At 37.1% G+C, this 65,291-nt stretch overlaps 5 protein-coding genes across 6 annotated transcripts in view; 4 read left to right on the top strand and 1 right to left on the bottom strand.

Annotated features, from left to right (window-relative positions):
• polk (polymerase (DNA directed) kappa) overlaps positions 1-1,237 on the top strand; it is a 12,107-nt gene extending 10,870 nt beyond the window's left edge. Inside the window, exon 16 of the mRNA XM_052555488.1 lies at positions 306-1,237. Within this exon, the coding sequence (XP_052411448.1) occupies positions 306-423 (118 nt within the window). The 3' untranslated portion in view covers positions 424-1,237. The remainder of the gene's footprint in view (positions 1-305) is intronic.
• A 3,309-nt stretch (positions 1,238-4,546) lies between these two features.
• Positions 4,547-8,308, top strand: ankdd1b (ankyrin repeat and death domain containing 1B). Of its 2 annotated transcripts, none has more exons than XM_052555494.1 (8): positions 4,547-4,668; positions 4,779-4,877; positions 5,976-6,074; positions 6,164-6,262; positions 6,373-6,480; positions 6,841-7,042; positions 7,824-7,955; positions 8,162-8,308. In XM_052555494.1, exons 2-8 carry the CDS (start codon positions 4,860-4,862, stop codon positions 8,215-8,217), a joined length of 714 nt encoding a protein of 237 aa, XP_052411454.1. In that variant the 5' UTR covers positions 4,547-4,668; positions 4,779-4,859; the 3' UTR covers positions 8,218-8,308. The 2 variants fall into 2 exon arrangements, with proteins under 2 accessions (XP_052411454.1, XP_052411455.1); XM_052555495.1 differs by having other exon boundaries at positions 4,635-4,656.
• poc5 (POC5 centriolar protein homolog (Chlamydomonas)) lies at positions 8,244-16,056 on the bottom strand. The gene is made up of 13 exons (XM_052555489.1): positions 15,931-16,056; positions 15,278-15,361; positions 15,013-15,157; positions 14,421-14,501; positions 14,154-14,323; positions 13,751-13,927; positions 13,450-13,554; positions 10,809-10,988; positions 10,536-10,701; positions 9,653-9,801; positions 9,239-9,352; positions 8,894-9,070; positions 8,244-8,794 (listed from the first exon to the last, which is right to left on the bottom strand). Exons 2-13 carry the CDS (start codon positions 15,359-15,361, stop codon positions 8,651-8,653), a joined length of 1,692 nt encoding a protein of 563 aa, XP_052411449.1. The 5' UTR covers positions 15,931-16,056; the 3' UTR covers positions 8,244-8,650.
• An 11,375-nt stretch (positions 16,057-27,431) lies between these two features.
• On the top strand, positions 27,432-53,816 carry sv2ca (synaptic vesicle glycoprotein 2Ca). Its single transcript, XM_052555551.1, has 13 exons — positions 27,432-27,586; positions 31,547-32,206; positions 40,249-40,429; positions 42,980-43,131; positions 47,941-48,074; positions 48,445-48,534; positions 49,025-49,135; positions 49,264-49,352; positions 50,233-50,397; positions 50,498-50,631; positions 50,765-50,968; positions 51,080-51,239; positions 51,386-53,816. The coding sequence occupies exons 2-13, from the start codon at positions 31,621-31,623 to the stop codon at positions 51,567-51,569; spliced, it is 2,190 nt and encodes a 729-aa protein (XP_052411511.1). The 5' UTR covers positions 27,432-27,586; positions 31,547-31,620; the 3' UTR covers positions 51,570-53,816.
• A 4,073-nt stretch (positions 53,817-57,889) lies between these two features.
• The window catches only part of iqgap2 (IQ motif containing GTPase activating protein 2), a 58,642-nt gene continuing 51,240 nt past the window's right edge, over positions 57,890-65,291 (top strand). Inside the window, exons 1-2 of the mRNA XM_052556944.1 lie at positions 57,890-58,167; positions 62,825-62,924. Of these exons, the coding sequence (XP_052412904.1) occupies positions 58,122-58,167; positions 62,825-62,924 (146 nt within the window). The 5' untranslated portion in view covers positions 57,890-58,121. The remainder of the gene's footprint in view (positions 58,168-62,824; positions 62,925-65,291) is intronic.

The following is a 65,291-nucleotide window of genomic DNA, read 5'->3' as shown; positions in this document are numbered from 1 at the left end:
CTTTGATTTGAGCAAGGATGCAATAAATTGATCAAAAGTGACAATAAATAAATGTATAGTGTTACATAATGTTTTTTTTTTTTTTTTACTTTCTATTCATCAAACAATCTTGAAAACGTATCGACGGTTGCACAGAAATATTAAGCAGCACAACTGTTTTAAACATTGATAATATGAAGAAATGTTTCTTAAATAACTAAATTGGCTTTATTCATGAACATTAAACAAATCTTACCAGCCCTAAACTCTAACACTAATGTGTATTATTTGTGTGTTTTATGATGTATTCTCCATTGTTACTACAGGCAGCCATCATCATCTTCTCTTCCTCCCTCGAAAAAAATCAAAGTGTTGAGCACAAAACACACAATCGACAAGTTCTTCAAAAGCAATTCCGGACAGAAAGTCTATCCAGAGAGATAAGCATATTGTTTCATTTATGAAGAAGAGACTTTGTAATCCATAAGGATCTTGCTGGATTCACTGGAGAGAATATTTTGATGGAGCAAGTAAGGAGATTATTGTACCGGGAGAAAATCAGGTGTTTAATAAGACGACTTTTGATAAGAGATGTTTCAGATGATATACTCTTTCGCAAAGCTGAAAAACTGCTTGGGTGTATTTTTTTGTATTTATTGAAATGTGGATTTGTGTGGTGGAAAAATGCTTCATATTGTCATTCAGATTTATATTTTTGGATAGCCTCTTTCATTATTTATGTAGATCATTGATGTTACATGTACATTTATGTATGAGTGAAGCTAAAGCTAAAATAGTTTGAAATTATTTTATTCTAGAAGTGAGCATTTCATTTTGATCTAATATTTTAAAGCACTTTATAAGCCATGACATAAGGCTTACCGTCGAAATAATACATTTATACAAGTCATAATTGATATATTTTTACATGGCTGCATTTAATTATTTTAATTATTTAATTATTAATTGCATTTAATAATTTGCACCAAAAATAAAATGTGAAAAAAAAAAAAACATTGCTCTTTTAATCTTGTTTAATGGTGTTTTGTGTCGGTATGAAAATATATCAGGTTCTTTCTCTTTTGGAAACAACTTAAACAGCTTTACTCTTCTTGTTGTTTAAATGCAAGGATGTTATTTGTATCATTAAACACACGTCAATTCAAATGGTCAGTAAGAATTATTAAATGTTTTTTGACAGAAGTCTCTTGTGTTCACCAAAGGCTGTATTTATGTGATTAAAAATACAGATACAAAAGCAACCTTGTGAAACATCATTACAATTTAAAATAACTTTTTTTTTATTTTAAGTCTTCAGTATCACATGATCTTTCAGAAATCATTCTGATATGCTAATTTGGTGCTCTAGAATGATTTATTATCAATGTTAAAACAGTTTTAACTGCCCCCACCCTGCCCCAGGATTCTTTGATGAACAGAAACTTGATAATCTGTAAATGTGAATGTCGCTTCGATAAATTGAATGTGTCCTTGCTAAATTAATGTATTCATATTGTACACATATAACCTTTGAATGGTAGTGTCTATAGGCATAATAACCTCATTCCCTATATCTGCACAGAACACAGTCAGCCATTTAACTGTATGTACTCAGGGTGAGAGCGCATGTCTTTGGGGCGTGAGCTCTTAGTGCAAACAAAACCATCCACCTGCTTTATTTTACAGAATACAAGTCTCCAACTCAAAGAGCTGTGCGACCAGTACCGTACGATGGAGAAGAAAGCTCAAGCCATAAAAGACTGCATACTGAAGCAGCCTGTTTGGAAAAAGGAGAACCTTCATCCCAAAACATGGTTAAAATCAGACCATGTCAAAGCGTTCACTGAATTTATTCTGCCAAAGGACATTGCAGAAGATGGTGGTTATGACAGTAAGGAAATGTGTGAGTATAGATTTTTTCTTCAAGATTTCTCTCGGTTTACGCTAATGATGATTCCTCAGTACTGTTCATGTGTCAATACTTTTCAAGTTGACGAAACAAGCTGTAATTCAAATTGCCTCTATATTTTAAATTGAGTTGCATATGTGTTCATAAGAATGGAAAGATTAATGCCCGTCTACCATTCATTTTTCAACCATATTTAGAGGAATATTCAGTGTTCAGTACAAGTTAAACGCAATAAATGTATTACGTTTTCCACGTCTTTTCCATGGAAATAAATAAAATCCAAATTATCAATATCAATAAGACAAGAAGACTGAAGCATAACTGAAAAATACATTAAAAGTATGTTAACATGATATTAGTGTTAAAAAAACAACAACAAACATTTCTTTCAAAGTTACTAACACTTAAAAAGATTTAACAATAGAATGTATAAGCGGTTTTATATAATTATGAACATCATATTTCTGTTTGATCATGCTCACTTGCCTCGGCAACCATAGTTTTAACTTTTTTTTCACGAAAAAGGGGTGAGTCATTTTTTTTTTCCAATATTAATATTGTTATTATTATTATTTCAAAATTAAACCTATTTTATAACTGTAATGAATTTGAAATATTTCTGAATATTGAACTTTAGATTAGAATTGCAGCTCACAAATGTTATTTCAGAGGTAAGTGTGTACTATTAGTCTGACTCAGCATTAATTTATCACACTTGACATCATCTTCCAACACCCAAAACACAAACTGTACTCAGTGATATTTACACATCTCTGTGTACATCAAATCCTGTAGTCCCTCATAATTAAAAACTGCTGTAGAAAAAAAGATGCCATGGTTTTGAAACATAGTACCATGGTAAAAGCATAGTGAGTACTATGTAAATGCCATGTCAAACCAATATAAACATGATATTCATGCCATCTAATACACAGCTGTTTCATACCTTTTATATAATGCACTAGTATTCAACTGATCATTCAACAGTGTTGGAGGTTGAGAAAGACTTCATAGAAGCAGCAAAGAGAAACGACGTGGAGGGCATGAAGCTTCTCGTTAGAGGCGTTAATGTCAACTCCAAGAATGTGGTATGTCAATAAACTGCTCTCAGCTCCCTTACACACGTGTTATGAGTGTTTAAGAGCAGAATTTGCACAGTAGCATATACAGAGGTGTTTGTTGACCGTCTCTGAGCAATTCTTATCAATTTGTGTCTCATGTCAGCACGGGCGAACTGCTCTTCATTATGCTGTGGCCTTCAGAAATGTGGAAGCTGTTGATGTGCTCCTTCGAAGGAGAGCCAAACTAGATTTGCAAGATAAGGTATGTTTGCCCAGTCATTAATGATTGACACGGCTTCCCTTAAGATCAGTACGACACTCATACTGTGTTTCTGCAGCATGGACTGACTGCTGTTCACTTAGCAGCATGGTTTGGGAGTTTGGAAATCCTCAAGTTACTCGTGCAAGCTGGAGCTGACCAAAGCATTGAAAACATGGTGAGCTATTCGCTTAACATACATTTCATTTCTTTATTTTCAGGTTTATTTGACAGGAACCATGCACATCAGTGATACATAAATGTATATGTGTCAGAATTAGCCAAAAGGCTTATTTTGCATCTACAGTCCCTGGACTGATGGTAAAATTGTCACCCTAAAAATATGAAATAAATAATTTATACATAATATATATGCATATAAAATGTACAATATATCTAATACATGTAGTTCTATCTGTCTATCTGTCTGTCTATCTATCTATCTATCTATCTATTTATCTATCTATCTATCTATCTATCTATCTATCTATCTATCTATATATATATATATATATATATATATATGTATGTATGTATATATGCATGTATGTAATGTAAAAATGCTTCTAATTTTGTGTATTATTCTAAGTGTTTTAAATAATATTTGTTTTCCATTTGAATTGTGTACACTGCAGACGCCCTCTATAAGTGATTGACAAGATCTGCCACTGGAGTTTGTGTAACATCCTCATGTCTTATTCATAATACATTTAGGACATAAATGTCAATATTGTGTGTTCAGGAGGGTCTGAACATGATGCACTGTGCTGCCATGAACAACCACACTGATATTGTAGCTTACATTGTTGAAGACTTGCAAATGGCAGAACTTGACAAAGAAGACCAAGTAAGGAAACAGCAGCTACAATAAAAGCAAGAACAAGAATAAAACGAGAATCTCAAACATAAAGTTTGCATGTTTTTTTTCTGTCAGTATGGTAACAGGCTTTTTGGCCTGGCCGCAGCACACGGCTGTGTTCGCATGCTACAGATGCTGATGGAGGAGCCTTACAACATGGCCACCATGGAGGAAAATATGGTTAATTTATTACATGTTTTATTATTATTATTATTATTATTCACAGAGAAGTATGTGTTGTAGCTGTAATAATTTTTCAGCAGGGCCTGGTTTTCTCTGGTTTGATTGACAGGTTGGGGACACACCTCTGCATCTGGCAGCCAAAAATGGTCAATGTGAAGCACTGCAGTTACTTCTAGACAACTTTAACGTTCGTAATGAGGTCAACCAGGTAAAAATCGGTCCTATTTAATGTAACAGATCCTTATCAACACAGAAAATGCACACACACACTGATGTGATGTATTTGCGGTGTGTAGGCAGGGCAGACCGCTCTGTATCTGGCTGCAGATGGAGCTCATGAGGACTGTGTACAAACCCTGCTGGAGGCACAGTGTGACCCAAACATCTACACCTTAGTATGTACTGAGTATGTACAGAGGTGATGATTTTAAACATCTCTTTTGAGGGCAACATATTTTACCATTATTGACGATGATTTAACCATTCAGCACTGATTCTTAGAGAATGCTTGCGTGTGATGCCTTTCAGAGCAGAAGCAGTCCTCTGCATCCAGTCTGTGAGAGGGGCCACTTTCCTATTGTCAAACTCCTCATCAATAGTGGAGCCCAAATGAACGCTCAGAACCAGGTAAGATATTTTCACCAATTTTTTTTTCTTTTTTCTTTCTGCTGCCTGAAGTTTAAATGCTACTGAATTCACACTGATGTCAATTTTAAGTTAAACTTAAACATTTAGAGTAACATTACATAAGAATGGCATTTTAAACATTTTCATTGAAGTAACTAGTTAAAAGATTTTTTTTTTTTTTAGCTGGCGTAATAAAAATCAATTAAGTTACATTATAGATAACTAATGAACACTATACTGTTCAAAAGTTTGGGGCCAGTGCGTTATTTGTATTTTTTGGTTATTTATTTATTTATATTAGCACTGTCAAACAATTAATCGTGATTAATCGCAATCCAAAACAAAAGTTTTTGTTTACATAATATATGTATGCAGTGTATATTTATTATTTACATATAAATACACATACATGCATGTACGTCAGACAAATATGTTATGTTTATATAATAAATATATTTATATATAATATAAATTATATGAATATAAAGATATACATGTAAATATACACATAATATACTGTATGTATGTGCATTGATATAAATAAATATACACAGTACACACACACATATTATATAAACAAACTTTTATTTTGGATGCGATTAATCACTATTAATCATTTGACTCATTTATTTGTTTATCAAAGATTAACACTAGTATTTATTCATGCGCAGATGCATTCAATTATTCATGACAATAAAGACATTTATGATGTTATGAAAGATTAGTATTTAAAATAAATCCAGTTCTTTTTAACTTTTTTATAAAATAATCTTGGAAAACAATTATCAAATCTTACCTTCCCTGAACAGTTATATGTCCAATTCAAGCTTTAGCTTTAATCAAAGATACATTATTCCTCAAAGCTAAAATAAATTACTAATTAATTAGTACCAAAAGTGAAAATTGACAATGTATAAAATACTGGATTGACATTTTCAAACACTGCAATTTTATTTTATTTTAGGTCTCCAGTACTTAGCATTTTAACAACATCTTATTTCTTCACTTCAACACTAGTATAATAAAAGCTAAGCGTAAATACCCTAATGCTAGATTAAACCATCAAGATTTATTGACTGATTGATTGTTTCATTTCAGCATTTGCACACTCCATTTCATCTGGCGGTGAAGAACTGTCATATTCCAGTAATCCACACCTTACTTGAGGCTGGCTGTGATCCAAACATAAAGGATCAAGTGCGTTATCTCTTTTCATACATCATCTGTGAAATGATATTTATCACTGCATGCACGTGCTTCAGTTATTATTTATTCACCACACTCAGATGGGGCAGACTGCACTCCATATCGCGGCTGAGATGGGAAAGGTGGATGTGGTGGAGATGATTCTGAAAGCTGGGGTGGATCTGGAGATTCAGGACAGGGTGACAGACCGTGTCTGACATTTACACTGCCTGATAACACTTTCAAAAGACCGCTGAGAAATAGGCAATTTGAGAGAAGTTATTTTGGTACTTTTTATTTTCTTTCACAGCAAAAGAAAACGGCTCTTGGAGTGGCGGCGAGGGGAAATATTGTGATTATTGTGGACATGATCATCAAAGCTGAGAGATATTTCAGATGGAAGCATGATTTCCAAATGGTAGGTATTCAGATTTCCAATGTGGGTCGAAGCAGACCGTGAAATAAACGCTATTGTGTTTTGAAAGGAGTGGGAAGCACATTTTCCTCCCACCAAACGTCACGGACTGCTATAACCTCTGTCATTTTCTATTAAACTCTGTGCAGGAGGTGTAATGCAGTATTAAAACGTGTATAATTCAATTCAGAAAGGTCACCACAGCACATTTATTTGCACAAGGGTTGCATATGTCAAAAATGATCATTCTGAATAACGGCGAACATTATATTCACTGTAAATAAACCTGTGCTAATTTCAGCACCTGGCTTCTGGCAAATCTGGCCTTTCTCAGAGATGGATGTTATTTGATTACCCTTTCAGACTAATACAGATGCTATTGAGAGCCTTCACAACGAATCACCACTGACGTTTAAATTAGATCACACTCCTGACACGAAGCCGGTGCGCGATGTAATATGGGACCTCGCATACAAACACCTCAAGCGCAATGACTGGAAGAAGTTGGCAGAGTTCTGGGAGTTCACAGTTGATCAGGTGGCTGCCATCGAGGAGCAGTGGACAGGTCAGACAAGATGCTTTAGGATCAGATCGTTATATTAAGAGACTTTTAAAACCATTTAAAAAAAAATACCAACCCCAAACAGGCCCGATGTATTTATTAAAATGTTATTCTTAATAAAACTAAAATCTGTTTGACTATCATGCATATATTTATTTCTTAACTAATAATTATGGTCAGATTATTATTTTAAAATTCCACCGAAAGAAAGTTATATAAAAAAAAAAAAGTCTATAAAAAAAAGCTATAGATAAATCTGAATTAGTGACACTGACTATAGTGCCCTTAAAGGGATAGTTCACCCATTAATTACTCACCCCTGTAAGACATTCGTTCATCTTCGGAACACAATTAATTTATATTTATATATATATATGTGTGTGTGTGCGTGTGTGTGTTTTAATTACAAATTAATTTTAAATGCATGTGGCATGGTACTCTCGATAATGTCATAGGATGGTGACGTGTAAAAGAATAATTGTTGAATAAAGTTATTATTTCGGTTTTCTTTGCGCACAAAAAAAAATATTCTCATAGCTTCGGTTTAATCACTGATGTCACATGGACTATATTAACGTTAAATGTCCTTACTGCATTTCTGGGTCTTGGAACATTTCAGTTACATTGCTCTCTATGGACAGTCAGAGAGCTCTAGGATTTCATCAAAAATATCTTAATTTTTGTTCCGAAGGTCTTACAGGTTTGGAACATGACAGTACATAATTTATGACAGGATTTTTGGGTAAACTATCCCTTTAAAACCTTGAGTATTTTGATGTTCTAGGTCCCAACAGTTTCCAGGAGCATGGGAACAGGATGCTTCTGATCTGGCTTCATGGAATCATGACAGAAGGGAGCAGCCCAGCCAAAGGCCTGTATGAGGCACTGCTTTCTGTTGGGATTACAAAGATTGCTGGTAAGATATGTCCACAATTTTATTGTCTATAATCTTTTTTTATAGAAGTTCTGAGGGATGCGTCGCTAATACAAAAAAGCAATATGACTTTGCGACTTATAAACTATACACTGATGCTTTCAGTCTTTTATGATGTCCCTTACAGTAAAATTAGCAAGGAACCAAATGGTGAAATCTCATTCTATACATTTTTTTCTCATTCCCAGATAAAATAAGAATGGAAGGAACAAACACTGATGCACGGAAATGCACAGTTTCCTGAATTCAAGATGCTTACAAAGACTGCTATGAACTAAAAACAGCACTTTAATTTTTAATTGATCCAACAATTTAGTACTGCCTGTGGATTAAGGTTCAGTACAAACTGATACAGTAGCCGACTGCTCTGAAACAACGAATCAGAAAAGTGTCGCAGATTTTGATTATGACTTTGTAAAACATTATAAAGTAATTGGTGACAAACAACTTGAATAAATTAAAGAAACCATGTCATGTAATAAATAATGATTCTTCAATTAAAATCTTGGCATTTTCAGTATAAAACAACTTACCTTCATTCCATGTTATGAAAATAAAAATTACATTTAGGACTAATGATGTATTAAATCTAATTCAAAGCCTCTTAACAAATCAAATACTACTGAGTTACAATATCCAGACTCAAGACCTGAGAGATAAATGAACGTGTGTGTGTGTTAGTCCACAACTTTGATGGAGTGGATGTGAAAGGTGGAGGAGGGGCCTCTGGGTTGGCTGGAGGAGCTCTTGCTACTGGAGACAGTCTGACTCTGAAGAGCAGAGCGAGGGAATTTAGCTGCTGTTGCCTGGCCGACAGTGAGCTGGAAATGGTGAAAAAAAAATTGAATGAACATTATGTGTGTTTGATGTTTTGATATCATCACAAGTACTTCGACATCTGTAGGGATGTTTCTTGATACCTGAGTGACAGGGTGATGTCTTTCTATAACAACTGAACTCATGGGAGGAGCCACACCCATGAGATGCAGAGCTGCAGGGGGGCGTACCGTCCGGTTATGCTCTGGCCGTCCCGTTAAACGAGCGGTCACTGTCTTGGTGGCTTTTTGCTTGCCAGCTGTTACTATCCGTGTGCTCGCCTAAAGAAGAGAATAGTATAGTGCCATTAAAAGCGAGCAGTTTTCAGAACATTCGACACAAAAAATAAATCGTTGTAATCCCAAACATTTTCAAAGACGGCTTAAAAACAGGTTGAGAGGGTTGATATAAAATATATTTCTAAATACACTTGCAGTGAAATGTGGTACCTGTCTGAAAGAGCTTGTACTGCCCCCTGGTGGTCCGGAAGAATTCACCGTGGTTGAGAAAATAGTTTCTGCTCTTGGGCCTGTGCTTGAGCCAGACTGAGAGACAAAATGTTCCTGCAGAGACAAATACACTTATGAATTTTAAAACATTTTTCTGACTGATTAGACTGTCATGAGAAATTTTCTTGGAAATATAACACAAAAATACAAAAACAAGCATTTGGTCCTAATGAAGTAATTGCGCTTAACTTGACAACTTAAAGGCATCTGTGAAAACACTACAATCTCGTAATGATGTTCCATCAAGCTTGATATTGAAATGGAAAGCATTACATACACAATGTTTATCAATATGAAAACAATAGTGCTAAATATGACAGCTGGTTTCAAAGCATTGTTTCTTGAACATCTTACCGCCTCTACATCCTCTGTGATGCTGTGGGAGGGGCCCAAATGTACTGGACTCTCCATGACAACTGGACTGAGCCGTGATGACGAGACCGTCCGTGGAGGGTGATTGGCCATTGAGCTGGTGCTTGGCTCCTCCCCTGCAGGTGGAATATCTACAAAAAAAAGAAACTAATAAGTGAAGTCTAGAGTCACTGGACTGCATAAGGTTTGATCTTTGGAAATTATTATTTCGCAAACTAAAAAAAGAATATAGTACCATGTACATGAAGATATTAACAACCCTGATTCCATTTGCATTATTGTTTCGGATCCAATTCCATTCTTTTATTATCAAATTCTGTCTCACACTCTCTCTCTCTCTCTCTGATGCTCATTGTCTCAATAAATTAAAGGAATAGTCAATTAAATTTGGCAAAATTTCACAAGCAAAAAAAATTCCATTATCAGATTTTAACAGTGCAGTAATGTAAAAGGCACAGCTCACTTAAAAGTCACTTTCAAACCAAGCAGCATTTAGGTGAATTAGTACTGCATTTTATTATTACTTTTCTTTAAGTTTCCTAAACTCTGTCCTTCTGCTGTTTGTTTAGCCAAAAACCTATGAATGGCTGGCTTTTAGTTGTCTGCACACCCTGGAATAAGTAAACACAGAAAAATATCTATCGACACACTTCAACATTTAACATTTGTCAAGTGACAAATGATAAATGACATGTATTCAGCGATTTATAAATGACCTTTTGTCAAATCCTCAGTTTTTAACAGTAACATGAAGAGGGTTCATGACATTCAACATTTTTTTTTTTTACATATCAAGGGAAATATCAGAGTATCTGTCAATCTGCACTTCAAGAATGTAACAATTGGTTACCATCTATCCTCTTACCACGGTCCAGTCTACCCGCTTCTCCAGTGTTGAACATGCTAAGGGCCTCGATGTTGAGAGCACAGACCCCACGCATGAAAGCTTTCTTCATAGAGTCCTCATAGCGCTCTCGCTCGGTGTGCAGCCTGTTGATTTCAGCTTGAGCTTTCTGGAGCTCCTCTACATACTGACAAACACAATCACCAAACTGTCATGTAATGTCCAAACCCAGTAACTTTTTAAACATGGAATCATTCCCACTTCCAGTAAAATTGTGGTATGGGCTCCAATCACCTGTGCCATCTTGGCCTCGTAGTCTGTAGAGAGCTGCATGCAGACGTCCTCTGCTCTGGCACAACATGCTCTCTCCACACGCTCCCGCCACCCGTTCTGGATGAGCGAGTGCCAGCCTGCCCACACCTTCCTCTTCAGCTGCAAACGATAGTGCTGCTCCGCCAGTCTGCCCCCCTGTGCCTGAAGCACACACAAATACAAAAATTAATTAATTAAATGTTTAATTAAGATCGCTTATTATTTGATAAAAGTAAAACCGTAATTTTTTGAAATATTTGTACAATTTTAAACAGCCATATCCAGTTTTCAGTAACAACAAGATCCTTCAGAAATCATTATAATATGCTGATTTGCTGCTCAAGAAAAAGTTCTGATTGTTGAAAACTGACTGAAGAATTTGAATGAAGGTAGTGTGTGTGCGGTGTCTTGTGTATAAACTTTCAGCTTCTTTGTTGAAGTGTTACCAAAACACAAACAGGCTTTTGAAATATATTGATTAATCCCAATCAGTGTTGGCAGTAACTAGTTACAGTAATAATATTACTTTGTGCAGCAACTAGTAGTGTAACTAATTACTAATATGATTTCAGTAATAATATTTGCTTACACTTTACGTATTTTAAGGTGTCCTTATAGTGTGATTATACATTTAAGTAGTAAGCAATATTAATTAACTACATGTACTTACTATATGATGAGGGTTCGGATTAGGGAATACTTTAGGGTTACTTGCATGTTATTATGCATAATTTGTTGTTATTATAATAGTAAGTACATGTAATGTGTTACAAGGAAACCTTAAAATAAAGTATTACTTAATATTTCAGATATAATCCATAATATAGCTAGTTACCTACTTTTGATTACATAACCCCTACTGATTTGAAGTCCAACAATCCAATAATTCCTAGATCTATTTCAATACTTTTCACGACTCATGAATACATGAAGACACCAGGGGTCTCATTTATAAAACTCTCCGTATATTTCATCCCAAAAATTTTACGTAGGCACAAAAGTTAGATTTTTCATATGCCCAAAAGCTTTCAGATTTATAAAACCATGCGCACGCCAGAACCTGTGCAAAAATCTCTTTATAAATCCAAGTCAGGGGAAGATTGTGCATATGTGCATTTCCACCTCATCTCCTCCCCGAAATGACCATATATGGAGCTTACAACGCCTTGTTTTACTATGTATAACCTTATCTGCATATCATTTACACGCGAATTCCCATGCACATGACACAATGTTTAACACAGAGACCGTAGGGAAATAGTATCCCTGCTCTCTTTTAGAATAAATACATGAGAATATCAATAAAAACAAAATGGTTTCAAATAGTTCTCAGATATTTTAGATGATCTCATTCTTTTACAGTGGCCAAATAGAATTTCGATTATTTCGAATTAAATGTATGCAGTTTTGCTGATAAGATGGAAACAGATAAACGCATATTTATTGCAGTGTATTGTCTGATTCGGTGCGTCACTGACAAAGTATTGTAAAACGGAAACATGCAAATCTTACCGTTTTCTCCTAGTTATGTCCTTCAAATATAGTGGAATTTTTCCTAATGTTGTAGAGATGAATTTACATGACATTAACACCTCCGTGCAGCTGTGGTTGTACAGTAATCCAGCAGTGTCCGCCATAATATCACAGTAAGTACGCTTCATCGATCATTGTTCTTCTCACTAAAATATTTCTCATAACATGTGGTCTGTAGTTTAGTTTAAAGATTATTTATTGTGCACCTATAGCACTCCTCGCTTTAATAAAAATAACATTTCACAGGAAAATTGTTTATTGTTAAATTATGCAAATTATGTTGTTTGTAAAATAATGTAATTTCAGTGTTAATCCCTTTTAATGCGAGTGGAATATTTAATGTAAATGTGTATTTCGACATGAAAAATTCATTCATTTTCTCACTCCATGAAAAAAAGTTTGTACACATGGTTTATAATGTCCGTACAGATTTACACCAAGTTAATTTTTTATAAATACCGATATGTGCGTAAAAAATGGCGTACGCAATTTCTATGCCTATTTTGTGAGTACGCAACATTTATAAATGAGACCCCAGAGCTTGGAATATGGAAAAACATACATTTAACAAATGGAAATAATTGTCATTACATTGATTTTGTGAGAAACACTAATGTGTGGCATTGTGGCAGCATGGAAGTTGTGGCATTACTCTACTCTGACATTACATGGCTTACTCACCCACATCCCTCTGATCCTGTCCTGAAACTTAAGCTATTTCTTTTGATAAAATACATCAGGAAATATAATTGTATATGGGTAACAGAAAAATTATAGCTTTACTTAGCTTCAAGCTACACATGACAATTAATTAACACAACACTTAAAAGTCACCACTGAGTGTTTGTAATATCTTCAGACTGCGAACCAATGTGGAATTTGGTCAAATGATAAGGCAGAATTATATTGTTTACATTTCAGAACTATCCTTTTAAATGCAGAAGGGCCGTGAAACTGCAATTTCTTCAAGGAAAGATCATGAATACAAAACACATGCCTGTCTGAAGTATCAATCTGATGCGAGTAAACAACACTGTCTGAAAAACATCTGCCCTGTGTGTGTGTGTCAGTCTGAGCTGCCCCGTCTCACCTCCTCTCTGGCAGCACACTGCTGTAGTCTCCACTGGGAGAAACTCCTCATCAGCTCCAGCTTCTCCCTCTGTCTGTCAAGCGCCCTGCTCAGATTCACGATCACCTGCAGATGGCAAAGGCCAAGCAGGAGATGACAGACCAGAAAACAAAGACTTACAGCCTGTGAAAAACTGACACGGCAGCATTTTTCACCTCTTTCAAAGCTTTATATTCAATACCAATATCTCTGTTACTTTAGCAAATGTTTATTAACTTCATATTACAGGACCAGCCTATTAATTATCAATATCTGTATGCACCTCATCTTTTCTCTGGTTGGAGATCTTGTAGGTGTTGAGCAGGTCTTTCAGACCATCCATCTCGGCATTTACAGCAGCCATATGGGCTGCATGTTTCTCCCGCTCCTTCTTAAGCTCCAGTCTGTGCTGCTCCACAAAGGCCAGTTTCCATTTCCTCAGCTCCATCATCACATTACTCTGTAAACACACCAACAAACAGTTCCTAATGCATTATAGTGTGAAGAAAAACACTACTTACCATTGTTATTTTACTATCACTAAAATACTATTATAGTTTGATATTTGATGTTTTTTTTATTAAACTTAAAAAAAAAATCCTTTATTTCTGTATTTTTCTTCTTTTTTTATATGGTTTTAGTTTACAATAACTTTACTACTTGCAATACATAAATGCAAAGCAAACCTTAAGGTTTGTGCTCCAGGTGTCCAAAATGTTCTCCATCTTGTTCAGGTTCTCCTCTGAGATGAACATCTCGTTCATGACGGTGGTCAGAGCATCAGGGCTGTTTTGTCCTGATCTGTCTGATCCAGTCAGCGACCTCGCTGACCTTTCCTCAGATGACAAGCTATTAGCTGAAGTAGAAGCAATATCATAAAACACATAGTTCGAAATTCTGATTGAATGACAAACATCTGAAAGCAAGAGGGCTGAGAGATTCTAAGAAGTTACCCTCGGATGCTCGACTTTGTGGTCTGGATTCTTCCAATGATGGAGTTGGCGTAGCCCCGTTGTCTGAGTGCCCTTCATTATCTGAAATTAAACAAAGAGTGGTTCTCAGTCTTTTTGACTTCAAGGCCCTACTACAAAATATTTCTGATACTTCTGCCTTTATGAAAAAAAGCTTTTACAGAAACCAGGTTTGGCAACATAGTAAAATAATTCAGAAACATTATAATAAACAAATCAAAATAATTAAATTCCAATAACAGAATATTCTACATGGTTGAAACTTTTTATTACCAGTAAATTTACACGACTCATTTACCTTTTATTTATTTTTTAGTCGCAAATATCAATTTCTACCTGAAAACATCTTAGAGCTTTATAAAATAGATTAAATTACTAAAGATTTTATACATTTTCACAACTTTTCTGTTCTTGTGGTCCCTTTGGATGTGTGCTGTGATCCCCACAGTCAAGAATCACTGCTTTAAATCTACATACCTCTCAACCAAATAATTACGTGCAACATTGGGCTCCGGAATTTGGAATTATCTGACATTATTATCTCCTAAATATGCATTATATGTTAAGGGTCTACCTGCAGTGTGTTGAGCAGGCGTCCCTCTTTTAGTCGTTTGCTGTAAACTCTTGGAGAGTTGATTTGTGCTCAATGTCTGTGATGGGATACTTGGGTCATACTTCGGAGTCACAACAGCATATCGAAGAAGTTCTTCATACTCATCCTAAAATAAAATTTAAAAGAGAAGGAACTATATCAAAGCGTCCTTTAAACGGTCAAAACTGACAGAAAATCAGAGTCATAAACCTTAGTGACTTTTGTGATGGTGGATATGATAACTCACCTGAAGCACAGAGGAAACAGAGCTGCCTCTGTCTGAATCTCTTGGTAAAACTGGACTATTTTGCTCCCCTTCATCTGATGACATCTGAAATACAGAATGAATCGGGATGTGTTACACATAACAATGTTTAAATGACTCATTTAAGTTCAAATAGACCGAAAGAACCAACTCTTCTTTAATGCAAGAACTGTATTCCAGTCCAGTCTACTTCAGATCTATTTAATCTTAAATAACGTTACTGATTAAGACAACTCGATCTATCAGCTAAACGTCTTACATACAAAATACTACTAAAAAACTGACAATCGTGTATTTATAGAAGTAACGTTAGTTAAAAAGCTAACGAAGATTGCAGGGATTTTGTTTATTTGAGCAGAAGTAGAAGCAGTGATTTCTCGACAGAGGTTTTCTCGAAGTAAGGAAACTTAGCAGTTTTTGTTTGCCAATGTTCATATAAAAAAAGTCAAATATTGACGCAGTTTGCACGCAGGTCACGTTAGACATAAAAAGCCAGTCCCAGAACCGAAGCGAAAGTGCAAACTGAGTTCCTGTTGTAGCTTCACCGCGCTGTTAGCCTCTTACTGAGTTCCTAAGCTAAATCTGCTAAGCGTCGTGTGTGGTGCGGCAGAGAAATAAAACAGTACAATCGTTACCTTCTCAGTGAGTGTTTTAAAGGTATTTGTTCCTCTACCAAATTAATCGTTCAATCTGCAAGACTGCAAGTACCCACTCTACTGTTAAAAAGCACCGTTTCAAACTGCTAGACGCTGCAGTAAAAGCAGTTTTGATTGGTTGAAAATTTGGCACGTCTCTCTTTGCTTTTGTGATTGGTTAGGATGTTTCCGTAGTAACAGGGACGCGGTTGTATTGTTCTTTTCTCAAAAGTATATAATATATATTCTGCTTTATTCCTTATTTTAATTTCCTTTATTTTTTTATTTTTACTTTTTGGGCTGTGGATTTCTTAGCATTTAGTAGACGTTTTGTAGCTACAAAAGAGTTCACATTATCACTGTTATAACAACTCACTTGATTAGCGACCTAGGAATATACAAACTGGCAATACACATAAAAGTATGGATTAAAAGACGTAAAGTTGCAATAAAATAAAATGCAACTTCGTAAATATTTCTTAAATATTTCTTATTATATTCGTTAATATTTCTTTACGTAAATATTAAATTCATGCGCTTCAGTTATCTTTTTTATTCTTAATGCATTAATGATGGCTCAGAATGATTTCCAATATTAAGACGAAAATATTTACGAATATTTAAGAAATATTCGTAGGCTAAATATTTTTTCTTCGTTTATTTATTTAAACTTTACTTCCCCATTTTTTAACCCATAATTTTATGTGTACTGCCAGTTTGAATGACAGTTCAATCTCATAATAAATAGGCTAAAGAAAAACTAAAACACAAAGAAAGGAAATTTAGAGAAGAAAATCAATCTGAGCCGTGATTAACGCATTAAGAATCAAAAAGATAACTGAAGCGCATGAATTGAATGAATGAATCAGGCCTCATAATACAATGACCCACACACAGACCTTCATGAATAAAAGCACTGCTCTGTTTCATGCTATATAAACCCTGCAGGTATTTTGTGCTAGAGTGCTTTTTAATTCGGTCATCAGGACTCTTAAGTACAATAACTTCAAGGTTATTTTGATATCAGGAGGTAGGCTACATAGGACTACATTACACAGTAACACAGTATGGGCCTACATCTTTTCCATTTAAAACAATAATAAAATTCTCAAATCTTACATCTGCATCAGGAATTAAAAGCAACTGGAGTATAATTCACAGGATGGGCTCTTTTGCTGTTATTGTTAATGTTGTGGACATTTCAGCAAACTGTTTTGTAGACTGCATCGAATTAGTTCGTTGTGTAGCCTATTTGTGTTAAATGAAATATATTCTTCATTGCTTGTTAATCATAGCACATGTTCTTAGTAAATGATTCCACTTTATCTGTCACTCTTTTTGTGCTCTGCCATTTGAAGTATCTTTACCCCAATAATTTGCCTCCTGCCTCAGCCCCCAAGCTCAAATGTCAAGCTACGCTTATGATTATAGAAACCTTAATAAAATGTCCAGCTCAGCATGAATTCAAATACGGCTTCTGAATCTCAGCCTGAAAAACACAAATGTGTTTGAATTTGCCCTCACTTGGAAGTCAACCCACATTCTTTACTCACAACCTGGTTCAATTTGTTCCAGGACAATAGTCTCAAGCCATTAAATGAACTTTCTCCCCTGTGGTGTTTCTGAAGAGGTATGTGGGATTCAGAATGCAGAAACTGTAGACAGAGGACAGCAATAATAAAAGGAGTTGAGTTAGGAGGTCAATCAAATAAAAAAAAAGAAAGAAGAAGAAGAAGAAGCAGTTAGCAGTTTCAGAGACACTTAATGGTTCTTAAGATAATGTAATTGTGTTGTCTAAGGAAACTGATTATTATTCTGCAAAGTGTGCTACAGAGTGTGCTGTTAGATGGACACATTGTCTGCCCTGCATGACTGAGCATGAAATGAATATACTTTGGTGAAATTACTATGAAATTTCATAAGTTCGATTTCCCTTTATTTGCAATACATTTGATTCTCTGTATGACTGATGTAATATTAATATACCAACTGAAGAACTAAAATCTATACTTTTTTAGTCATGATGAATGAAAGATCTTCACAAGGAGCATTTTTAATACTAATGTAAAGAACATGCATAAAAAATTATTCAGGATAACATAAATTATACAAAGATAATGCAGTAAACCTATATTATACACAGGTTATACGTGAATTACAGTCTTTTGTAATGATTTTTTACATGATAATTTATTTCAGTGAATCGTTCAGTTTGGACATTAGTATTATACAAACGTGCTTATGTGATCACGTTATTCATGTTTTAGCTGCTTTGCACTTGGAAAAGTTAGCAAATTTTAAATCTGTGATCAGATATTCGGAGCATATGCAGAACTCTCCCATTATTATTCAGGGAATCCTTCATAGGCAACAACAGCTGTCATAAAGCCTTTCTACTTTGAAGCACTGCAGCAACCAAAAATGTAAAACACCTTTGAGGTATTTATCATTGCTCACAACTAAGACAGGCAGGTTGTGAATTATTGTTGTAGCATTTATGTCAAAGTTCTTCTTTTTTGTGCTAAGAAAGCATGAAGCACATTTTGTGAGCAAAGTGGATTCTTCACCACTGCGTGTTCTCATTTGTATTCATTAGCCAATAGAGGAGGCTCTGGTGTATGATGTATCATTGCAAGCTGATCTATTTTAAGTATTAGCTAAGATGGTTATATGTCAGTCTGTAAGATGGAAAGGCCAAGTCTAATGACTGCTGTTATGACTGCTGAACTGATCGCTCAGTTTTTATTATTGTCAGTCTCTTAGTAGAAATGTTTCAAACCTTTTTTTTTTTCAGAAAAGAAATTGTATGAGAAAAATATGATATAATGTCAACACTGACATAATGTTACACGTTACAATGTTTTCGAGATCATCTAGCTGTGGTACATGCTGACTCACATCAAAACTAGAAAACCAGTCAGTATCTGGTGTGACCACCATTTGCCTCACGCAGTGCAACACATCTCATTCAGAGTTGAACAGGTTGTTGATTGTGACCTCTTGAATGTTGGTCCACTCTTCTTCAGTGGCCATGCAAATTTGCTGGATATTGGCAGGAACTGGAACACGCTGTCGTATACACCGATCCAGAGCGTCCCAAACATGTTCAATGGGTGACATGTCCAGTGAGTATGCTGGACATGCAAGAACTGGGATTTTTTTCAGCTTCCAGGAATTGTGTACTGATCCTTGCAACATGGGGCCTTGCATTATCATGCTGCAACATGAGGTGATGGATGTGGATGAATGGCACAACAATGGGCCTCAGGATCTCGTCACGGTATCTGTGCATTCAAAATGGCATCAATAAAATGCACCTGTGTTCGTTGTTCATAACATACGCCTGCCCATACCATAACCCCACCGCCACCATGGCCCTTAGATGGCACTGCATCACATACAGGAATGCTACTGTAATGGAAATCACAACATGGGCATTTTCCAACATGACAATGCCAGACCACATATTGCATCAATTACAACATCATGACTGCATAGAAGAAGGATCCGGGTACTGAAATGGCCAGCCTACAGTCCAGATCATTCACCCATAGAAAACATTTGGCGCATCATAAAGAGGAAGATGCGACAAAGAAGACCTAAGACAGTTGAGCAACTAGAAGTCTGTATTAGACAAGAGTGGGACAATATTCCTATTCCTAAACTTGAGCAACTTGTCTCCTCAGTCCCCAGACGTTTGCAGACTGTTATAAAAAGAAGAGGGGATGCCACACAGTGGTGAACATGGCCTTGTCCCAACTTTTTTTAGATGTGTTGATGCCATGAAATTTAAAATCAACTTATTTTCCCCTTAAAATTATACATTTTCTCAGTTTAAACATTTAATATGTCATCTATGTTGTATTCTAAATAAAATATTGAAATTTGAAACTTCCACATCATTGCATTCTGTTTTTATTCACAATTTTTACATTGTCTCAACTTTTTTGGAATTGGGTTTGTACATATCATGGGTAAACTGGGTTTTACTGTGTTAATAGGTTAATAAATCAAGATTATTGGTCTTGTTTATTGCTTTTTGCTTTAATATCCCATCTAAAACATAACTTAACCCTTTAACTGATATATTATACCTTAATTTGATAGGGAATATATCTGTCAAAAGGAGATGAGAAAGCAATATTTCCACAGCTCTACTGTCCCACTTCTGTGTCTGCTTTTGCCATGGGGGGTGGGAATTTCCAGTTTTCAAGTGACAGCAGCATTTTACAAACTTTCATCAGTCACACGAAATGAAGAATGTAAAGATAAAAAGCTAACGCATTGGGATTAATCACTGTAGATTTACTTTTTCTCCCTTTTATGACATTATTTCTTGTTATGGGCAAAATATTGAGCCCCCAGTTTGGATGCGTTTCTTGGCCAATAACCTTAATTCTACCAGAAAGACTCGGAGAAGATATTGTAACAAATCATCCATTTATTAATGACCCAGCAAGCTATATATATATGGTAGTATTGGCCCCATCCGTAAATAGCAGTCCGAGGGTATGGATTCAGTGTTTCCTGCCTGAAGATGAAGGCAGAGGCGCAGCCGACCCCTGTGAGGTTTTAAGAGGGACCATCCTGGTGGTGGTGGGGTGGTTGGAGAGAAAGAACATCCTGCGGTGGTAAGGAAGATGGAGAGAAGAAGCTTTGTTTTTGGTGAGGGAGGAAACCATCTTGGTGGTGGAGGGGAGAGTGGTGGTGAGTGAAGCGTTCAGCATCTGCAAACTCAGACAAGTGTAAGCACAGGTTCTTTATACTTCTATTATTAGAATGTGATTGGACAATTGATAAGGTAATAGGTGACACTAACAATTGAGTCTACCTGGCAGAACTTATGCTAAAGCTTTCATGTCTTTTTATGACTAGTATATTATGATTCCATTGTAATGCTGAAAATCAGACAAGTAATGAGTTTACATGTACATTATTATATGAAATCACCTACTACAGTCAGCCATTGAATACTCTGGGCCTAAAAAATGCGTAATTTTCTTTCAGTTATACCTTTTATTAATATATATATATGGAGAGATGTAATATCTTCTTCATTCTATTTATTTTTATTTATTTTCATTTAAATAACACACCTCTGAGAATGAGAACACCTGCATGTTCAACAATAAATAAATAAATAAATAAACAAACAATAATGGGTGTAGCCTAAAAGATAATTATTTTAAAAAGCATATATTTTAAAAGAATATAATTAATTTCATGAATATCAAGGACTTTCTCAGGGTTAATCCATTTGATCTAATCAGTATGTGCCTATTTATAAAATATGTGAAAGTTCACCCAAAAATGGAAATTGTGTCATCATTGTGTCATCTTCAAGTTGCAAACCTATTATTTTCTCTCTTCTGGTGAGTAAAATTATTATATTTCGCTGAATGTTGGTAACCAAACAGTTAAATGCATACTTTTCTTTAAGAAATAAATTTTTATTATACAGATGTTATATTCATTCTATTTATTTTTATCCATTTATTTTCATTTAACTTTTTGATACACAATACCCTGTTGGGGCAACTTAATTGCTTCACTTTATTCTGCTCTGTGTTCCACTATTTAAAGACAAATGGATTTGTTGTGTTTTCATAGTTAAGAGATTATAAGCTAAATGCAGCCTTTTTTGGGGGTCTGCATTGAATGTTCTTAGACTTTTATGCATGATAAATTTGTTAGAATAAAGATTGATCTGTTGAAAGCAGTTATTTTGAGTTAGATGCCAAATGCCTTCCTCCTATATTTGACATTGAAGGGGTGCAAACAATATATTTAACCACTGGTGACTATTTGCCACACGTTCAAATACTATTTTCAACAACAAAAAAAAAAACAAACAAAAAAAAAAAACCCAGGGAAGATAAATGCAGAACATGTTCACATAGACCACTATTGACATGACCATATGCATGAAACCATTCAGAAACAAGTGAGCACAAATGGGTTAAATCAAACTGTTTGTTTTTTCTTAGATTTTTGGCTCAAAAATTATATAGGATGAAATTCCAATGATAGTCACAACTGAGGACACAGTAATGCTCCATATTGCAGAGTATAGCTCATTAAGTTAAGTGCTTCTTGGCTTTTAATCATAGATGAGTGTATCCTCCTCTGTGGCTCAGTCATAAATAAGGAATAGAAGCATAAGATCACACAACAGACGAAATTAGAGGTCACTGATTCATACATACTGACTTGCACAAGCTATTGCTATAGTATCCAGAATCTTGTCAAACATTGCATGTCTTTTGAACGAATCGTCGTCCCTTTGAAAAGCATATTTGAGTTTCAATGAAACACAACTATGTATTTATGTATGTATATTAGCTTAATGTGGCCAGATTCCAGAGTCCATGCAGAGTCTGTGTTCGCTGAGGGCTCATGCTCTTCCTGCAAGAGCATGAGTCTCTCTCGTCTATGCTCACAGGTCGCCTTGTTTCATCAAGGTGATCCCCCCACCAGGCCCTCCTCTCTTTCTCCTCACCAAGAGGAAAAAACAGCAGGTCAGTGGATCTTATCCAGCGGGCAGTGTCACATCGGCTCAGTGCCTGCGTGCCCCTCCCTCCCCACTTCTTCTCACGAATTGCTTCACAAATGAGGACCAGCATACCTATTCAGCTGCGAGTGGACTGGTCTCATTCGGCGCGCTCCAAGAGGACATTATCATTGATGATATCACCACCGCCAAATCTGTGTCCTTGGCGGTGTCAGAAATGGAGGAATGGAGTGATTCGAGCGAGGAGCCAGAAACAGCCCCTCCCCTCAGGTGCAGAGAATGAAGCCAGACGCCGGGCTTATCCGCGTCATTGCAAAGGCTGTGGAGGATCTGGGCCTTGAGTGATCCACTCTGGACGAGGCCGTCCATGGCTTACTGGAGGAACAGATCCTGCCAGAGACCCGCCAGCAATCCTCTCACCAACAGCAACAGACCATGGCCAGCCTGGTGGTGGTGGAGTGAAACCTATGGATAACGCTGACAGAAATCAGGGTTGCCGAGAAAATGGCCTCACGTCCTGCAGGTGCAGTGCATACCAGAATATTTTACTGCTGTGATAGTGGAGACACATACTGTAAAGAGCAAAATTCCTCATCCTCTCTCAATCACAAACACTTATGCGAATGCAGACTCCCCGCTTTTGACGTGACATACAGCCAAGTATGGTGACCCATACTCAGAATTTGTGCTCTGCATTTAATCCATCCAAAGTGCACACACACAGAGCAGTGAACACATACACACACACACACTGTGAACACACACCTGGAGCAGTGGGCAGCCATTTATGCTGCAGCGCCCGGGGAGCAGTTCGGGGTTCGGTGCCTTGCTCAAGGGCACCTAAGTCGTGGTATTGAAGGTGGTGGTATTCAAGGCGAGCTGTTGTTCGAGAAAATAAAACCTCTCGCCTCCCTTTACATGGTCTGGGCAGCCATTCCAGGAATCTTGAGATGAGTTTTGGAAACAATTCGACGAGGCTACTCCCTACAGTATGCTCACAGACCTTGTTCAAACCTCTGTCCCAGACAATGAAGCTATTGTTCTTTTGCAGGAGGTGCAAGCACTGCTCGCAAAAGGCACTGTGTAAATAGTGCCCCCAACAAACAGCGAGTCAGGCATTTTCAGCCACTATTTCCTCATCCCGAAGAGATATGGCGGGCTCAGACCCATTCTAGATCTCAGACATCTGAAAAACTTGCTTATGCGCCGGTCATTCAAGATGATGATGAATATTCTCACGCATATTTACCCCAAGGATTTGAAAGATGCTTAATTTCGAATCCACATAGCCTCCCGTCACAGACCGTTCATGAGATTTGAGTTCGAGGGAGTGGCCTTTCAGTATGTAGGCCTTCCGTTTGGACTGTTCCTGGACCCACACACTTTTACGAAGTGTATAGACGCGGCTCTGTCCCTGCTCAGGCAGATGGGAATCCACGTATAGAACTACCTAGATGATTGGCTTGTTATAGCCAGATCAGAACGGAAAGTGAACGCTCACAGTAGCTCAGTCACTTAGAGCACCTCTGGTTCGTCATCAATTCACACAAGAGCCTGTTATTGCCCAGAAGACGAACTGTCTTTCTGGGAATGGTTGTAGACTCTGCCCTAATGCAGGCAAAGATCTGGCCAGATTGATCCCTGATAATTCAGTGATTGATGGCTTCCTTCAAGGGTATTTTAGAGGCTGCTTAGCCTGCCCAGCCTCTGTAACTCTGCTGGGCCTGCTCCACATGCGCCCCCTCCAGTTTTGGATTCCCTTCCAACACTTGGTGGTTAAATCAATCTCCGGTCAGGGTGGACCACCGCTGTATCGAAGCTGTGGCCCCCTGAAGAACCACTCACCTGTTTCAGAGAAGAGTGGGGATGGGTGTGGCCTCAAGAGGGAAGGTGATCACAAACAGATGCGTCCAATTCCAGGTGGGGAATGCTATTGCAGGGCAATCCGGCATTTGGCTCCTGGACAGCTCAGCAGCAATGCCTACATATCAACTGCCTGGAAATGTTGGCAGTCTCCTTAGTCCTGAATTCCTTCCTTATGGCCATCAAGGGCCACCACGTCCTGGTCCATGCGGACAGCATGACAGTGGTGTCTTATATCAATCACCAAGGCACCCTCAGGTCTCTTCACAGTGAGAGTAAGCAAAACCATTCTTGAGTCAAGGGCGTCTTCTATGAGACTGCTCTGAGACTGCTCTGTGGCAAGAAATGATCAGTATTCCTCAACTGGTTCTCTGCACGGAAAATAGACCCGTTTTCATGTGTCGTGTCCTGCATGCTGATTTTTCTGCAAGAGCTGCTGGATAAGGGGTGTGCCCCATCCACACTCCAAATATATATGGTGGTCATCATGGCGAATCATTCTCTTGAGGCAGAATCGACTTGGTTGTTAAATTTCTGAAGGGCGTGAGCAGACAGAATTCTCCTTGCCCTCAGACTGTGCCATGTTGTTTCTTATCCATGGTCCTTTGGGCCCTAAAAAGGCCCCCATTTGAGATGCTCAGTTCAGCTGACTTCTGGCCCTTATTGCTTAAAACGTCCCTTCTTCTTGCTTTGGTGTCAGTTAAGCATGTGGGTGACTTACAAGTATTGTCAGTCATTGCCATGTGTCTTGTGTTTGGGCTTAATGACTGCAAGGTCATTTTGAAACCGAGACACAGCTATGCTCCTAAAGTGCTTTCTACTCACTTTAGAGTGCAAGTAATATCCCTATTGGTGCTCCCCACTGCAGACGGCGAGCAGGGACTGAGCACTCTCTGCCCTGTTAGGGCTCTGTGAGTCTATGTGGAATTTTCTAAACTGTTCAGGCAGCCTGAACAACTGTTTGTTTGCTTTGGAGGCTGCCAGAAGGGTCTGCCGGTTACCGAGCAGAACTGTTTCACTGGATTGTTGATGCAATAGCTCTGCCTTACACATCGGAAGGACTAGAATGCCCTATTGGTGTGAAAGCCCACTCCACAAGGGGAATGGCCTCAACATGGGCGTGGTCCAGCGGCATATCTATCAGTGAGATCTGTGCGGCCGTCGGGTGGTTGTCGCCGTCTACTTTTGCTAGATTCTATAACTTAGACATCCCCGTCCTGCAGGCGCAAATTCTATATGTCTAACCTCCCATCTAGGTAGTGGTTTCTCATGCCCTCAGCTAAGTTTGGGGCGAGTTAATGCCTAAGTCCCTTAGGGCCCTTATTAGTGCTCTAACACTGGGCTCGCAGATCAGCATGTGATTGTTGCTTGTAGTGTGGCGTGATTGGATTTGTTCCCATACATAACGAGACTGAACATTTGAAAGGGAACACTTTCGTTTACTTAACGTAACCTCGGATCCCTGAGATAAAGGAACAAGTGTCATTTCACTTTCCACACTACAAGCTGCACGAATCGATGATCGTCGCTTCATTCGAACGATATGATGAATAGAGCTGAAGATCGTTCGGGCTTAATTTCTATCATCTTATGCGTGCTCGGGCCGGGCTCGGGCTTGCGCTCCGGTTTGCGAGGTAAACGAGCGGTCATGTGATGTGTTTCGATTAGCGTGAGAAAGATGCGAAAATGAATGCTGAGCAGGTGTGACAGAGGCTTGCCTCTGGTGATTACGTTTTGGTTGCACCAGCAACTAAAGCAAACTCTGAGGTGTGGAAAAGTTTTGACCATGCTTATAATGAGAATAATGAGTGAATAATGACGCACCATCAGTGAGCGCAGGAGCGCGCTGAAGACATTTACAGTGGATTCAATCATTTTCCTCCACATGTAGACCTAGCCTAATCTCTGTGAGTAAAGCTTTTTCAAATGATAACTAAATATTCATTGAGTCTTAAATGAAGAATGTTGACAGAGTGTTTACGCTAATGTTGGCATTATTCTTTTATTAAATAAAGCAAATCCGGCGGAGCCTTTATCTTAATTTCGTTATTGCCAAATATCCATCTTAATTTAAAATTTATCTTAATTTTTTTTTTTTTTTAAATAACTCGTTTTTATTGGTGCGTTGATCTATTTATAGGTTAAATGAGCCTATGTCTAGAATGCTGAGATGTTACGATGTGACACAAGACTTATTTTATTTCTTTATTCCAACTTCCAAGTGGTCTAGTCTACGTTAGTTATGAGTAAATTATGTTAAAACATGAATAAATTGCTCATTGTTGGCAAAGGGCAAAAGAGCTGTGTGCGTGCGCACATTTGAATAATGTCGGGCTGTAAACGGGTTCGGGCTTTAAAAAAGCTGTCAATCAAAATGTACTTGTCGGGCTCGGGCCGAAACCTGTCGGGCTCGGGTCCTGTCGGGCCTAACTTTTAAGGCCCGATTACAGCTCTAATGATGAATGCCGTTACTGGCTGAGTTATATAGCATTCGGCCCCGCCCCTTCTGAAGCACCATTGGTTTGTGCAACTTCACAAACATGAATATCAGAATGTAAAAAATTTGTTTTCCCACACATAACGCTCAGTCCCTTATCTCAGGGAACACGTTAAGCAACCTAAAGCGTTTTTTCATTTCATGCAGCCAGATTGATTAAAGTTGTCAATCAAATCTACATGAAACTCAATTTCGAATTAGTTTTTGTTTTTCTAAATAAAAAGGGTGGATTATGAAAAGGCCTGAATATTTAGGTGTTTGTCACAACAGAAATATCCAGTTTATTCCAAGCATTTTCGACCACGTGAAATCTTGAGGTTGTTTATAAAATGTCTTATGCAAAAGACCAACAAACCCTAATTTAATGCGTAAAACTTTCTTAATTGCAATGCATTAAACTTTTCTTAAAACCTCTTAATATGCTGAGTGCACCTTTAAATCACGCCAGTTTGTCGTGATCTGCAAATGCCGGATTTGACTTTCAATAGGACAGTCGTCATACATCTCTTGTAGGGGGTTTCTTTACGTCATACCGCGGTGTTTCCGTCAGGTCTCTCCGCATAGCATTATTACTACAACACACAGCAAGTCCACCCCCCCCCCCCCCTCTCTCTCTCTTCAGTTCCTTGAAGTACTGCAGAGACGGAGCTGCAGCGCTTAAACACCGTCAGCTCTTGCTTTAGTTGACGAATATCTTTACGACACAAATAAATGTTTATTCATTAGCAACGGCGGGCGTCTCGTAATGGAGAGCAAACATCGACATATCATCTGCTCCCTTAATGGTGAGTCAAATCTTTAAAGAGCCTCATAACAACACATTTTGCTATATCACTGTACGAAATAATTTTTTTTTTATATTCTTACTATCATCTGACTAGCACTGTGTAGTTTGTCATAAAGAAGACGCATGCACAGGAAATTAAAATTACACTGACAGTTCAGTTTGTCCAGGCAACAAAAGTTGTTTATTCAGACGTTCAGGTCTGGACCCCAAAAACAGAACTAAAATTGGTTTATTTGAATGTGTTTAATTTAGACATAGTCCTTATACGTTCCGTTCGTTCGTTTATAAAAAAAAAAATGATTAGAGGAGAGTGGCCGGTGTTGAGCGTTGCTCAGGAGTCAGTTTTGACATGAACGAAAGCGACTGATCGGTGGCTGGAACAGAGCACAGCGCGCGGATCCCCCGCCGCAGGCACCACGAGCACTGCTGAGACACACAGACAGAGAACTGCCAAGAACAAGATTACAAAAGTGTATGACATTTTTTTAATATTCCTTCTTGGATATATGACACCCAAAAAGTAACATAAATTGAATCCTTTCTACAACAAGTTTTTACACTGAGCGTTGACTGTATTAAAGCTTTAGCCTACCTGCAACCCTGTTACCACGGGTATTGTAGGCTGATAAAAATGTAGTAGGCTAGCCTAACCAAAGTTTTTTTTTTTTTTTACAAATATGTATTTGTTTATCTCATACAAGTTTATCAATAACTACAAAATACATTAATTCGTCAATTTCTTATTATTAGTTTAGTACATTATTTTGACAGGACCCGCTTTCTATGTCCAATACTCTATTTTTTCTCTCTATTTTTTACATTTATATTTGTATAGACCTACTTTATTTTTTATCTTAGATAATTACACACACAGCCAAAATCATTAACAGCCAAATTTTGAGTCTTTGTTTTGAGTCAAATAAGGTTTAATAGGCTCGTTGAGCCATGTCACTTATTGGGTGATTTTTTTTTATTCAGCTTTATTGGACTGAGACAAGTTTGTTTTCCGAAGTCTTGAAACTTTAAATCCCCTAAAATTCATTTTGATTATGGATAAGCTGGTTGTAAAATGCTCATGTTTAGCCATTTTATAAAAGAAAATGAATTAAAACAATTGTGGCCATGCTTTCTATAAAAGCGGAGACCAATCCAGCTTTTCATTTTAGTCATGCACTTTAAACTCATTCAGCTCTACAGTAATTCCAAGGTTGTATCCTTGAGGACTGCAGAGCATTTCATCAGTGATGCTGCATTGACCAGGCTTTTATCTTTGCTGTCATATAGTTCAACTGCATGCATTTGCCTCATTAGGCTGCATAACCACTAAGGCAATTCAGAGATAAATCATTTATTTGGTGCATTGTGTAAATATGCAGTAAATGTCCTTTAATATTGGCATCCTCAAGACTTTTTTCTAAGGTTTTTTTTTTTTTTTTTTTTTTTTTGTCTGTTGCGTTTAGTTTGCATGACTGGGAACACATGTCCGATGTTAAGATTAGAATCTGCTCCTGTAGCAGTGCTCATGCTGGTGGGAAGGTTTGCTCTGCCCATTGAGAATAGGCTTTATTGAATTACCTGCAGAGTGATGCAGCCGGCCGTGTCGTGATTGAGAGCGACAAGCCTCATATAATCCCAGCCTACTTTTTTCTCTTTAGCATGCATGCCAGTGCGTCATCATACCCTGATGTTTCACAGATTCAAGATGGACATATATATGAGCAAGTACATTAGAATAGTGTTAAACATGTTCAGCGGGATTCATTTACATTGTAATGTAGACTACTACTTCTTCCAAATTTGTTTTCCTTGCCATAACTCAACATTGTCTTTCTTAGATACAATAACTGAATACTGTCATGCCATAATATTAGCAAAAATAATTCAGATAGAATTAGAAAATAAATTGAGACTAGAGGAAGGTTTCAAAATGATTTTCCTCTCCATCTGTTCAGTTGTCACGACGCACTGTCAGACAAAAAATCTTGTGCTGACAGCGTATGCTGAAAAAAATGCAGTTTTCTTAATATTCCTCCAAATGTTGTCCTAAATAGATGAACACGGTTGTCTTTGTGACAGCTGAATTTCATATTGCTAAAAGGTTATGTGAGTTTTAGGGTTTGTGAGTTCAGCAATGCAGCATGAATTACGCACTTAGTGTCATAGACTTATTGTTTCGCTGTTTGCTGGCTTCATTTTTTTTACATTTGTTGATTATCAGTGTTCTTGTGTGTTGAGTGGCATAAAATATGTTCAACTATTAAAAAACTATCCTGGGTATCTTTGTTTTGTAGGATGATTGAAATAAAGACAGCTCACTTAACACGATTTTCCAATAAAAATATATACACAGCTGTCAAAACAATCATATAAATTACTAAAAATGAAAATTTGCTGAACAAGAAATCTGTTGTTGTCTTGATGAATTTATGGCTGAATGAGGCCTTTTGCACAAATGGAAGAATTGTATTCAAAATGAAAAAACAAAGTAATGTTAGTAAAATTGACAGCACATGCTTTGGATTTTGCTTGGATTTTCATAAAAAATTTTTTTTTTACACCAGACAGCTAATTCAACCTTCCCCAAAACTTTTCTTCTTTCCTCTGTCTCCATAATATAATAAATTCCTGATGCAATCTCTTAGCACAAGATTCCCTGTCCTTCTTATAGACAAGGTCATGTTTTTTTTGTTTTAATGTGATTATGTCCTCTCCAAACCATTAGGAGATTGAACCTGGCTTATTCACACTGCCTGACAACAACAACAAAAAAAGGACATTCACTCTTTCAGCTTACTTGTCTGTCAGACAGTCCATAAAAATAATAATAACTGTTTAAATTTAAAATCGTTAGCACTTTATATTTTTTCTGCCTTATATTAATCACTTCTGTGAGTATTATACTTATACCTAAGAAAAAAATAAACATCAGGGTAACAACACATATATGTAAACTATTTAGCCTATTTTACACCCTGAAACTGAAAGAAATTTCACTGACTGTGTAAAATATTGTAACTGATTTTGTTCTTATAGGCTGAAATGATTTGAAATGCCACATTTAGTTTTTTTTTTTTTTTTTCACATTTGCCCCCTCTCCTTATCTTAAACATATCGACAGGTAATTTTACAGCTTGCCTCTTAAAACCATTGTTATTCATGCCAGCTTGGCAAATATGCTGTAATGTTCTAGCATAGAACCTGACCCCAGTGCACCAGAGAAGGCGTAGAGAACAGAAACACCATACATCATTTCGACAGAGGCTATCATGAGGCCTATTTTCAATCCACTTGCGACTGATTGTACCTAAACTGTGCTCTCAGGTTAAGCTGGTCCTAGTCCGATCAGTAAAACACAGAGAATGCTGCTTTTCAGTTAGGAAATGATCTCAGACTGATTTAGATTTAGTTGTATTTGAAATATTACAGTGTTATCCGAAGCTGTTACAGCTGATGATCTACGCGGATGATTCTACCGTCCATCATTTGTGAGCAGATCCCACAGCATTACGCAGGTAGATTGGGGGGAAGTGCTGTGTCTTCACCGAGGGGCCAATCATGCAGTTCACTGGGGCTGCCGGACCTCTCAGACAGACACATGGTCCACATCCATTCAGTCAGCCAATAATGGATTACTCCACAGCCTGAGCACTCAGCTTCCCAACGGCATGTAAACACAATGAAAGTAAAACAAGCTCACTCTCTTGATCCATTAGCTGTTGTAAAGTCCCCGACTCATTCACATGGTGTACATGGCTCGCAGTATGGCAGAGATTATGATCACATGGTGTTTCATCGCCATACAAAATTTTGTTCACTTTCTGTTTACGATCACTAAACTATATTGCAGTCTATAACATTTGTTTAAAAAAAAACTCTAAATACAGTGCATAGTTTTATGACCTATGTAACCCAAAGCTTTAGCCCTCACAATATAACTTTAAACCTGTGTTTCTCCCAGACTCATGAGAGCCATAAAGACAAAAGCACCTCTTCTGTGGTGACTGCAGACCTCTTCCCCTCCAACATCTAATCATGGTTGATACAGCTCCACAAGACACGTCTTCCCTCATGAAGGGCGCCAGAGACATTGCTAAGGAGACCAAACGACAAGCTGTTAAGAAGGTCATCAAAGTTGTGGACCGTGCCTCAGACGAGTACTCCCAAAGTCGCTCCTACCAGCGCTTCCGGGATGAAGACGATGACTACTACAGCCAGCCGGGTGGGAACTACACAGGAAATGACGCTAATGATGAAGAGGGATCCAGCGACGCCACTGAGGGTCACGATGATGAGGATGAGATATATGAAGGGGAGTACCAGGGGATCCCCTCGGATGCAAAGGCCAGAGATGGACAGCTGGCTCTGGGACAGCCGGTGGCGGATGGCCTGAAGGACCGGAGAGAGCTGGAGAACGAGAGGCAGGCGGACGAGGAGGAGCTGGCGCAGCAGTACGAGCTCATCATACAGGAGTGTGGACATGGCAGGTTTCAGTGGCAGCTGTTCTTCACCCTGGGCCTGGCGCTCATGTCTGATGGTGTGGAGGTCTTCGTTGTGGGCTTTGTTCTTCCTAGTGCAGAGACGGATATGTGTGTGCCTGACTCGAGCTCTGGATGGCTAGGTAAGAATGTAGAAGGAATGTAACTACTGTAGTTAAACACTATATTCATGCATATCACACATTGTATGAAAAGCTTGCATTTTAACAATCATACATTCCCTGGGAATTCAATCCGTGAGCTTGGTGTTGCTAGTGCCAGGCTTAGTTCACCCAAAAATGGAGAAAATTATATAATCAATTACTCACCCTCATGTCATTCCAAACCTGTAACCATTTTGTGATATCATTTTCCATTTTGGAGAAGATCACGATGCAAGGGACCGTGCCACAGAAGAGGCCAGGGACGAGGGCTGCAAACTAGCTGCATGCTATATGCCCTATGTACACGGCATCGGTTGTCTCTGTATAACAATGCCTAGTGTATTGTCCCTGTTAAATAAACAAACTGCCGTATGTGTGCTTTTCCAGCATGTAAACAAAGCATGCATGTGGTGCTGTTAGTGTATAACAATCACGAGCTGTGTCTTGTTTGCAATCAGAGCATGTGCATGTGTCGTGATACTCTCCAAAATGGTGCCCTAGGGTAAGAATTGTTGAATTAATTCATTATTTTAGTTTTCTTTTTTTGCACAAAAAGTATTATCGTAGCTTTAGGAAGTTGTTAAAACAACTAAAACATTAAAACATTTGAACCACTGATGTCACATTGACTATTTTAACAATGTCTTAACTACGTTTCTGTGCCTTGACCGTGGTAGGACCCTTGCTCTCGGATTTCATCAAAAATATCTTAATCTGTGTTCCAAAGATTAACAAAGGTCTTGAACGATGAACGAAAAGCAGCAAATAAATATATTGGAATGATTTCTGAAGGATTATGTGACATTAAAGCCTGGAGTTATTACTGGGGAAAATGTTGCTTTGCTGTCACAGGAAAAATTACATTAAAAAATTATATTTAAAAAGTAATCAGCAATTTTAAATTAAAATATGATCTTAAAATCATTGTTTTACTTTTGAATGAAATGGTCAAGTTGAGCATGAGAGTAATATTTTCCAAAAATATTAACTAAACACGGTAGTATTTTTTCTTTTGAATTACATGACCTATTATATTTATTTATAATTATTGTAGGCTGTTGTATTCAGAAGTAGATTATTATTTAGTGTGGCCAGACAGTTTACTATACTGGACAAAAAGGAAGCAACATTACCAAATGTAATTTGTTATTACTTGAGCAAGTGTATGATACTTCTTTAAACGGTTCTCATTGACCTGGTTTAGGGTCATGTCATTGATATTCATATAAATTGACATTCTTATGTGTTTTATCAGTTTAATCAAGTCTGAGTATCTCTCTTTCTCCCTATCCTTCTTTTTTTATCCTTCTTTTTCTTCACTTATGCACTCATCTGGAGAGCCCTCAGGGCATTGTGTGGCATGCTCTGCTTCCCTCTCTTTCATGCTCCCTCTCTCTCTTTGTCCTTACTCTGTCAATGGCTTTTAAGACATAATCGCACGTGGCCGGCTGTGACTGCCGGTACAGCTACTGGCTTTTGAGATCAGATACGGTCATCAGCAGAAGAATTTGCTGCTCCTCAGCCAGAAAGATTGAAACACTGTTTGGGGATCAAAAGAAATGGCTTTGAAATGCTTTTATTTCTTTTTAATCTTTTTAAACTCACAACAGCTGCTTTTATTTAAAACAAAATACATTAAAAACAGAAATATTGTAAACATTATATATATATATATATATATATATATATATATATAGAGAGAGAGAGAGAGAGAGAGAGAGAGAGAGAGAGAGAGAGAGAGAGAGAGAGAGAGAGAGATAGATAGATAGATAGATAGATAGATAGATACTGTATAAAGTATATTTTGTAAATGTTTTTTACTTAATACAATGATATTTTTTTCAGAATTCTTTGATGAATTGAAAGTTTGAAAGGATTTATTTTTAATGGATTTCTTTTTGTAACAGTTTAGAAGTCTGGACTGTCATTCTTGCTTTAAAAAAACCTACTACAAAAAACTACAAACATTTTTCTAGAGAACAATGCATTGTTTCAAGGAGATATTTAGGCAGAAATTCAGAGCCTGCTGACTTACAACAATCTAATTCAGTCGTGTATCTCTCGGTAAGGTAAGTAAGGTAATGGCTGTTCTCCAGCAGACACAGTCATGCAGTGGTGATTTAGTGTGGGATGCTGCAGAATACGAACTTTCTGCAGGTCCTAGTTAGCATTCAAGTGTTGACTCTTTTTCTGTTTGCTATCATAGTGTGACTAGTGAAATGGCACAGTGCCACATTCCACTTCTGATGTTTAAACCTTATCACAATTCACACATTCATTTTCTGTAGTCATTTAAACATCCTCAAGTCATTCAAAAACCATATACTGTACTGTATGCTTTTTTCATGAAATCTAATAGTAAGAGGTTTAGCAGAATGTCCAGGCTTCTCTTTTCCATACAATACACAGTATACAGTGATTTATACTTTCAAGCTAAAAGAAAAAAGTCACCAGCAGAAATTCATACACTATGCTTCGAGTTTGAAGAATATTGAGATGTTTAAACAAATGTTTAAACAGATGCTTAATATAAGGGGCCTTTTCTATTTGAGCTTTTTACTGAGACCAAATTATTTTGCTGTAGTGAATTTTCAAGAAACAACATTTTGAGAGTTTGGATGATATGTTCTGTATGACCAGAACCGACGTGGTCTGAACAAGTTGTGTAACGTTACTGACATACGTGCATTTTTATATGAACTATCATTCTCCCAGGCATTATTCAAGGCTATCATGAGTTCATACATGCAGACATTATTTGAGCCATTTCTGCCTGTACAGGACAATTTAGTAGAATGTAGTTTCACAGTCTATTGGCTTTATTACCCAACTACAATCAGACTATTCGTCTTGATTCAAATATATTTAGTATTATATTTAGCATTTAGTATTCTATAGAAAGAAGGCAATGGAAAATTGCTGCATCACACAGTTACAGTAATGGATGGTGTTGTGAACACGTTGTGTAATATATCTTCCATTACTCAGGAGCCTATCTTCGTCTATAAATCTGTGGCTGATTTATCTACTACATCTTATCATAACCCCTTTTCTCGCTCTCTTTCTCTGTCCACCCTCTCTCATTATTCTCTTTATCTATCTTGTTTTGTGCATTGGTGACTGAGACACTGAGCTTGGCTAAACTGCAGTGAAATCACCCACTGCAGAGATTACAAGACCTGCACAGCTTCTCAATGTGTGCGAGAGAGAAAAAGGCAGATATATATATATATATATATATATATATATATATATATATATATATAGACACACACACACACACACACACTTGATTTTACAGAGAACATTTGCTTAAAATAATCCTGCCTTTCTGAATCTATTTTGCCAACCTTTTATTCTCGTTCAGTTCTCTGTTTAATGCTCTATTTTAAATTTTATGGCCCATATATTCAGCAACAGAATATAAATCATACTGCAACAATCATTTCAACTTGGTTGCTCCATACACCCAGATGTTTTTTACGCACAGATCCTAAAGACAAGCTGACAATGGAAAAATCACATCAATCCAGGTAGTAAAAGTATAGTTTATTGTTTAATTTGTAAGTTGCTCGTCTTATGGGTGTGATTCATTTTTAAAAAGCCCTGAACTAATGAGCACTTGTGCTTTCCTCTTGAAAGATATGAAATATGGGAAAAATTGGTTCTCTTGCTAAGTGCTTTGTGTTCTTATGATAACTTTGCATTTGCTTTTTTCTTCCACCTCCTAATATTTCCATCGCCAGTTTTGTCAGGGAATGAAAAGTTTCTCAGGGGAATGTAAACATTCTGCCTATATCAAGCCTATTTAAAAATCTAAGTTCAGTTGCTGCTTTAGATTTATACATTTATTTAATTTGGGTTTACAAGTAATTTCAACTGACTTAAAAAATAAGTTGAATCTTATAAAACCAAAAAAAATGTCATTGAAGTTGAGTTGGAACACAAAAACTTTGAAGCTCAATATCTCAAAATTGCTCAGAACGCAGATAGAACCTTATAATTCCAAGGGGACGATCTCCAAAGTGAATCTATTTAGCAGGTTTGTTACTGTACCAACAAAGCAGTTTACTTCTCACTATTAATTGCTGTGTTGGTTCTACAGCAGCAAAATTGTTAGTGCTTGGTCACAAAGAAAGCTGCTGTATCAGTTGAGAATTGACACTTTGAAAAATCAGCAAATCTCCAAAAGGTTTTGTACATTGCAGCACATGCTCTGTGTAAAAAGTGTCAATGCATCTCTTTAAATACAACTATCAATCCACCAACTTCTCCTCATTTCTCTCTATTATGCTCTCTATATCTGACAAAACAGCTAAAATTCAGTCTGAAGGAGAAGGACAGGGTTTGCCTTATGCATGCACTGCTTCAGCCTTCTGGCCTGTTCGGCGACGCTGTCAGCTCAGTCGTCGACAGGTTTCAGGAGGCACATAAACAAGTGGCGCCAATCCATAAGTTTCTCCCTCAGCAAGATGCCCCAGCCGCATGCCAGCTCCTCATATAGAGAGGCTCAAAAACAGAGCTCTCGGTCGGGGACTTCTAAGCCCAAACAAGATCTTAGGGCAGTGATCGAAGATAAGAAGTCCTCGTCCAAGAAGTCCTGACACCGGAGGGTCAGGGCTTCAGAGGGCAGCCCCTGCTGGGGTAGAGCAACGTACACCGCATTACAGAGTCCCCGTCTCACCTCAGTGCCCACGGTGGGTCAGTCTGCCAAACAGAAATGTCTAGATGTGGCTCAGGTTCCTCTGCGTATGCAGGGCATCCACATTCTCAATTATATATCAATGATTGGTTGATTTTAGCTCAATCAGAGCAGATGGCGGTTCGACATCGAGATGTCGTTCTTGCACATATGGGGGAGCTGGGTTTGAGACTGAATGCCAAGAAGAGTGTACTTTCTCCAGTTCAGAGAACCACCTATCTAGGCGTAGTGTGGGATTCGACCACGATGCAGACACGTCTGGAATGAGGGGGAATCCACTTCGAACTATCAAGGTCACGCGGCGATACCTCCATGCCTTAGACATATGGAAGAAACCTTGGTTCTTGAATCAGGGCCCGGTGTTCGGAGCTCCTTGTCACCCTGTAACACTAGCAACGGATGCGTCCCTCACTGGTTGGGGTGCGGTCATGAGTAGCCACCCTGCCCATGGTCTGTGGAGTGGTCACCATCTGACATGGCATATCAATTGTCTAGAGATTCTAGCCGTTTATTGAGCACTAAAATACTTCCTCCCAGACCTGAGGGGTCACCATGTGTTGGTGCGCAGTGACAACACATAGGTGGTCTCTTATATCAACCACCAGGGAGGTCTGTGTTCGTGCCCCTTGTACAAGCTGGCGCACCAGATCCTTGTGTGGTCCAAGGGCAAACTCCTCTCACTCAGAGCAGTGTATATTCCTGGGAAGTAAAATGTGGGAGCAGACATACTGTCGAGGCAGGCGCCAAGGCCCGGGGAATGGAAGCTTCACCCGAGGTGGTGAAGCAGATATGGAGAATTTTTTGGCAAAGCTCATGTGGACCTCTTTGCGACTCGAGAGACATCACAATGTCCCCTTTGGTTCTCTCTAATTTATCCAGCTCCTGTACTGTGCAAACTGTAAACCCTGAGGTGGAAACTCTTCACCCCATGGTGCAGAGACCGTCAGCTTGACCCAGCTAACTGCCCAGTTGGTACCGTTCTGGAGTTTCTACAAGCCAGGTTCTCTGCAGGGTTGACCCACTCCACGCTGAAGGTTTATGTGGAGGCCATTTCGGCCACCATGTCCCTCTCGATGGTCAGACTTTGGGAAGACACCCCCTAGTTACACGTTTCCTTTGCGGTGCGCTGAGGTTGAGGCCCCCAGTACAGTCCTGTATTCCCCCCTGGGACTTGCTTGTGGTGTTAGAGGCTCTTTGTAAAGCTCCATTTGAGCCAATACAAGATATATCAGACAGACATCTGACCCTTAAAACTACCTTTCTGTTGGCTATCACCTCTCTGAGGAGAGTTGGAGATCTTCAGGCCCTCTCAGTGGCCCCTACTTATCTCGACTTTGTGCCCGGCATGGCCAAGGTTCACTCTACATGGGGTATGGCAGCCTCCAAGGCCTTCCTATTAGGTGTATCCATGCTGGACATCTGCAATGCTGCGGGGTGGTCTACTTCTGCAAGATTTTATGGCCTAGATATGCCAGTTACTCCAGGCGCTTCTGTCCTCTCGTCCTAAGCTATGCTCTTTGGAAACACACTAGGCAGGGATACTCAAAGCTTACACCAGCTGCACGGCACGTGCTTTAACAGCTTCCTGGTCACTTACGTCACCCTGCCCATGATGTCAAACTCTTCCATTGGACAGATTACACACGATATTCAGAGTTTCTCATGCTAGACGCATTCCCCCATTGCTTTTGCGTTTTTGACGCAGCGTCTCCTTCCCTTGAGGAACCATGGTTACATGCGTAACCTAGAGACGTTTTCCAGCATTTTCTGTGTTTTTGAACCCTTTCTTACAATGACTGTATGATTTTGAAATCCATCTTTTCAAACTGAGGACAACTGAGGGATTCATATGCAACAGAAGGTTCAGATGCTCACTGATGTTCCAGAAGGAAAAACCATGCATTAGGAGCAGGGGGTGCCATTTTCTTTGAATTTGAAGATCAGGGTAAATTGAACTTATGTATCTTCTAGGAAACATGTAACTATCTCCTGTAGCCTCTGATGGGCAGTATTAAATGAAAAATATGATATTTAGGGAAAATAAGAAAAACAAACACATCTCCATTCTGTTCAAATGTTTTCACCCCCTGGGTCTAAATGCGTGGTTTTTCCTTCTGGAGCATCAGTGAGCATTTGAACCTTCCGTTATAGTTGCGTATGAGTCCCTCAGTTGTCCTCAGTGTTACTAGATGGATTTCTAAATCATATAGTCATAATTGGAAAGGGTTCAAATACACAAAAATGCTGGAAAACCAAAGAATTTGTGGGACCTGCAGGCAGAAGAACAGCAGGCAGTTTAACTGTTCAAGACAAACAAGGAATTCATGAACATCTAAATAAAACCAAATCACAAATCACAAAAAAAAAAAAAAAAAAACAAACAAAAAAAAAAAAAAAACAGCTGTGCATCATTCAGGTAAGGACACAGTATTAAGAATCATAGATGTAAACTATTGAACTCTGTCATTTTGATAAATTCACCTATTATTTTCTCTCGTGGACTATATGTAAACATATTTTATGTGAAATATCTTATTCAGGTCAGTACTAAATGAACAATAACATGCATTTTCTATGATCCCTCTTATTTTGGTAATATAATTAACATTTAGCAGCTTCTGAAAGGGGGGTGTAAACTTTTGACCTCAACTGTAAATTTGTTTACTTCTAATGAACCAAGCTTTTTCCATTTTTTTCCAATTGCATGTTAAACAGATTAAATAGAAATAGAAAAATCAGTCTACTACAGAAGAATATTATTATTTTATTTTATTTTATTTTGTGTATTTGGTGTATATTGCTATATTTAACAGATATTCAGGGTGTTTTTTTTTTTTTTATCTGTGCACCATCTAATTCTCCTATGAAAGGCATCTTAGTACAATAAACAATAGCAGAAGTTCTTTCTCAGTTAAATCTTGTGATGAGGTCTTCTATATAGAATTCTGAGATCACTGAAGTCTGATACATTTTTAATGGTTATTTGTTTTTCCTTTGGGCTACTTATGTAATCAACATTTACCGCACACAAACTCCCTTGCTTATAGCATCATCATCACAGAAAGTCTCCTTCATTTCACCCAGAAAACAACAAAGAAAGTCCTTAGGTGAAAACATCAGTCAAATGAAAGTTTAATGGTGTTCTTGCTCTGGGAAGCAACTGCATATAAACCAGTATATATAAATGAGTCGCCAAACAAGAATGAAGAAAAAACAAACTCTCCTGAATATGTCTGCGTCAGTCTGTGTATTTCTCCACCTGAGTTGTGTGTTCTCACTGTTTCACTTTGTTCTCTCCCCCCCATCTTATTTACTACAGGCAGCATTGTGTATTTGGGGATGATGGTAGGGGCCTTCTTCTGGGGAGGCATGGCTGACAAGGTGGGCAGACGGCAGTGTCTGCTGATTTGCATGTCCATGAATGGCTTCTTCGCCTTCCTGTCTTCTTTTGTGCAGGGCTATGGCTTCTTCCTGCTCTGTCGCATGATAGCTGGCTTCGGGTGAGTCTGTTTCCTTCACCACACAATCTGTGGTACATCTTCAAGATATTACATTTGTCAAGTCCAAAACGTGGATCTTGACAGAGACTTTAGATTTATTAATACAAAGAAATATATCAATATTTAGACTTTTGTTGAAATGTTTGGGGCCAGTAAGATTTTTGTTGAAAGAAACATACATTCAGTAAGGATGCATTAAATTGATAAAAATTGACAGGTAAGACATAATAATATCTATTAACTTTTATCAGCAGAGACTCTAAAAGGCTGAACAATAGTCTGGGTGTAATACAATATATATATCAATCAACATCTTTATACTTCTCTTCTTTATATTAAAATGTAATTAAATTAAAAAAATTACATTTATGCATTTAGCAGACGCTTTTATCCAAAGCGACTTACAGTGCATTCAGGCTATCAATTTTTACATATCATGTGTTCCCGGGGATTCGAACCCCCAACCTTGCTTTTTATTATATATATATATATATATATATATATATATATATATATATATATATATATATATATATATATATATATATATATATATATATATATATATATATATATGTATATAAAAAATAAAAAGCTGTTGATATAAAGAAGGGAAGTATAAAGATGTTGATGGGGAAAATGCAGTTATGATTGTGGCTAATATTTGATACCATAATCCGTATCCTTTTTTTGAGCACATACTGTACATCCTATGGTGATTCTTGTGAAGTTTGTAATGAAGAAAAAAAAACTGTAAAAATATATCTGCCGCTCTTGTGTGTAAGCAAGCAGACATAGGAAAATATCAATTTAATACACTACCTAGACATAGTCCCCATCTGCATTTTGACTTGGGTTTCTGGAAAGAATTCTCTGTTGGTATCATGAGGAACTGTACAATGGGCATCTTTTATCAACCCACCTCTAAAACGAGAATGTCTCTCCTATTCTTTAGATAATAGTCTTTTTCAGACAGGCAATACATTACATCTGGCTTGATCAATAGCCTCTACAGTGCTGCGTTCTTGACTCTTTGATTCTCCATTGCTGGCGGAGACTGTCTGTGGGTCCATGGCTAAAGCACTTGTCTCTCTGATGATGGAGTTATTGTGAATCTTTGAACACATTTGGCTTGTGGCTCCTATTATGCATTTCACAGAATGTTGTTGCTAATTAAAATGTCAATTTGGTTGTAGTGATGATTGGTACCATGTACAGTTAGATTTCTTAATGTTCTTGAAAGATACCAAAATACATTTTTTTTTCCAGAATTATTTGTTGGATAGGAAGTTCTGAAAAAATGTAAATCAAATCAAAGTTTTCAAGGTGAATGCATACCTTGATTCAACTAAAAATCAAGTCAGGAATCTTGTCAAAGCAGTAACTACTGTAAATCAGCATACTACCATCTAAAAACATTGTAAGAATAAGATGTTTTGTTTCCAGTCCAGACTTGGAGAAACTTGTTCATGCCTTTATCACCAGCAGGGTGGACTATTGTAATGGTCTCCTCACCGGCCTTCCCAAGGACACCATTAGACAGCTGCAGAGTCCAGAATGCTGCTGCTAGAATTATTACTAGAACCAGAAGATCTGAGCATATCACAGCAGTCCTCAGGCCCTTCGACTAGCTTCCAGTTACATTTAGGATTGATTTTAAAGTACTTTTACTCGTTTATAAATCACTCAATCACCTAGGACCAAAATACATTGCAGATATGCTCACTGAATATAAATAATATACCTAACTGACCACTCAGATCATCAGGATTTAGAAATACCAACGGTTCACACAAAACAAGGGGAGTCTGCCTTTAGTTACTATGCCGCCCGCAGTTGGAATCAGCTTCTGGAAGAGATCAGATGTGCTAAAACATTAGCCACTTTTTAATCTAGACTCAAAACTCTGTTTAGGTATCCTTACTGAATTAAAGTGTTAATTTAATGCATCCTTACTTAAAAAAAGAACTTTGGTTATTCTTTGATTCTTTTAAATGCCTACATTTAGTAATTAAATTACAATGTTTTTATTTGAACATTGAACTCAAGAAGACACCCAGGACTAATTAATCTCACAAACTAGACTTAATTCAGTCTAGTCAATTACTTTACACCAATAAAGTGTTTTCTGTTTAATTGGAATTGACATAAGCGAGGAGTGTTCTTTATTGCCCTCAAGTGAAAAACCAATTTTTTAGTCTTAAAATATTTTTTCGTCTGCATATTGTACGGTACAAGACCTTTTAGGTTGACTCTTCTGATAAGTGTATCATTATCAATACTTTCTTGAGCTGTTTTTCAACCGATGGCAGATCGTTTGGGAAACCATTTTGAAAATTTTTTTGCATTTCCATTTGGTGATGGTAGAAAGGTTTATTAAAAGTAATGGCAGGCTCTATTTTACACGCTTAAACACAACTTAAATAAGTCCACAGATCCACATTTTAAAATTACGCTATAAAGGAAAGTAGATGAAATTAGAAACAGATGTCATAATTTGCTGAGCTTTTGGACCCTCTGAACTTTATTCTTCCTTGTCTTGTCCTTCAGGATTGGTGGAGCAGTGCCCATTGTGTTCTCATACTTTGCTGAGGTATTGGCAAGAGAGAAGCGTGGAGAGCATCTAAGCTGGCTCTGCATGTTCTGGATGATTGGAGAGATTTATGCCTCTGCCATGGCCTGGGCCATCATTCCTCACTACGGTAAGATAACCAGAATGTTTTGCTAATCATCATTATCAAGGTTTTTCCTTTATTTTACATTGTTACAGAATATTTCTATTTCAAAAAATGCTATGCTATATGTCTAAAAACCATGGGACTGTAACTATACATGTCTAAAATAACATGGTTTTATCGAGGTAATATCTCCTTAAAACTATGGTGATGCTTTCTAGTAAGCAAGCAAAAGTTGAACTTATCTTTTCATTTACATATAAATGAAATAACACAAGACACAGGTAGAGTCTGATTACAACAGTGTTCTCGGCGAGCTCAGGTCAAGGTGTCTGCTGTTCCTCCAGCACGTGTTGGCAGTGATGACTGTGAGGGAGAGGAGAACATCTGAGCTTTAGGTTAAGTGATTAATGTAGAAACAGAGCACTGCAGGGATATTTAAAGGATGAAGTGACTCCTGTGGGGGAAAGCATAGTCCGATGATTTATGAGAACCTCTACTCTGGAAATAAGCTGCTCTCATCAGTAACGAAATGATGGAATAGAGGGGAAGGGAGGAGGTGAATGGATATGGAGAATAGTCTCTTGGCTAAAACAACGTTTTCACTCCTATTTTGGTAGGCGGGGGGAGGTGTTTGCTCTGTTTTGTTCTCTCTGAATTGATCATAATGAGGTTTTTCTCCTTGCCTTGTGAGACAAAACGAAAGGAGTGCTTGATTTATGAATGGCCCATGGTGGAGCCCAAGCAGGGGACAAGCTGTCAGACACAGTGGCTAGGAGAGTATTAGGGAGTCTGTATTATAGTCTAAAATCAATGGGAAACGGTCACAGGTTTTGTAAAATGGGTGTCTGTGTATACAATGAAGAGGGGCAGCCATGGGTGGGTAGATTACATTCAGTCTCCCTTGTTCTCAAAGTATATGGTCATTCAGTGATCAGTTACTGTATCTCACTGTCTACATGTGCTAATTTTTGCCAATCTCAATCAATTTAATCTAATATGCAAGTCCTTAAGATCCACACCACCCCTTTTACTATGTGGAAATTTCCTTATAATTTAATTATGAAAGGATGATTATTTAGTTTGGTTGGATGTAAACTATTGTGGCATGTATAAAACTACTGTCTGTGAAATGGCACATAAAGAGGGCGCACAATTTGTGGTATTGCTCTTGTTTGCAATGCTGACAGTCTTGGGGTTAAGCACCAAAGTATATCAAAGGTGGGTGGGGGGGAAGTTGTTTAAATCTCAGACTGTAATATTAATGCTTGCTTTAACAAACAGAACTAATATATTTAGCTGCAAGCAGCGATAACTGGGTTTCAAGCACTTAATTAAGCACATGAGGAAAAATACATTATTATTTAGCAAGCCTGTAACCACCTAAATCATTTATCAAAAAATCATTTTTGCCAAATCCAGATGATTTTAACATAGAAATGTGACATTTTATAAAATGTTTAAGACTTTTATAGCACCAGATGTGGTCCAGTCCCCCTGAAACATTGCATGTTTGCGGGTTTTGTGAAGTTTTGAGTTTTTTGTTTAGGCTTTATAGGTTTTTGGATATATTTGGACAGTTCCCTTTTCTTAAGGACTCTGTTATAGCTCCCTAAAGGGTACATTTCAAAATTTTTTTGATAATTATTGACCTAAAATGTCCAGAGAATTGCACGGTTGTGGTCTTTTCCAGATTGAGTGAAAAACCTAGGACTAGTTTGCAAAAGTAGGGTTTTTACATCTTCTCAGTCATTTAAAAAACGGTTTCATTGCTAGCAGTGGTTCATGAGGTAAAGTTTGTGTGTATGTGCATAAAACAGCACAAATTACAATCATTTACACCCTCAAACAATGCAAATCCTGCCACCTGCCACTTCTGGTGATTTCTCACAGACCTTTGGGGCCGTGAGTCACACAGGCCAACTGAGTTTCGTTACAATCAGCCTCCATTAACCTTGTCTAATAGGTGCTAATTTTTTTTTAAATATACGCATACAGTAGACACTTGTGGCACTTAGAACCAAGATTTTTATGTTGATAGGACAAATGGTTGCCTATTTATAGCCATTTTTATGTTTTTTTTCCCTTATTATATTTCTCTGTGACCTCAGCTTGAGCTCTTACATAAGTGTTCCATATTTGACGAAGATATCTCTTCCGTTCAGGAGTTATAGGCATTTAACTAAAAGTTGCCTTTCCTGCTTCTAACATTTTGGCATCTCTTTGCAACGGTGAGTTGAAAGTTCAACTTTTTTTGATAATTATTGATATTCACTCTCCAGAGAATCTTTCTGTGCTGTTTTGGTTCCAATCGGACGAAAAACCTAGGGCTAGTTCACAAAAGTAGGTTATTTACCATATTTGTGTTCTATGTGTCTTTATTTTATCCAAATAAAGTACTTATAAAGTTTTAGAGCTGAGTAGGCAGTGGACAGTAGGGAGTTTACTAAATTTTGGAATAGAGCTTTTCAGAATTTTATAGTAGGAAAGACTGCTAGGAATGCTAGAAAGGACTGTATTTGGTTTGTATGTGGATGAACAAACCAAGTGATCAATGGCAACATAGCTTTTAAAAGTGCACGGTATGTACTATATGGGTAATTCATCCTGCCACTTTTAAAAGCTCTGTTGCCATTGATCACTTGGTTTGTACATCCACAGATAAACATCCTGCAGCTCAATCTCATTTCCATTTATATTTAATTAATTAGGGTTCAAGCGTGTAGCATTGAAATCCTATTGAAATTGTCTGAATAGTCTCAGATGAGCAATTTCCACGTAAAAATGATCGTGCAGACCAAACCGTAAGTTGTAGAGACTTGAAATTTGTATGGATATACAGCAGTCGAAAATACGAAATCGCTCGTAACTCCTAAACCGTCAGTCGCAGGATCATGTGTCTTATGTTGTTGGAATCATTGGCTCATGTAGGACAAAACGCATTCCTCCGATTTGATCGTGAGATTGGCAAACTTGGGGGCATTTCGCATATTTTGAAAAATCATATATTTTTTAATTAGACTGAATAAACATTTATCATACCTCATGTGCCTCTTTCAAAATCGCATATTAGAATATTACTTTTACTGTTTTTGCCATGTTTTTTTGCTTGAGTATTATGCTTATATGCAATTCGGAATTCATTGCCCTTGCAATTTAAAATTTAAAATTTGAAATTTAGGTTTTTTTTGGTGCCTATGATGCTTTAAATTACTGCATCTGAATGCAACTTGCTAGGTTTTCGAACACAATAAAAAATAAATGTCCTTACAATTGGAAATGTTTCAAGTCATTACATTTACACAGTTTGTGTGTGTGTGTGTGTGTGTGTGTATTACTGTGTTGTTTCATTAGCATTAAAGCCGACTGTGAGTAGAGCCACTGGCAAGCCAATGTACAATACCGTAGGTCTGCTGTAGCTGCTGACTCAGTCACCCGTTTCCTCAGTCAATTATGCACATAATCTATGTAATGAGATTTCCAATGACATGGGTGAAACATTAACCCTCTGGGCTTGGCTGCTGTTGCAATCACAGCTTCATAACTCTCACTTATACTGCAGTGTAGTGTTACCTTCATTATTTACCACAGGTCCTCACAGAGATACGCTAATGAACACACACACACACACACACACACTGAATTCCATATTTCATCATGCCATATTACTTTCTTTCAAAACTCAGGATTTTTTTTACGTACTGTGTGTGTATTATGTGACTTTTTCTTCATTTTAGGATGTTTTTTTATATGTGACCTATTATCATTATTTAATTCAAGATGTAGATTTGTTTGTTTCTTTATCTGAACAGATTTGGTGAAATTTACCTTTACATCATTTGCTTACCAAGGGTAAATAATATACAGGAGTTGTGTGGATTAATGGTGGATTATGCTATTTGGACTATTTTGACTGCACCCATTAACTGTGGAGGATCCATTGGTGAGCAAGTTATGTAATGGTACATTTCTTCATATCTATTCCAATGAAGAAGCAAACTTGTCTACATTCGAAACAACTTTTTTTGTGCTATTCCTTTAATGGCAACTATACATTACCATAAATGAAAGACACTTGTGCCTTTCCAAAGGACATTTCCACTTTAATAATATCATTAAGACCCTACACTGTTTTACAGCTCAGTGAATAAGACATTACTGGTAAAAAAAGAAGATGCATATGGAGGAGAAGTAGAAAAGGAGCCACTTAAAATGAAATATAATGAGAAAAGCACATTTTCAGCCTGGGATAATTTTATTGCGCTCTCTGAGTTCATGTCAGTCTTAAAGCTGCTTTACGTGATTTCAGAAACCTGCCTGACACCACTGAAAATTAGAAATGCAGAATAGTTTTGAATGGTGTGTTGATGAGTCCTTTTATATATATGCACTATAAGAATATTATAACAGAACTGGGCAATCATGTGTTTCAGCTTTATTTCAGTTAACGGAAACAAATTTTTAATAGTTTGTTTTTGTTAACAGTGTTTTAGATGTAGATTTTTTTATTTAGTTATTCCATACTATGTTGCAACCTCAAATCAGGACTGCATTATAAAAGGAAGCCCAACCTATAACACCCATTAATCCTGATGTTTTTTCAGTTCCTTCACCTGGAACACCACACTCATCTCTTATGTACGGTAATCAATCAGCATTGGACAAATGAAATGGATGTGTTCACTCAGACCATAATCACTGTGACATCCCAACAGTTACTGATAAATGTTTCTAGTTCAAATCCTACAGTTTTGTGGCTTGAAGTGCTACCGAGGAGCCAAGCCCTTTGTCTGTGCTGGATCAATAACATGAAAAATGGTCTGATGTTTTCCTCAGGCTGGAGTTTCAGTATGGGCTCAGCTTATAAATTCCACAGCTGGAGGGTGTTTGTGGTGGTGTGCGCTCTCCCCTGCGTTTGTGCCGTGGTGGCCTTAACGTTCATGCCAGAGAGCCCAAGGTTCTACTTGGAGGTAAGGAGTGTGTGAAATTAAGTGAAGAGATACAAAGAAAGTGTATAATTCATTATAGTTTTGGTTGAGTTTGAAATAAGGGTAATTTACAAATAGAAAATGGGCAAAATCCATTTCAGATGCTTATGGCTGCTTTATTGTTTACTGCATGTTTCTAAAAGCATCAGTTTATGACTTGAACATCTGAAGAAACAGCCTGACTTAAGGGAACACGACTCTCTTTGAAGCTAATGACGCGTGCTTGTCGTGACTCCCTACACCCCTCTTTTAGGCCTGCCGTGGCAATAGAGGTGGGCGGTTGTCATCTAGCGCTGCGGTTTCCACTTAATCCAGTTAATCTCTTAGGGATTTTTCTGCTCTATCCTTTCAGGTGGGGAAGCACGATGAGGCCTGGATGATCCTCAAGCAGATTCATGACACAAACATGCGAGCGCGTGGACAGCCCGAGAAAGTCTTCACCGTGAGTCGATTCCCTCACTGCGTTAACTTTAAGCTGCTTATATCACCAACCATGCTTTAAAGTCGCTTAAATTCATACATGATTGTCTTATCCTGCCCTGTATGTGGGCTTCACAGATGTTTCTGGTGTCATTTATTCAGCTGCTTGGTGAGCAGCCTAGTGATGGAGATCAAGCTGTCATCCAAATTAGACACTCTTATATCTCCCTAAAATATTCTCTCTCTTTTAAATACTGAATATACTGAACAAGTCAAACTTAAAAAAATACTCACATTTCATTGCATTACATGACCAAAAAATCTGTAGAATAGCCCATATGGACTGCAGGCAAAAGTGGACCAAATCCGATTTGAGATCTTTTTCTTCAAACTTTTCTCCAATCTAGACTTGAATCTGATATGTAGAGAAAAATAAAAATCTGGGATATAAATCAGGATTGTGAACTATAGCTTACAGTGTGAACTCTAGTAACTGGTGTTTCTTCTTTTAGGTGAACAGAATTAAGATCCCAAAGCAGATTGATGACTTTGTCGAGATGCAGACCGAATCTGGCAACATTTTCTCGAAAGTGATCTTCAGAATAAAGACTGAGCTTCATGGGGTGAGTCATGATGTGTAACCTTTCAGAAAATATACCATCTATGTAATCATTAGCAGAAATTATAGAATACTTATTGTTTTTTATGATTCAAATAAAGATGATTAAAACTCCTGTTTCTGTCCTTCCAGATTTGGTTAAACTTCTTGAAGTGTTTTAATTATCCAGTAAAAGACAGTACAGTCAAACTTGCTATTGTGTGGTTCACACTGTCATTTGGGTAAGATCTCCTGTCTGTCATGCTGTTGCTCTGTCTGTTGTTCTGTCTGTCTCTCTGTCTATCTGGGGTGCGTTTCCCAAAACCATAGTTGAGCCATAAAACTTTGTTGGTTGCAATTCCATTGCCAACCAACAAAGTTCCTAACAGGTTAGCAACTATGGTTTTGGGAAATGCACCCCTGTCTGTTTGTCTGTCCATCTATAGTTCTGTCTGTAGTTCTCTCTGTCTCTCATTTTGTCTGTGTGTCTATCACTCTGTCTGTCTGTCTTTCTGTCTGTTTTCTGTTGTTCGGTCTGTCTCCTGTTATTCTGCCGTTCTGTCTTCCTGTCGTTCTGTATGTCTGTTGTTCTCTCTCTCATTCTGTCTGTCTGTTGTTCTGTCTGTCTGTTGTTCTCTCTGTCATTCTATCTGTCTACAGTTCTGTCTGTCTGTTGTTCTGTCTGTCATTCTGTCTGTCTATAGTTCTGTCTGTCATTCTGTCTGTCTATAGTTCTGTCTGTCTTCAGTCATTCTGCCGTTCTGTCTTCCTGTCATTCTGTATGTATGTTGTTCTGTCTGTTGTTCTGTCTGTCTATAGTTCTGTCTGTCTTCAGTCATTCTGCCGTTCTGTCTTCCTGTCATTCTGTCTGTCTGTTGTTCAGTCTGTCTATAGTTCTGTCTTCTGTCAGTTGTTCTGTTTTCTGTCATGCTTTCTGTCTGTTGTTCTGTCTTCTGTCAGTTGTTCTGTTTTCTGTCGTGCTTTCTGTCTGTCGTTCTGTTAGTCTGTCGTTCTTTTCTTTTTCTTTCTTTCTTTCTTTCTTTCTTTCTTTCTTTCTTTCTTTCTTTCTTTCTTTCTTTCTTTCTTTCTTTCTTATCATTAAAGAACTCAGTACTTCTGCAGGTATTATGGTTTATCGGTGTGGTTCCCTGACGTCATCAGACATCTTCAGGCCGATGAATATGCCTCCAAAGTACAAAGGCATAACAATGAGCGCATTGAAGACTTCACCTTCAATTTCACCCTTGAGAACCAGATACACACTAATAGCTTATTTATCAGTGACAGGTGACTTATTCAAACTGTAACCATAATCATCTTCTTATTGTACTAATTTTTATTCTGTGTGTGCTTATCACATAAATCATTTTCTTAATCCGTTCCTCAGGTTCATAGGTATGAAATTCAAGTCTGTCACTTTCATCAATTCCACTTTTCATAGCTGCTTTTTTGAGGATGTGACATCAGTCGGATCTTTCTTTCGAAACTGCACGTTTATTGAGGCTGTCTTCTATAACACTGGTAAAACAGTCATTTATTTCTGACACAAAACAGACCACATTTTCACCATTTTACCACTTTGCTGCATGCCTGCAAATACGTAACTATTGCTTTCTACTGTGGTTTAAATCTCGTTAATTTATTCATTTGACAGATATTGATGACTCCAAGCTTATAAACACAGATGTGGTAAACAGCACATTTTACCACAACAAAACAGGCTGTCAAATGACATTTGAGGATGATTATAGTGCATACTGGGTCTACTTTGTCAATTTCTTGGGAACACTGGCTGTTCTGCCTGGTAACATCGTATCTGCACTGCTCATGGACAAAATTGGCCGCTTGTCTATGTTAGGTGAGACAAGATTTTGTTTCAGGTTGGACCACTTTGCAGATATATTTGAGATTCATACTTTTTGAATGTGTGAAGGAATAGTTTTGCTGTAAATGTTCTGTGTTTCGTCAGGGTTTTCCATGATTCTGTCTGGTATCAGTTGCTTCTTCCTGTGGTTTGGCACAAGTGAGTCGATGATGATTGGGATGCTGTGCTTGTACAATGGGTTGAGTATTTCCGCCTGGAACTCCCTGGATGTTGTGACAGTAGAGCTGTACCCTACGGACAGAAGGTTTGTTTGTACTCATAAATAATAGAATATGCTAACAGACATGCAACAAAGCTGTTTAATGATTTCAAAGCCCATTAAATATCAATGTAACACCAACGTTTACCCTTTCCTCTTCCATCCTCTCTCCCTCCACTTCTCTATTTCAGAGGAACTGGATTTGGCTTCTGTAATGCCCTGTGCAAGCTAGCCGCAGTGATGGGAAATCTGATTTTTGGATCTTTAGTGGGCATCACCAAAGCCATCCCCATTCTTCTGGCCTCCTCAGTGCTCGTAGGCGGAGGTCTGGTGGGATTGCGACTACCTGACACCAGGTCAAATGTCCTCATGTAACCCTTGTGTTGGAGGTCTGGAGAAACTTAAAAGGCTTGAGTTAACCCTCATTCCTCATTGTTGTATACAGTGTACTTATGTTGTGTTCATAACAAGATAATTCTCAATTAGGCATCATCATATTTTGACAGTCGTTAGACTTTCTTTGCAATAATAAAACTTCTGCACCTTTATACTTTACAGTTCATTTAAACAAGACCCTCATGTTTCCTTTTGGCTTTTTAGAGGTTTAGAATGGCCCAGGATTGAATGTGAGCGTAAATATTAATGTCCCCTTATTAAGACTCGAGCAAAACAACCTATTAATGAGCAGTCCAAATCTGCTTCAAGTATGCAGAGAGGATGATCAGATATGCCAAAAGCCCAGCACAGCTGCATCACACCTGGCAGACTGAATCCTGAGAATTACTAAAGAGATGAGAGACTGAGACCAGTCTACTGGTAAACAACTCTTTATTCAGTTATTAGTTTCAGGATTTGACTACACATAGTGAAAACATTATCCAGATATGGTATCATATATTTCTAATGAAAGAGAAAATGGTTTTGTTGTTAAATCAGTTTCACTGAGTATTGAGTAAGTTGATGACAAGGTTAATATCCATTATCTTTGTGGTAGCACTTTATTTTACAGTCCTGAACTTTCTTAGATAAATACACTTTAAGTACACTATAAGTACATGTTAGTACACGTACTGTAAAATAAAGTGCAACCATTTTTGTTTTAAAGTATTTTTACTGTATTTTTTTTTACTCTAACCTCTGATGAAAAAGGCCACAACAGTGCACTCATGCTCATGTATAAAATTCCTCTGGAAATATAAAAAAAACTATTTTGTGCTCTGCAGATGTTTTGTTCATATACAGTGGAGTGAGTATATTTTGTTCATAAGCTTTTTATTGCAAGCCTATTTGATTTCATATACAACGGGCGTGTGTTATCAGTCTTGTTCTGCCAATCTGTGATTTGTCTAACAGCAAATGGCCTTTTGAAACTGTGCCTCTCCTTCATAAGATCATCATCATGTATGAACTTGAGGTGGCTGCTGTATTAGATATCATAGAGTGTGTATCTGCCAGGGTCACTCATGCAAACCATCTTTACAATCTGACAGAAAGGACTGATCAGAATCAGGCTGGCGATGTGCCGGAAAGCCTCTTTTATGTACAGTGTCAAAGAGTCATCTTGTTGAAATGACAGGTTTGTTGGTGCAGAGGGGATTTAGAGGGCCCGCCTCAACATATGGGGTCTACAATCTGTGGAGAGGGGAAGAGAGATGACACGTGAATCATTTACTACTTTCATTTCCAAGCCAAGTGAATAAAATTCTGTTTTGGTTGCTTCTACAAAATGACTTAGATGTTTAAATATAGATTTACATACACTACCGGTTAAAATTTTTATTTAAGAAATTACAAGTAATAATTTTATCACCATATTAGAATGATTTGTGATAGATCATATCACACTGGAAATTCTTCTTTGGAAACACATAACATTACATTTGATGGTTTAGCTTTTTACAATCAGTGCCAAATACAGTTCTCTGAACAACATAAATCAATAGTGTTACTGTTATCTAGTTTTTGCTATGGTTTGAGAGGTCTACAATAATATTTTTTTTCTTTAGAAAGTTCTAAAAAGATTAGAAATGTATATAGGACCATTGATGTTTTTCATTTGATTTGGCTTCCAACTAACCAAAGTGGCTTAATGCTGTCTCACTCTCAGCAAAGCTGTGCTGTTTCTTGAAGGCATTATTTATAAATGAGATTACAAATGATCAGTAAATGTACAGTCCTTGATCTAAGCCTGTCTTCACCTTTTTTTATTTATGCATATAGTGTTAACATGCTGTCTGAAATGATGTGTGTGTTTGTGAACAGTACAAACTGTTTGTGTATATATCTGTGTATGGGTAAATGGTAAATGTGTGCTTATTCATGTATATTTTGTACATTTACAGTAATCCACTCACATGCTGAATACTGTGTGTAAACAATATTGGGGACTGCAGTGGATGGATCTGTAGTGTATGTACACCGCTGAAATTGTTTATTGTTCATCTGTCATTGCAGCACTGTTCCTAAGAGCCAGCCATCCTGAGATATCACTGAACAAAACTGCATGTATTTATTAACTTTTAGGGTCTGTGTGCTCAGCTATCCAGAGAATGTCGCACTGTTGTATGTTTTATGGCAGAAAAATACAGAAGAATAAAGCTCATATTTTGTGAAGGTGATAAAGATGTGCTGAAGAGTGTCTGTAATATGAAACAAAGCTTATTAGAAGAAAATATGCACAGACTCAGGGCCGGCCCAGGCTCTGTTGGTGCCCTAGATGGGATTTTGGATTTCTGCACCTCCATATATTCTGAAAATGCAAAACTTGACTATAACATAACAACATACAGTACATAACATAACATATAACATAACATAAATACTGATAAGTATTAACATAAAAAGTAGTAAATAAACTGTGATAATAAATACAGTCAATGTATTGTCAGTGACACAAATTTTGTGTTTTACAAAATTTTATAGGGTGAATACTGGTAAAGTGGGACACTTTCTGATAATTTATATTCTGCATACTTTTTTATTATGATCCAAATGTCTTAGCCGCTCATATGATACTATTCTAAATAGATTAGGAGCTCTACTATACTATAGACAATAAAAAAGAAAGAAACATTAAACACAGGATGGATGACTCTTCCTCAAACACACAATGACCCCAAACCACATTTTTCAAGGCGCTACTGTCAAACTGGGACACCTTTATTGGAAAACTGGGACACTTAAAGCACATTCAGTTGTTATTCAAGTGTAGGCCTTATAAATTAAATACACAATAACAAAATAAACAACAATATAAACAACAACAACGATAATATAAACATCACTTTTTTTAAGAAGGGGTGCAGGCACAGCAAATTCAACACAATTGGGTTACATTTATTTCATACAAATTAAAAAAATAATAATAATAGCCTTCATTAACAGAGAGAGCTGATTTTTTTTATATCTTAAGTAACCCGCTCTGTCTAGTCTGTCGGTCTCCGTGTCCTCTTTGCTTCGCAATTTTTCTGTGCGTGAGAAAATGGGTGTGTGGCGTGTGAAAAGTGTTAATTGCGTGTGTCTCATGGTGAATGCGTGAGAGCTGGCATAGTTTAAGTCAGTCTTTGTTGAAATATCTAGCTAACTAACTAAATGTATGAGGGACATATAAAAAGGTAACTCAATTCCTCCATTTGAATGACTTGAATGGCTGTCCCAGTTTGCCAGTAATACCCTGTCCCAATTTAACAATATGCTATTGGCAAACTGGGACAGTGTCAAAATCGCATTAAAAAAAACCAAGAAGATTAATATGAATGTGATTTTTAACAATTCTGATTCATCATTACATCGTATAACAAAATATGTTTTTTTATTTTTATAACCTTAACATTATTTACCTCAGCATGCTATGTCATTTTACTTAGCATCACAGTTCACTGCAAAGTTGTTAAATATGATGTGCCACACCCCGGAAGTGTAGTCATAGCCACAGAATTTTATTTTTATTTTTATCACATACTTGCTACTGATGAGCTCAGTGTTGATTTTTAGTAAAAAAAATCATATCCATGTAAAGATATAAATTATTAAGCTTAACTGTCCCACTTTACCCATTGTCCCACTCTACTTAAGCTGTTCATTGTTCATTCAAATTGTTTCTAGATTATGTCATTGCCAATACTGGTAGAAACAATGTGAATGAACACCACAATAGCTTAAGTAGCAAATTATGCAAAACACAAAATTTGTGTCACTGCCAATACTTTTGGCCATTTCAATGTTGGATACAGTGCATATAGAAAATGAATATAATTAATTGAATGCTAGATTAAAGTCTTGTTTTTTTTTCAAACGACATTTATACACTTTATGGTGAACTAAAAGCAAGCAGTCCTGTAACTCATATTAAATAAACATGACAGAAGCTTAAATTTATTTTAAATAAAATAAAATAAGCAGTTAACTCAAGCAAAAACATTCCATGGTGTCAATGTTGCCGGTTAAGATGTTCTAAAAATGTAAAAATACTACACAAACATCACGTTAAGTTATGATTTTTGTTGATATTTTTTTTGCTCCTCCTGATAATTTTATTTTTTCACTCACTCACTCACTCATTTTTTTATTTTTTAGAAATTATACGTTAAGAGCACATAACTGGAAAAACTATTTTAACTGCGTGCGCCATATACGTTATGATGATGTATTATAATTACCCTACATGAAACAGAAAGTGTTTAAATTAGTTCAGCATGACATGTTGTCATATCTAATGATTTTTCATTGGTCAAATTTATTTTATTCTAACATTATTTTAATGATGATCGATCAGTATAAAAATTATCTTAATTGTCAGAAATTATTTTGCTTAAATATATGGGTGTATGAGCGTACGGTGGTCACAAGAAGGCGCACTTCCATCAAAAAAAAAACAACAAAAAAAAACATTTTGCACCCTAAGCAACTATGTCGCCAGTGCCACGGGCCGGCCTTCCACAGACTGGACTTACTCTTTTGTGCAATGCATGGGTTAAATTGACTACAAATGTACACAACATCAAACACATTTTAAAGGTGCTGTATTGACACCGAGTGCTTGAACTGCAGTCCAAATTCAAAAGGAGAGGGTTTTTTTTTTCACCCGGCCCCTGCTCCTCAGACTTGACGCACACGCAGGTTGCCAGATTGACTACACAATCAGGAACGAGCGCACTTTACGATGAATGAAATGAAATATGCTGTGTTTTCAAAAAATCAAGTCAACATAAGCACACTTTCAGCACAGAATACACTCTTTCCTTCCCACACAGCTCTGCCACGAACACGTAAAACAGGTATATATTTTTTGTAGTTATTTAGGCCTGTTAATATAGCTTTTCAAATAAATGAACAGGTAGATGCTGAAGTAAATAGAACTCATAAAAGAAATTGGAAATACATGGCTAGAGGTTAGAACGAAATCAAGGTTGCCTCGGTTTAGGTAGGCCTAAATACTAATTGAGATTAAAATGAGCCTAAATTCAATACACAAAAATGACTTCAGTGGTTTAATTTCTGGCATAACTTCTGACATTTTCGCGTATTATTTCTCTATACAGTGATGATATAAAATAACAGACTTGGATGACAGTTTAAAATGAATGCAACGTAAATAGCCTATAGGTTACAACTCCTACCTATCTTAAAAATGTTAGTTGAGGAGCCTCGTCATCTCAGAACAACATATTTAATTTTAACACGGAGTGAACACAGAGGAGACCTGATATCACACATAAACATCACTGAGAAATGTAACACTGCTTGCATAGACGAGTGAGGGCAAATTTCCCCAACTTTAACCCCTTATTAAAGTCTGCATTGGTTTTTTTAAGTGTAGTACAACACTGACATCTACAGGAAATGTGTTGCCTGCACCTAATTCATGACCATTTTTTACTCTAAAATGAGAAACTATACTATATAGATACTATAAAGTAGTAAAATATAGGATCTATGAAATATGATACCAGTAAAATACATTGTATTGGGCCAGATCTTATGGATAAGTATGGGAAATGGTGAAATGGTAAATTCATGAATTTCTATCTTGTAATAATAAATGTTATCTTGATTTTAATTAATTACATTTTAATTAGGCCTACTTGATTTGTTTTCTAACCACTAGAATTATTAATTGATTTTTTCTTTTACTGATTGTGCATTAATTAACATTTTAATTTAGTATTCCAGACGTCACACACTTTTGAAGACTTAAGTCCAACTTTAAAATGTATGCATTTCATTAGGCTACACCTGTACAAAATGCTTGCACTTTTTAACAGAAATAATAATATTATTTTTTTTCTCGGATACTTTTAATCAGGTACCAATGTGATTTTCGATTTTCATATGACAGTCAGTGTTTCTATTGTTTTATCTATTGTTTAATAATTCAAACACTAGAATACATTTTATTTAGGCTATTTATTTATATTTTTCGGTTTTATTTGTGCTGTTTTATAGTCCAATACACACTTTAAAAAAAAAATCAATTTTAAAAATTATCAGTCTTAAAAACGTATAAATTAATATTTGTTTATCGTAAAGTCAAGATTATTATTTAATAACAGAATCGCACTGGCTGCATTAGTTTACCCAACACAGCGAATGCATGTTTTAAAGGTGAGATCAGGTAAAGATACTCTAACCGGACCGTCGGTGTGTGCCGCGGTTGAGATGGCGTGGCGTCACGCGCCAGCAGGTGGAGCGCGTTCAGTGTCAGCGCGGAGCTTCAGCGCGAGCTCACAGGGCTTTCATCAGGTTGACAGGCTAAGGAAGAGTCGCTGTAACCGAAAGCGCCTCAGTGCAAATGGGCACGCCGTTTTACTTGGAACCAAGGCTATGATAACAGGAGCAAATTTTGTTTTGGTCGCTTGAGAAAAAAAGGCTGTAGTCAGTGTAAGAAAGTTTCTGGTGGAGGCTCAGCAGAGTTTCAGAGGAAGCAGGATGTACCATGAAGACGGCGCAAACTCTCTCAGACCACGATATGGATGTGAGTAGAGCCATTTCACTTGATATCAGTTATGAATCTACTCTTTAATTATAAAACTAATTAGATTTGAGGGTTAACTGAATTTGAATGCCCTGTAATGCCCTGGACAGTTGGTCAGCAAGAGTAACAGCCACAGTAATCTGACATCTTATGGAGTGGGTTGGTGGTTGGGTTGCACATGTACAGTAACGTTACATGCATAATATTGAGAAAATGTATTTCCTCAATAGTATGAATATACATGTTAATGTTATAGGCCTATATAATATGCAGTATTTGGAAGCACACTGATGCTGACCTAATGCTTTAAAAATGAGTTCAGTATGAGCTCATGTATACAGGCAGATTTTGAATAATATTTTTGACTTGAAAAAAGCCAGTTAACCTTTAGGTTATCTGAAAAAGCATTTTTAGAGTGCATAAAATGTGTGTTTGAAGTTAATATGGCTGATTGATCAGTCTATCAATAGTTGTTATTTAAAGTTATTATAAAAAACAATCCAGGTGTTATAACTGAAAGGGTATCATTTAAGGCAATTTTAATATCATGATTTATGACTGAACTGACTGACTTGACCAGTAAGAGATAAAGTATAGATATGTGTAAAAAAAAAAAAAAAAACACAATTCAGTCCAGATAACAGAACTGATGACTCGGTCTATCTATAGTTTAAACTCAGTTACCAATGATATTTCTGTCATTCCACTTCCCATTTTTTAATCTAGAATGTTAACTTCTATAAGACAATGCACAATGAGCCGTTACAATGTCTTCTGGTTCTGGGCCTTACAGATATGCTATATTAGCCTAACTATTCTGTCTATCCAGCATTAGATTCCTGAACTTTCTCTGCCATGTCCTTATATTATGTTGCCCCAGAAAGGTGTCTGTGTATTCTTGGCAATGGCATTAGATCTCATGCTGTGGTCTGAGCAAAGAGAAGCTTCATGAGAGTTTTCTCCAGTTAAATATTACCTCTGCTCTTTGTAAAAGCACCTGACAGTCCATACAGTCCAGATATTTGAGGAATTCTGTTTAAGGAGTTTATTTGTGCTGGTTGTATTAATTAGAAACACACAAATTTCACCATGCTGGTAGACATACTGTTTTACTGTGTGTACATCATTATATTAAAAATATAACGATGAAGAATGGTTAATATACTGTTTGCAGCAGATATTTGATTCTGGCATAAACTGCTAGTTGGTAGTGTGTCAGAACCTGTTAGTTAAGTCTACCATATCAAATCAAGGTTGAGAGATGAACTAGCTAACTAAATTTATGTCGGCTCATATTATGATGAAGTTTACTTAACTCTCTGCCAACGCTGGCACAGAGATCACATTCCAGCTAAACTGCTGACAGTAATTTAATTAATTAATTAATTAATTATTATCATTCATTTTATATAGGGTGTTTGCATGAGCCTTTTTGTTATTTATTGCATTTGTTATTCACAAAAAGCTGATTTTTGGAATTGGGACAAGACATTTTTATGCTTCACATGTTGAATTGAACTCCACAATCTGTTACAACTATACCCTGCGTCTTAAAATGTTTGTTTGAAGATACCCCCCAAAAGTTGAACCAAAGTCTGCATCACAGTGATAGATGATAGAGATCAATCCAGACAGATTTCATCTTAAAAAGTAAGCATACAGGAGGAAATTACATCATTTCGTGCAAGGAGGACTGAAGTGCCCTCCACTGCATCTCATGGTCATATGAGGAAGCTGTGGCCCATATTGAAAAGAGAGATTGGATGGCCACAGTTTACAAACAGACGTTCACCTCGCGACCGCTAGAAGTGTGGTGCGGTTGCTGACACAGTTTACATTACTGTTCAAACGTTGGGGTTGGTGAGATGTTTTCAAACGAAGTCTCTTATGTTCACCAAGGCTGCATTTATCTGATCAAAAATATAATAAAAGCAGTAATGTAAAATAACTTCTTTAGATATAATTTTTTTTCTATTGTGGCAAAGCTGAATTTTCAGCAGCCAGTACTCCAGTCTTCGTTGTCTCATGATCATGATTGTTACTGAAATGTGCCTCTGTTAAAACACATCGCCAGGTCAGATCTTAATCAACAGGCTAAATCTACCCACCGATGTTTCCTCAAATGGCTGTTGCACTTCAGATTGCTAATGAGTCTTTCCTGGTTTATAATATTTTAAATGCAGAGCCACTTTTGTGAGAACCCACTTTTGTTGCCGTGTTTTCAAAATAGCGAGTTTATTGTCTGTGGGACAGACTGAGGTGATAAGGCTGACCTACGTAATGAATCCCCACAGAGGTTATCTGGCTAGCCCGAGCCTGTGCGTCAGGGTGAGAAATTTGCAATGCTGTTTGCCATTAGAGAACTGAATCTCATTTACCCGAACAAAGACCAGCATGGGACAATGTGTCAGCAAGCTTAATTATTACTAGATGAATGAGGATCGTGAAAACACTTGGTATAGTCAGACACAGTCTTGTGCTGTAAAAATGATCTCCTCATTTCGTGTCAGAGCATCACCCGTTCTCTTTAGGTTTCTTTTTAACTGCACTGGGTTTTGTTGTCAAGCTGCTGCCTTTTTTTTTTTTTGTGAGAGTGGGTGTGACCTACTTCACCAAGAGTCATAATAAGTGTCATATTTTACTATTTTATTGATGTTTCTGGGCTCCACCAGGCTTTGGAGGAGATGCACGGAATATTTCAGTCAAGGGATGGGCGATTGTATAATCAAATAACTTATTAAACCAAGTGACGTGAGTGCCGCTACATCTGCTAGTAGACCGCTCTCAAAATCAATCATGAGCTCTGTGGTAAACACTACAGTTTGTGAACGTATGTGCTGCTTTCATAGATGGTGTTTTGATGGTGAGATGTGGTTGGCAGTTGATCTATTGTGTCAAGTTGATGTGTTAAGTCACGTCATGTTGATCATCTTGCACCACATCAGCTTTGCACAGTTTCACTAACACATTCGAAATCCAGTCCTGGTTTTACCTAGGACTGAATACGATTAGGCGCGTTTGACTTGAAGCAGCGGTACACAGAATGATCACTGTATGAAATCAAAGTACCGCAAGAGTGATTCGAATGCATTGGATCCATCTGCTCTCTTATTGCTCTCGCGCTACTTTGATGTCATACAGTGATCATTCTGCGCAGCGCTGCTTCAAGCCGAACGCACCTATTGTGTTGGTTTGCATCATGTGATTGGTGACTGTGTTACAGTAAGTGACAACAGCAGCTTCATGCTATTAAAATAAATTATTCAATATAACAAGATAAAGTAAATAAAAAAAAAAGTAATGATGCTCTTATGACACTGAGCTTCAGTCAAAATTTTAACATGTTTTTGTATTGAATAAAATCAAACTGAATGACGTTTATAGAAAAAAAACAAGAAACAAAACTGGATAAACACACTTTATATCAAAACACTTTACAAATATACACTATTGTTCAAAAGTTTGGGGTGAGTAAAGATGTTCTTTTTTGTAAAAAAAAAACAAACAAACTTTTATTTATTAGGGATGCATTGAGTTGATCAAAGTGACAGTAAATTTTTTATTTCAAATAAATAATTTTAAGAAAGTCATAAGAATTTGTATTTAAACTAAATTCAGTTTTGCTGAACCTGAACAAAAGAAATATATATTTTTCACAAATATTCTAACCCTCAACTGTATACGGTCATTCACTAAAAACTATAAATTCACTATAAACTCTGATACACATCCACTAAAATCACTTTAGGACAAGGTATTTAAAGGTCATTGGCATTGCATGGCAAAAAATATTAGCAAAGTTAGTTCTATGAAGAACTCAAGTATGAGTTGTTTGCAGATGGCACTTGATTTTGATAATTGCATCTATTGCAATGCCATTCCACATGCAAATTAAATGTCCAAAATCTTTTTGAGAGAAAGGACAGTTAATGGCATGTCATCAATTGTTTGTTTGTCCCAATTACATCAAATGACTGATCAACAACTTCTTGTGACCAGCTTAAGTCACATGTAAGGTGATTCCAGCTACTTAACCAGACGTAAAGTGATTGTGTTGAACCTGTCAGTCTTGTGAAGATGTGGCAGAGAAGTAATGTAGCAGCAATCATGTAAATGTCAGCCACAAATAGTTTTTTAAAGTAACATGATGTAACAGTGTTGCCTTCTGATGATTTCACATATACCGCTGATTATTTCCGCACATGTGTAATGTTTATTGTGTAAAATTACTCAAGCATACACACACATTCAGTGTTTCACCTAGTTGATCTATGGGGTGTTAGTGGGGTGTTTTAGATTCCCTTCATTCCTTCACTTCAAATTGCTTAAGCACTTTTTCTAGTTCAAGCTACTGAAAGACGATTCCAGCGTGACTAAATCAAAAGCAGTCTGAAACACAGATTCTGAATAAAATATAATTAGAAGAATGGAAATTGGCTATATGGTGTCATATTCATTCATTTCCCTTTGTCATAGTTTGTAACTGAATAGTCTAGTGGTAGTTGTGTTGGCTATGCTACAGTTAGCTGATTAACCAGGAGAGGAAAATGTCACGCTCAGCGTTCTGATGTGTTATTCCAACATTACGGAAAAATAACCTCTAATCTTGATATCGGGTGTTGCATTGTCCAACTATTTTCCTTTGTCTATCCTACAGCCATTGTGGACGATGAGAGGCTGTCGGCAGAAGAAATGGATGAGAGGAGGAGGCAGAATATTGCTTATGAATACCTTTGTCACCTAGAGGAAGCCAAACAGTGAGTCATCTTATATGTATTTAATACAAATGATTCATGTAGACTATGCTCATGGTCCTTCTGCTGAAAAAGATTGAAGAACCCTTATGAGCATGAAATTAAGTAATTCAGGCAAGACTAATTCAGATTTTTTGTCCACATCTGACACAGGTCGGAATTTGATGCACGTGTGTAAACAAAAAAAAATCGCATTCGATCTTAGCCGTTTCCAATCTCTTACGCTCTCCAAGAATGCTGTAATATTGTAGAAATGTTATTACAGTTCAAAAGAACTGCTGAGTATATGATTCTATTTTTAAAAGTCATCTATTCCCGTGATGACAAATTTTCAGCAGCTGTATCTTTAGTTTTCAAATTATCCTTTAGAAATCATTCTAATATGCTGATGTGCATTTTTATTATTGTCAATGTTGAACACAGTTATTCTGGTTCGTATTTTTGTGGAAACTGTGATTCATTTTTATTGCAAGATCTTTGATGAATAGAACATCATTAATTGGAAATCTTTTGTAACATTCTATGCCTTTATTGTCACTTTTGATCAATTTAATGTAAACTATAAATATATATTTTTTTAAAAAGTCTTATTGTGTATGTTCAGATTATAAACCAGGCATATTGTGTGCATGGCTACAACATTTCCAGTTGTGAGGGCTGGGTCTCGTTTTGCTGTTAAAAGGCAGAGTGCAGTTAAATGCATCAGCAGTCATTTGTATCACTGGGAACTTGACCCACATCTGATGAAAGCATGAAAGAATGTGAGGGAGTATTGCAGTGTGCATTGTTCTGAGATGAGGACATTTTTTTTTCACTTCCCAACACAATAGCTCAAAATTCTGTGCAGTTCATCTGATGACACAATGATAAATTGTAAAATCAGAGCAAAGTGTGCAAGTTAATGAATTAATGAATCAGTGGTTACACATCCTGACCTTCCTGGCCGCACAGTTGTGACTTTCCTGCAAAGCCTCTGTTCTGGGAATCCTGTCGTGTTGGATCAGGATTATAAAGCTGGTCACTAATCTGCTTGTTAGTAAGGGAGGAACTTGTCATCCTTGTGCTCCACTCTGACTTCAGGAGTCAAAGGTGGAGGCCCACAGGTCACACTAAATACTTGATGCCTGCTGAGCAAGAGTTTAACAATCAAAACAGTCAATTAGTATAGTGCTTTTTTTTTTTTTGTAAAAGCTACAAGTCCAGTAAAGAGCTTGCTAGCAGTTACCACCTCACTATAGTGTTCCTGAGATGTTACTCAGAATTCATTACACTTGCCAAGGTTTAGGTTCTAAAATCTTAATCTTAATCTTAAAATCTTAATTTTTTCATGACCACATGTTTAATTAAATAGAATAAATCACAATCATTTCTTATTATTTTCTACCCAGCATGTATATTCAAATTATTTCTGAAGGTTCACATGACACTGAAGACTGGAGTAATGGCTGCTGGAAGCTCAGCTCTGCCATAACAGAAAAATAGAACTTTTGATTCATATTTCACTGTATTAGTGCTTTTACTGTAGTTTTGATCAAATAAATGTATAATTTATGCAACTGTGACTATATTCATTCCAGATCTATTGAACTGTTGTTGCATCAGACAAACATAGTTTCTTACACAATCCCACCCCCCTTTCCAGAACTGTGGCAGGGAAACTTTGTACCTGCCGACTTAAGCAAACAGAACATGTTATTTTAGATAGGAAGACCTAGTTGTGAAACTTTTTCCATTTCTAATTTTGTCATTATGTGATGCGCTGAAGCTCATTAGTCACAAGAGTAATGTGTGAGCAGCATGTCTATGATACATCCACGAGTATTTTGGTTAAGATGTTAATTAGACTTTATACAACTGTCTCCTTTTTCAGAGCTTATATTTCTCTTTCCCTGAGTAGAGATAAGGGACTTTTTTTAATAGTTTACTTTAGTGTTTCAGTAAAAAAAAATTCATTCTAATCCAGGTAGTACTGTTGGTACTTGTCTGCTTTGTCTGCCAAGTACGGAAAAAGATAAATTATATGTCTTTATATAAAAATTAGGCAAATTAAGCATTAACATCATAATTCCATTCACTGTCTGAGTCTATACAGAGTTGTTTTAAATCACTATGCTGTCATTTTAGGCAAGTTAGTCTACTCTGGACATCTTAATTCCTCTGGGTAGCTATTTCTGTGTTGCTGACAGGCATACAAGGGTACACACTATTTACTTGAATAGAGAATGGCATAACTTTAATGAGAGTTTCCACAAAAAATTTAACTGGCACAACTGTATTCAATATTAATAATGATAAGAAACATTAATTGAGCAGCAAATCAGCATATTAGAATGATTTGGAAGACTGAAGACTAGAGTAATGTCTGATGAA

Source organism: Carassius gibelio, chromosome B5, assembly GCF_023724105.1.
Source record: "Carassius gibelio isolate Cgi1373 ecotype wild population from Czech Republic chromosome B5, carGib1.2-hapl.c, whole genome shotgun sequence".
Lineage (NCBI taxonomy): Eukaryota > Metazoa > Chordata > Actinopteri > Cypriniformes > Cyprinidae > Carassius > Carassius gibelio.
This window is presented reverse-complemented; position numbering and strand designations above follow the sequence as displayed.

Coding starts and splice junctions, on each gene's coding strand:
- ankdd1b (XM_052555494.1), top strand. Junction 6,481..6,840: donor GGAAGCATGATTTCCAAATG/GTAGGTATTCAG, acceptor TTACCCTTTCAG/ACTAATACAGATGCTATTGA. Junction 7,956..8,161: donor TGGGATTACAAAGATTGCTG/GTAAGATATGTC, acceptor TCTCATTCCCAG/ATAAAATAAGAATGGAAGGA.
- poc5 (XM_052555489.1), bottom strand. CDS start 15,361: ATGTCATCAGATGAAGGGGAGCAAAATAGTCCAGTTTTACCAAGAGAT. Junction 10,702..10,808: donor ACGAGGCCAAGATGGCACAG/GTGATTGGAGCC, acceptor TGTGTTTGTCAG/TATGTAGAGGAGCTCCAGAA. Junction 9,802..10,535: donor AGCGGGTAGACTGGACCGTG/GTAAGAGGATAG, acceptor TTTTTTTTGTAG/ATATTCCACCTGCAGGGGAG.
- sv2ca (XM_052555551.1), top strand. CDS start 31,621: ATGGTTGATACAGCTCCACAAGACACGTCTTCCCTCATGAAGGGCGCC. Junction 48,535..49,024: donor AGCCCGAGAAAGTCTTCACC/GTGAGTCGATTC, acceptor TTCTTCTTTTAG/GTGAACAGAATTAAGATCCC. Junction 50,632..50,764: donor GGCTGTCTTCTATAACACTG/GTAAAACAGTCA, acceptor TTCATTTGACAG/ATATTGATGACTCCAAGCTT.